At 31.2% G+C, this 72089-nt stretch overlaps 1 protein-coding gene across 1 annotated transcript; it reads left to right on the top strand.

Moving 5' to 3' along the window:
* The first annotated feature begins 29151 nt into the window (after nt 1–29151).
* Nucleotides 29152–41647, top strand: dmrt99B (doublesex-Mab related 99B). Its single transcript, XM_065511964.1, has 4 exons — nt 29152–29339; nt 29442–29543; nt 36376–36724; nt 40670–41647. The coding sequence occupies exons 1-4, from the start codon at nt 29193–29195 to the stop codon at nt 41521–41523; spliced, it is 1452 nt and encodes a 483-aa protein (XP_065368036.1). The 5' UTR covers nt 29152–29192; the 3' UTR covers nt 41524–41647.
* The last annotated feature ends 30442 nt before the right edge of the window (nt 41648–72089 follow it).

The following is a 72089-nucleotide window of genomic DNA, read 5'->3' on the forward strand; positions in this document are numbered from 1 at the left end:
TACAAACATTTTTTCAGTTAGTATAAAGCTCCCTTTGATAAAAAAAAATTAAAACTTTGACCCAAATTAAAACTTTGCCAAAAATCCATAACTTCTTTATTTCTTCATAAAAATGTTTGAAATTTGGTATTTGTATTAAGAATAACATAACCAACCGATCGATAAATATTTCGATGTTCAAGTACAGGGTTTGGTCAAAAAAGCAGGACGCTCTAAAAGTATCAAAAAATTGCATGTAAGCGGCTGAAATTTATTCCAAAAATAAAGAATAAAATATGTGATCCAAAAAAAAATCGGTCATTCAAATTTCGGATTACATATACAGGGATTACATTTAAAACATGAACGTTTTAAAAGCATCGACAAAATTAGGTTATTCATGTAAATGCCTGAAATTTAGTCCAAAAATGAAGAATAGTATAAGTGATTGAAAAAAATAGTCGTACAAATTTCGGAATTTGGCCAAACAAACGTGGACGTTTTGAAATTATCGAAAAAGTTAGGTTATACATGTAAAATTTTAAATTTGGTATACATTTAAGAAAAACACACTTGATCTATCGCAAAAAATATTATAAATTGCATATAGAAGTTGGCCAAATAAACATTGACGTTATAAAAGTATCGAAAAAAGTATGTCATTTTTGTAAATGGCTTCAATTAGATTTATAATTAAAAATAACATAAATGATCCATTGAAAAAATTTCGACATACAAATACATGGTTTGGCCAATTCAGCATAGACGTATTTAACTCTCAAACTTACATAATTTTTGAAATTGACCAAAAAATTCAAAAAAATATGTAGGCACTGAAATCGTTCTGGTTATTAGAATGGCAGATAATTGCAGCTGAAATTTATTGTACTTACTCTTGATACCTTACAGTATTAGATGTAATTTACACTTAACCTCTAATGGCCCCTTTTAATTTGTTCTGGCCTTTCAAAAATTTTTTTAATTCAGTTTCTATAGATTTTAAACTAGTACCAAATCATTTCACTTTTATATAAAAATAACACGCACAAACTCCTTAATAACTACGTAGAATGGTTAACTGTTTTATAAAAGCATGTGCTAATTTGCAAAAAACTTTAAAGAAAAAAGCACAGGCTACTTCAATTAAAAAGTAAAAAAATCACATTTTTCTTATATTAAAATGACAAGAAACAACCTTTGACTTTACAGCTCTATAAATAACCACATAGTTACTTTATAGCCAAAATAATTATGGTACTGTATATTCTGAAGTGTTAAGAAAAATTTACCATCAAAATTTTATAAAAATTAAAAAAACAAAAAAAAACATTTTTGGCCGGAATTTACTACCGTGCACTGTAAAGAATAATTCAGACCAGCTGGACTATATGTTTATTCTACAAAAATTATCTACTCAACATGCCCTTTCAGAATTATAGTGTCGTTATTCTGTTCCAATTAAAAAGTCTCAAATTTTTGGACAGTGTAATTATTGCTGTGTATCCTAATCAGATACATTTTTGCAGGAATTCCCGGGAATTAATTTGGATTAAATCATTTGTTTAGCAATAAATACGATTGTCACAACAAACACTATTTTCTAAGATGAATTTTTGTTAAGTGAACCAAGCAAAATTACTTTTCTAGCCGGTGGATAAAATTTATATACATACATACATAAATTTTAATTTGAAAATTTCTCTTTTGAAACGAATTACGCATTTCTTCAAGATTTCGTTTAATATTGGGTGTTATGACTTAAAAATGGGGAAATTGAAAGTTACAGATATACTGTAGTTTTTAGTTTTTTTTATTGATTGAGCTTATTTCCCCAAATAAACGCTTATTTACAAAGTTGTCCACTATTTAAGATTTGAGTCGAATTTTCATTAAAAACTAATATATTCTTGATCAGAAATCAAATTGAGCTCATTTTCTCGATTTTAAGCTTATTTTAGTTATTAATGATTTAATATATTTCGTACAAAAATTAGATTTTTGGTCAGACCACAGATCGATCCAGCTTCTTTACTCGATTAAACACTATCTAAAAAATGACTGACAATTTAAAATTTTCTTAATTTTTCGTCTAGCTCCTGACCCAATTTAAAGCTTATTTACCAAGTTCTTTGATATTTGATCAGCATTGTAAGTGATCACAGTGATCGAGCTGTTTATTATACTTATTAATTTTTACATGAAAAATATAAGTGATCACAAATCAAGCTCTTTTCTCGATTAAACGCTTATTTACGATTTTCTAAAAAATCTATTTTTTTTAATAAGTGTTTTCTAATAATGGCTAGTTAACAAATCAATTTCATAACAATCATTTAAATTTTTGTCATATTTAAATGCAATAACTCTTACAAAATCCAACAAAATTACCAAGACGTTGGTTGTGCTGTCATATTTAAATACTACCTACATACGTAATTGATCAAAATTCTATCTTGGTGGTCTTGGGCTGAAATAAAAAAATTCATTAACACCATCAAACAAGCAACTACTGAACACACAACCAACCACTTGAGAAACCATAAGAAAACAACATCATTTATTTTCGGAACAGTGTTTAGTGGCTCATACTACTATGATGCTTGAGTGTGTGTAAACAAGAAGCCACGCCACCTAGGACTAGGAAACATAGCCAGTCTTAGATGATGAAGACGACGAGTATTAAAGTGGCTGCTGCAACATGGTAGCAATTTATGCAAATTAGTTAAAGTGACAATTTAACTTTGAAAAAATACTCAATGTGTTTAGTGACGACTGCAGGCAACAACAAACAAGAAGTAAATAATAGTCAATTAATATTGGTTGAGGGAAAAATTTAATTTCTGACAAGGGTGAAATGTTCGTAATAATGAGATAATAATAAGTCCTTAAGAAAAAACATGTCTGTGCTAAACATTATCTAAGAGCAACATATTATGATAAGACTTATGATTGTCAACCAAACATATTATGATGGTTTTGCCTTTGGGCAAAACTGGTAGACACGGGTCTTTTTTTGTTGGTCTTTTATGACGTACTGGTCCGTATATGGTTATATTTCCATGACTTAAAAAATTACACACAGTGTTATTATGATGCAATTGATCATAATATGATTATGATCAAAAGAAAAAAATATGATGATCTTACTTTATTTATATAAAATAATATGCTTTAACAATGTAATAAAATTTCGAAATTGACTTTTCCCCTTAACCAACATTAACTATGAGTCAATAAATCGTGGAAACAGCAAAAACATGAACAAAGTTAAGTTTCTTACTTGGTTTTATTTATGTACATATATGGACAGACAATACTTTATTCTCTCTATTGTCTACTCGTATGCTACAATGACAAGAGTATGGTGGATGAATTGTGGTCCATGGGTCATCCAACCATTCAGTCATTATGACCATCCATAGCTGCTACTTGTAAGAAATGTCGTTGTGTTATTTGTTAATTGTTTATTTTTGATGTTTTCAAAAATAACAACAAGTAAAACTGAAATGGGCGGTAAATTATTTTATTTGTTGTTAAGAAAACAATATTTAAAAGACTCACACACGCAGGCACTTACGGACACACACAGAAATACATATTTAAAATATAAAAACAAAAAAATAAAAAAATACAGTAAAAACCAACAAACGAAAAACACGTTTAATAAAATTCAAGTACATTGTCGGAGTTTTTTTTTATTTTTATTTAAAAAACAAAAAGAAAATGTGTACAAAATAATTGAATAAATAAAACGGGAGTGATTTTTATGCCGAAAGTGTAGCTGACTATTAGACATCATACACAAACTGTAATATTATTGAAATGTTGAGATATAAGATAATCTTTATTTTAAACTAGCTGACCCAGTGCGCTTCGCCACCCCAATTAGAAGAAAGAAATAGTACTATTAAGTCTCCCGCTCACTCGGGTCCATATAATATTTGTTTCATGTTTCTAAGTTCATTGGTGAAGAAATTACAAAAAGTACCATTCGAATAAAGAAAAAGTACCAAAAAGTCTCCCCCTAGAATTCTCACTCACTTAGGACCATATATGCTTAATTTCATGTTTCTAAGTCCATTGTTATAAAAAATTAAAAAAGTACCATTAGAAGAGTGAAAAAGAATAGAATAAAGTAGTAATCCCTTATTTCTCACACTAACTTCACTCAGATACATATCAGCTAACTTTAATATCGATAAGTGAAATAATTTAAAATATTAACAAGTAAGAAAGTATGGTCGGTCAAGCCCGACCATATAATACCCTACACCAAGTAAATGAGTAAAAATATTTTTCTTTTAAAATCTCAATAATTTATATTCATGAGTAATTTTCGGATGTGGGCCTTATATGGGAGCTATGACCAATTATGGACCGAACACCTTGAAATTAGGTCGTGTGATTTATGTCTATATTAAATTTAACTATGTTGAATTTTGTGTGTATACCAACATTTTTAAGCGATATAAGCACGTTAAAGTGATTTTCGGAAGCGGGTCTATATGGGAGCTATGACTAATTATGGACCGATCCTAACAAAATTTGGTGACATGAATTTTGTATATATAAAACTTATTTGGAGCGAAATTTGTGTAGAAAGATAGATAAATTAAACATTTATGACCGATAAAGTCCAATTTCGAGGGGACTTTGTATGGGGGCTAGGTGAAATAATGGACCGATTTCAGCCAGTTTCAATAGGCTTGGTCCTTGGGCCGAAAAAGTAATATGTACCAAATTTGATCGAAATATCTTCAAAATTGCGACCTGTACTCTGCGCACAAGGTTTACATGGACAGCCAGCCAGCCAGCCAGCCAGCCAACCAGACGGACGGACGGACATCGTTTAATCGACTCAGAAAGTGATTCTAAGTCGATCGGTATACTTTAAGGTGGGTGTTAGACTAATATTTTTGGGCGTTACAAACATCTGCACAAACGCATAATACCCTCCCCACTATGGTGGTGTAGGGTATAAAAAGGTACCATTAGGAGAAAAGTACCAATTTCCCTTTTCCTCCTTGAACACCCCTCAAGTTTGAAATTTAAAAATATTCCATTTTGCAAAAGTTGTTTATGCTACAGACATGTCTCAAAATATTAAAATCTCTGTTAATGTGCCCAATAATAAATATGTTTTAAAAAAGTACCAAACTGTTTACCCGGATTTTGCCTAAAATACACCATGGCACTCGAGTTCCAAATTACACCATGTTATTTAATTTTTGTATGAATCCAGGAACCAATGTTAAAAAAATTATCAACATCGGCTTAATAATTTGCAATAAAATGTATTTTCCCGATTTTATCCATTTTTTGGTTAATTTTTGTATGAATCCAGGAACCAATGTTAAAAAAATTATCAACATCGGCTTAATAATTTGCAATAAAATGTATTTTCCCGATTTTATCCCCTTTTTGGTACTTTTTTATCCCCATTTCGGTGGTAAAATATTATTAAAATAATTTTCTGTATCGTGGTGGGAGCTCATAGTAAAATATTCGAATGTCTATGTCAAATTATAGAAAAACATATTTTATGAAAAAGTACCAAAAATAAACACAATTTTTATCCCTTAAGGGTTCGAATTTCGAAAAAGTACCAAACTTATATTTTTTATTTTTTGTTAGTTAAAGAATACTATTTGAAAATTGTTTCTATGTTTATTGGTTTAAAAGATACATAGGGTGCAAAAAAAGTACCAAAATACAGTTTTTACCCGTTTTCTCCCCTAAGAGGTTCGAATTTCGAAAAAGTACGAAACACCTGTCAGCTTATTTTTTAAATGGACATGCAACATGCAATTTCAAGTTTTTTTGTATCTTTATTAGTTTTGAAGATATAAGATTACCGGATTTACCCGTTTTTACCCCATAAACGTTCGAATTTCCAAAAACCCTTCTTAGTGGATCGTTTTGGGGAGGGAGGAACCCACAGTTAAAATTTCATGATTCTAGCTTCAGTCGTTTGGGCTGTGGGATGATGAATCAGTCAGTCATTCAGTCAGTAACGTTACTCTTTTATATATATAGATTGGTAAAATTACAATTTACTATTTCGCTAATTGAGTCGGCAGTTTTAGTTTTTCTACACGTTTTTCAAAACAACATTTTAAAATTGTTGTACGTGAAAATAGATGATGGTGACCGACCTCTGGTGGCTATCAGTATCGATCACTTGGCGGTGACGGACTGGCCAAAGAAGCCAGCCCAAAATCCACACCAAAAAGTGACTTTTACGGGATGTATTGGACGCTTTCGGATCTCATCGGAATTGGTATCGTGCAAAATTCGAAAATGTTTATTTATTTTTTTTGAAAAAAGGGTTTTCCCGAATTGCTATGGCGTTATATACGTTGATGGAAAGGTCTTTGAAATGATTATATCTGTAACGGTAATTTTAGTTATGACCGGTAGCTTAGCAGTAGTCGACCTGAAAGGTATAACCAATCTTTGGTTAAAGAAAAAATAAAGCCAAAAATAAAAATCTACGAATTAAACTTCACAGACAAGCCTCGCATAAAATATATGTACATAAATACATGTATTAAAGAATATTTTATTTATGTACATTGATATTTTGTGTATAAGTATTTTATAGTGGCCAAAGTATCATCGATCCATTCCTGGCATTGTCATTCCACATTCAATTCAATCCAAAAAAAACAACACACAATACTCACGGAAGACGTGATAAATGACACTTGCTGTTGCTACTTTTGCCTCTTTTTTAATGTTTTTTCAACTCTTTTTCCACTCCAGTGCAGCCAGCCACTGCTGTTGCTGGCCAAACGGCCATTTATTATGACATCAGAAAAACGCAGTTAAGCCTGAATTCAAGTAATACCTGAAGCCGAAAAAAGTAACAGCATTGATTGAAATTTTTAATTGAAAACTCTTAAAGAATGGGGAAAAAGTATCAGCAGCGAATTGGTTAAAATGTTTACAAATATTTGCTGTTCATTGGCCGCGTTATTGTTTGATTAAGATCGTTTTGCTTGACTTTTCGTAATTTTTTAATTTTGTTTAATTAAATTTTTTGGATTTTATTTTGTTGTATATACTCTTTTTGTTTACTGACAACAACAATAACATTTGAATGAAATTATTATAAAATATTATTTGTTTATTTTGCGTTGTCTTATTTTAAATAAATACATTTAAATTGTTTCATGATCAGCTACCGCGGTTTTTTATTTCGCTTTTGGGTTTCTTATAAATATTTTCGAAAATTGCTGCTTTGTTTTTCTAACAATATTTGTGTCATTGATTTTGAATATGTCGACGACAGCGGTGCTGCTGTTGAAGACCATGACAATGCTTTATAAGCTGATCAGCAGTAGTTTGGGTGGTCACATAAGTATTAAAAAATTTAAATATTTCATAATACAAATATGCTGGTAGAAGAAAATTTTAAAGATTTGTATATGATCATCCAATCTATTATTTATTGTTTAAATTTTAGAATTAATGCCGTCGGAAAACAAATATTTAGGTATAAAGCCATATTCATGAGCGGGCGGGCTCATGAATATAGCTGCAATTAGATGCAGCTATGCCCAATTAAGGATCGATCCTCACTAACATTATATTATTAGCCTGCCTCTAGAATACCCTAAGTGCAATTTTTAGATATTTTTTTAATTATATGTCCTCTTGAGAGCATTATTTATTGTGTATTTTCAATAATATTTACCACAAATGATCGTTAGAAAATATCTGTGGCCTTCATATAAAAAAACAAATGGCTTTTTTGATTTTCGAAAAAAATTATTAAAAAAAACTCCTAAATACTTTTGCAGGTCATGTAGTAATTTATTTAGATGATGCCTATTTGTTCAACATTAGCTTTAAGCTACTTCGGCGACAGGTCATTGTATGGGGGCAATGCCAATTACTGACTGATCCTCACAAAATTTGTTACTCCAAAATCAACTTCTAATAGATAATTTAGGTATTTAATGTGGTTTCTAAAAGCGGATCTTATATGAGTTGTATAATTGACTATATATCTCATATAAAATCCACTTTAAACTGATCATCAAAGAATTTAGTAGTGAAATTTTCGTGTAAATAAAGTGTTTTTCCAGAAAAACGTAGCAATATCCTTTCATGCTTGAATAAAAACTAAATGGCTTTAACCTTTAACTTATGAGGTGGTGGTAAATTTTACACCCTCTCTTCATTTTTTTAAAGTTTTATCAAAAAGGCTTGCGAAATAAAGTGCCTGCATTTTTGTTTCAAATAACATTTTGCTTTCTTTTTTTAATTTTTTTAAATTAAAATTGTTGTATCTTATTGTTAAAAAGCTAATATTAACGAAAAAATGTTTTTTAAAGTAAAATTTTTTGCAAAAATTATAAGGTGTAAAATTTACACCACATCTGTGACTATGTCAAACATTTTCACGTCATAAGTTAAAGGTTAAACATCTCCTCTGAATTGTTTTAACTCTAGTGCCTTTATAAGATTCTCCAGCACTATGACACAAAAATACGTCTAAATTGAAATTTACGTTGTGACTAAAAACAAGTCCTTTTGGCAAAGTTGTAAGATTGTACAAAAATTATAAATAAAAAGAATAAGAAGCAAATACACACAACTTAAAATATAATTTCACGCCATGTTTAACACAACAGACGATAGACAGGCACGACATACAGACAGACAGACATAAAGAAATACATATTTTATAAACATTTTCATTCAAACAGTTCTTTAAAGGGATTTAAACTTTAAAGCGAAATCAACAAAGAAAAAAACTAATTTTTACAAATATTATTTTGTACAAAAGAAGTTGTTTGGTTAAAAAATGTCAATCGCTTTGGAAAATCGTTTTAAGTACCTTCCATGTGATATACATATTCTCTATGTACAGAACATAGTATCCAAGATATGTATTGACAAAAATATTGCGGGATTTACTATAGATCACGTACGGAAGATCGGCGAGTCAAGCCAAAAAGGTTTGAAAACCAAAAATTGGAGGCATTACTCCATGAATATTGTTGCCAAACTCAACAAGAGCTTACAAAATCATTGGGAGCTACTCGAGCAGCGATTTCAAAACGTTTGCGAGAAGCAGGATTCATCCAAAAGCAGGGAAATTGGGTACTATGGTAATGCTCTGCATTTGGTGGGACCAAACGGGTCCTATTTATTGTGAGATGCTGAAATCTGGTCAGACCATGGAACCTGTACCGAACCCAAGTGAACATTGGCCGCCATGATATGAAACCGTAATATTCCATAACGACAACGCTCGGCCACTTGTTGCAATACCTGTTAAATTTATTATAAAGTGGTTGGGAAGTTTCGCCTCACCCGCCTTATAGTCCAGACCTTGTCCCGCCCGAATACTATTTGTTTCGATCGATGCAGAACGCACTCTCTGGGATACGCTTCACTTTGGAACGGAGTAGCAGTTCTCTTGGCTAGGAATCCTTATGTTGCCTGAAAGATGGGAAAAGATCATAGCTAACAATGGCCAAGACATTGAATACATTGAAAATAAAAGCAGTTCAGACCTTCGGAATGCCATCGTTATATCAACTTCTATATCCAGATCCAGAATTTGTATACTTTGTAGGATCACATTAATTAATATTGTAGAAATTACAAACGGAATGACACACTTATATATCGATGCCTTAATATAAAAAGGCCCGTGCTCGTGTTTTCGAGATTTGTTTGGCTAATTATGATATATGGTCGGACCATTTATCGAAATAAACGAAAATCTTTTTATATTAACGCATCGATGTATGCTTATCAATTAAAGTCCTGCATTTTCTATAAGATATAGAGGAAAATTATTGAAGCAAGATATGGTTGAATATTTAAAATCTTCAATAATGGAATATATTGTTTCCTGTTTCCCTAAGAATCATACACAGAGAAAACAGATTCGTGATAGCAACCGAATTTGTTGCCAATCGAATGATTCTATCTTAGTGACCGAATTTTACAATTGTGGCTACAATATTTTGGAAGGGGTAACTAAAGTTTGGTTGCCTCAACTGAAATTCTTCTTTCAACTGACTTTCTGTTGTTAAAACTGAAAAATTCTATGTGTGCAACCGAATCATTCGATTGGCAACAAATTCGGTTGCTATCACGAATCTGTTTTCTCTGTGTAGGGCCGTAACAAATTTGTTACAATCGTCTCTTTCATTAGCATGCGTTTGATTTCACTCCGTGTCCTGAAGTTATTATTTAATAATCGAGCTAGCTTCTCCATGAATGTGCAAGTCCTCCTGACCAGTCGATGGCCATTCTGATCTGGTGATTTCCTAAGTATGTGCCCAATTCAAAGTCATTGCGCCTACGATTCTCTGTCTGAATGGGAATTTCGAGTCGAATAAACGAATTAAATTTTCTCAAGTGGAAAAAATGCATTAATCTGAGAGTTACTTAAATCACAGGAGTTGTGAAAGCTGTAATTTTAAAATTCTGCCTTAATCTTTAACTCGTACTTATTCAATTCATTCTGAGTGCTGTGTATTATTTGTAGCTCTTAAATAGTGTAAAAATCTTCTTTTTTTGTTTTGAAAAAAGTCTTTGGTTGGAGGAATTTTCAGTTTTAGTTACTTGTAAAACATGCAAATTCTCTGGCTCCCCACCATTCCACACTCACTCCTTTCCAACATTTCAAACAAACCAGTTTATTTTGTAAGACGACCATTAAAGGCTGTGTTCGCTGCTGCATGTTCCAAGTGTAAGATAACAAAAGGAATAACAAGGAATCTCGAAAAGAATCTTCCATCCAACTAAAACATTTAAGCTGAATGTGTTTGTAAGAAATGTGGAAGAGAGAAAAAAACCGATAAGAACAAAGGGAAATCTACAACAAAAGTAAAACTAAAGACACGCAAAAAGCCAAGAATTCTTTTTTGTCAAGTATTGAGACACAGAAGGAACAAATGTTGACCTCCTTGCTATAGAGATGGTGGTGGCCATGATGGTGTGGTAATATTGTCTGTCTGTTGCTGGTGGTAAATGATGTTTGATGGTGGGAAGTGGTGTGGGATGGATGGGAGAAATGTGCACAACAACGGAAATAAAACAATATCCGTTGTATTTAATTGTATTTGTGTATTTGTGTGTGTAAATAATAATCTAACGTATTGTTATAATAAAATATTTACTGTTTTGTGTTTCTTTGGTTTTAGACAAATAAATATTGGCTACAGAACTCAACTTAACTTAACGTTTGTGATGAAGGTCGCGCTGTTGGCTATTCACCAAATTCATTGTAATTTCTTGTTTTGTATAACGGATGCGTTTGATTGTTTGTTGGATTTTTTTTATTTTCGTTTGTCTGACTGTTGCTTCACACTTCACAAAATTAAATTAGATTTTGGTTTTTCGTCAACAATCATTGGCGTTGGCATGTATTTGACATGTTAAACGATAAGCCACAGCACAACGCCAATGGTATGGAAATACATACAATTTTAAAGTAAAACCACGATTACAAGAACATGGAAATATTAACAATTTGTCTATACTCCAAGTAATTTGAAAAGGGGTTGAAGGAAATTTTCAATTTGAGAGATGGAGATTTAACGTGCAATAAGATTATAACAGTTTCCCAATCCCTTGGTGAATAATGGGATAGCTTCAGCGTTTAGTGTTATTCAAACAATCGTCTTCATATTCGATATTCTAATACTTTGTGAAAGTTATTTCAACTTAGTTTTTTCTTCAATTGGTTATGTTTTGAGGCCAAGAACAAATCAAGCCAATATCGGATACTCTGTTCCAAAGTGAACCATATCCCAGAGCGATTTCTGCTTTGATCGGAACAAATACTAGTAGTCGGACGGGTCTGGGCTATAAAGAGAGAGGTTTCTGTTTCGATCGGAACAAATAGCAGTCGGAAGGGGTATGGTCTGGACTATAAAGCGTGCTCGGTTTAAATGAATCTGTTGTATTCTGTACATGTTCCCTGTGATGGTCTGGCCAGATTTCAGCAGCTCATACTACCAAATACAGAGCATTAAATTAGCGCCATGGATATTTGGCTTTGGTGTCGATTTTCATTTATGTTCTTTAATATCTTTAAGCAGCATTTCAGACATACAAAATGGTCTTTCAAGGTCTCTCAGATTCAATTCTTATGGTACTCAATTTCCCTGCTGCTTGCAAACGTTTTGAAATTGCCAATTAAGTAGCTCCCACTGAGATTGCAAGCTCTTCTTGAGTTTTATAACAATTTTCATGGAGTAATGCATCCAATTCTTGGTGAGCAATCGGAGTGCTTTAGCGAAACTTTTTTTCAAATTAAAGAAGTATAGCAAAACTTCCCGCATATAACGCTTTTTACTATAAGCTTCGAACTAGAGCGAAAATAAAGAAAATCTGTGATCACTCATATTTCCTACCAAAAATTCAATTTTCTGATGAAAATTCCAAAATATCTAAAATTGCTTATAATTCCTAAACTAAAGTACCTAGAGCGAAAATAAAGAAAATCTGTGATCACTAATATTTCCCATTAATATTCGATTTTCATGAAGAAAATTCCAAAATATTATTTAAGATACAGTGAAATACCTCCCAAATGAAATAACTCCCCACGAAAAAATGAAATAACACCCAACAAATTTTCCATACAACTTGGGACTTATTTCATTATGAAACAACTCCTAACGCATAGGGAGTTATTTCATAATTTTTTGTTGGGAGTTATTGCACTATGAAACAACTCCCAATGAAATTTTTGTTGGGTTTTATTTCATTTTATTTTGGGAATTATGAGTTATTTCATTGTATGCACACGCAGAGAAAAAATATAATTGGGCATGGTTACTGTAACCATTTATATAGTGTTACAAGTTTTTTAACTATATTATAGTCACAGTAACCATTTACATGATTGTGGTAACCATAATATGTTTAACTTACGATTCACATGATTGTCTCAACCATATATGTATATGGTTACAGTAAACATATATGTGTTTGTGGCAACCATATTTATGATGAATAATTTTATCATAATATGTTGTTCTCAGATTATGATAAGCCTTAAGCCGAGAGCACCATAATATGATAAGTCTTTCATCATATAAATGGTTGTCACAAACATATATATGTTTACTGTAACCATATATATGGTTGATACAATCATGTGAATCGTAAGTTAAACATATTATGGTTACCACAATCATGTAAATGGTTACTGTGACTATAATATGGTTAAAAAACTTGTAACAATATTGAAATGGTTACAGTAACCATGCCCAACTATATTTTTTCTCTGCGTGCAGTTATTTAATTTTAGTTGGGTTCTACTTTGCAATAGCAGAACCCATAAATATAAAAAACTGGCTTCACTCAGAAAAGTTTTTTGCACTACCGGCCTTTGGCCGTGCGCAAAGGTTTTCTCCTCTGGGGTGTTTCAAAAACCGGCTTCGCTCAGAAAAGATTATTTATACATCGTCGGCCTTTGTCAGGTTGCAACGATTACTTAATCTGGTGCGAAATGAAAATCGGGTTTCTGAAATATTATAAAACCTTTCTGCAATGAAAGAAATCTTTTTTGAGCGAAGCCAGAGTTTTATACACCCCGGAGGAGAAAACCTTAGCGCACGACCGAAGGCCGGCAATGCACAAAACTTTTGCAAAACAAATTTTCTGAGTGAAGCCAGTTTTTGACACATCCCAGAGGAGTAAAACTTTGCGCTACGCTATAGGCCCGAGCTGCAAAAAATGTTTGGTAGGCGAAGAATAATTTCACTTTTGTAGTTCCTTTTTTTAGATTGCATAAATAAATAGCTTCACATTGGGAATTATTTCATTTCTATTGGGAGTAATTTCATCATAATATTAATAGGCAAGAGGGTTTCTTTAGACCCCTTTTACGCTCACATTATACATTCAATTTGGACAAAAAATATACCATTTTAAAGAGATTTATTCACAGAAGTGCAGAATATATATTTTATTGAAATCGGTTCAGTTTTTTTAGGAGTTATAAGCGTTTAAAGATGTTACTAACACATATGCAAAAACGTGTACATGTGAACCTTAAGCAAAAAAGTAAACAAAGCAATGCGTGTTTGTGCAATATGTTGTTGTAAATAAATAAGAGAAACAATTAAACAGTATTGAATTCGCTCTGTTTTAAGTGAGAGTTGTTATAGAAAACAAAGAAGAAGAATTTAGTAATTTAAAGTCACAAAAATATATTTTGAAGGTGTTTTTTTTATTTTCTAACTCACATATGCATAAACAATTTTTAAATTTATCAGAGGTTTATAAAACAAAATTTCCATTCAAAATTAGTTTTAACAAGTAAGAGAGTTATATTCGGCTGTGCCGAATCTTATATACCCTTCACCAAATTATACTTTAAAATAAAAATTTTAAATATTTTTAGGTAAACAAAACTTAAATTTTTTTTCCAGTTGTTTTTTAAAAATTTTTTTAAAATTGTTTTTTAAAATTTAAAAAAAAATTTTTTTTAGTTTTTATTTTTTTTTTAATATTTAGTGAAAAAAATGTTGGTGAAAAAAAAAATTGGGGTTAAAAAATATTTTTTCCGATTTTGACCCATTGCAGGTCCAATTTACTATGGTCTTATATACGTCGTTGCACAGGTCTTTGAAATATCTATCATTAGATATGGGTCAAAAATAGGTCAAAAATCGAGGTTGTCCTGGTTTTTTCCTTATATCTCAGCCATTTGTGGACCGATTTTCTCGATTTTAAATAGCAACCGATCCGGAATAATTTCGGAGATATTGATGTATCATTCGTGTATGTAAGTTATTTGGGGGCTTCAGAAAGTAGATTGCAACACACAGACGGACAGACGGACATGGCTATATCGACTCCGCTATCTATAACGATTCAGAATATATATACTTTGTGGGGTCGCAAATGAAAAATGTAGAAATTACAAACGGAATGACAAACTTATATATACCCTTGCCACTCATGGTGAAGGGTATAAAAACATTTGACAAATTTAAAATCATATGGGGGTAAATTTGTAATTGTACATAAGTAAATAGTTATTTTATAATATGTATGTGCAGAACTATAATTGTGACGGTTTTCAAACTTCATACGAATGAATTACTTATCACTGCATGAATTTTAATCAAAAATGGGACGGGTCAGAAAAACTGGTGAGTCGCCTCCCATACAAAGTAAATAGTTATTTCTAAATATTTTTTGAACTATAATTGCAAGATTCTTCAAACTTAGTCAATATGGTTCTTTTATAATTTTGCATAGTTTCGCTGAAATTGTTCGGGATTGGAATAGTGGGCGTGGCACACCCTATACAAAGTATATAATTAATTTCGAATATCTGTAGAACTATAATTGTAAAAGTGTTTAAACTTTTAGCGAATTAATTTCTTAATACTGTGCGGAGTTTAGCTGAATATAGACGGATTTAGATTAGAGGGAAAATGAGGTGAGTCACTTCCCATATAAAGTAATAATTGCAAAGTTTTTCAAACTTTGTCCGCATAGCTCTCTTACCATTTTACACAGATTGGCTGAAAATGGTCGGGTTTGCATTAGTGGTCGTGGCACAAAGTAAATAATTGATTTTGAATATCTGGAGAACTATAATTCTAAAAGTATTTAAACTCTGTATCAATCAATTTATTACCATTATACGGAGGTTAGTTAAAAACGAATTTATTCCTGTTCCCTGTTCGAAGTTTAGCTAAGCATGGTCGTCTTAGTAGGAATGACCCCTTCTTTATAAAGGAAAGTTAAAGTAAAGCTTGATATTTACATAAGAGGTTTAAAAATGCAGTGTAGTGGTATCTCCCATACAAAATTAGTTAGTTATTTTCGAATATCAAGTGAACTGTAATGAGAGATTGAGAATTTGAGAGATTCTCAAATTTTGTATTTGTTATTTTCGTATTTCTATTCAAATTTTTTTTTAATTTTACTTGGGTAGGGGTAGCGAAGTGCACCGGGTTATGCTAGTTTTTAGTTATTTCATATTTCAAGTTTGGGAATTATTTCATTTTTGAAGGGAATTATTTCATTGGGAGTTATTTCACTGGGAGTTATTTCATTTGGTAGCTATTTCACGGTACCATTATTTAATTGTATTTATAATATGTAAAGGACCTAGAGCGAAAATAAAGAAAATCTGTAATCACTCATATTTCCCACCAAAAATTATTTTTTATAACGAAAATTCCAAATTATCTAAAATTACTTATAATTCGTAAACTAGAGCGAAAATAATGAAATACATCAAAATTCGATTTTCATAAAGAAAATTCCAAAATATCTAAAATTGCTTATAATTCGTATACTAAAGGTCCAAGAGCGAAAATAAAGAAAATCTGAGCTCACTCATATTTCCCAATAAAAATTGATTTTCATGATGAAAATTTCTAAATATCTGAAATGGCTTATGGTAATTTTCTTAAAGCCTATGTCCTCCTCTACGATTCGTTTATACACTGTTTTGCAATCGGACTGGTAGTTTAGAAGAGGCATATTTGTTACCATGTTCATTACCATTGTGCGTAATATGAATTTCTTAACGTATTCCGAATTGGGAAAAAAATCATTGATTAATCATTAAAATCAGTGATCCGAAATAACTGTTATTTTTTTTATATAAGCAATTGGTTATAGAAAAAATAACTGCAAAATAATAGGTCCCGTAATAACAATTATAAATAACTCCAAAAAATTTTAGACAATGATAACCATTATGAAAAATTTTAATTTTTTTAAGTCCTTGATAACCATTATGAAAGATTTTTTTTTTTTTTGGTCTTCAATAACCATTATAAAAAAATTTATTTTTTTGGTCTTCGATAGACTACACCCATTACAAATATTTATACCCTACACCACCATAGTGATATAGCGTATATTGCCCCAAGGACGAAGTCTATTGAATTTAGTTAGAATCGGTCTATTATTTCTCCTAGCCCCCATACGATTGTCCTATCTGATAGCACAAATATGTTTCATATATTCATAAGACATGTCACTTAATTTTATCCCGATTCGTTCATAATTAGTCATAGCTCCCACATATTGCACATTTTAAAAGAAAACTGTTTATAATCATAAATATTCTTGATTCTTATTAAATTCTGAACCGATTTATCTTTGTCTATTTTAAAATACAAGAAAACCAGGTTCATGCGACCAAAAAACTTTGTTGGTACTCATAATGTTTACGGAAGACCAACAAAAAAAATCTTTAATAATGGTTATTGAGGACCAAATAAAATAAAAATCGTTTATAATGGTTATCAAAGACCAAAATAATATTGGTTATTTTCAACTGTTATCAGAGACCATTTTTCAAAAATTCTTGATAAACAATTATTTCAGGATTTTTTCCAATATTGGTTATAACAGTTATGTCCCTTATTAAAATGACACCAATTGTGTTAAAGATTTTAAAGAAATTCACTATTATGAATCTACATACAAATAAAAACACAAAGTGTACATTCTAAAATCGTGTGCTAAATAATTTACAGAAAAAATAAATCAAACAATATTAATGTTTTGTAACAATTACTTCACATTTTTTCACATTTAAAAAATTCAATTAAATTTTAGTTACATTTAAAAAAAAAGAAAATCACACACAAAAAATCACATTCCTGCATGCAATTGCCGCCCAAAAGACCCACAAGGACACAAAACACCCACACAATACGGAGTTGCCATTGAAAAGGGAAATGGCGACGAGGACGTGCAAGTATGTGTGCACGTAACAGTAACTATTTCACAAAAATGATACATACAGGCAAAATGGCAACAACAGCAATAATAACAAATAACCGTTATATACAATTGAACAATGTGAAAAGAAATTATGTACTCAATCACATGCGCTCTCTATCTCTCTCTCTCGCTCCCTCTCTGTGTCTTATTTATTTGTGCTCGCGTTTAAGTGATTTTTCATTTGTTTTCGTGCCAACGGATAAACTTAAATTGTAGAACATTTATTTACAAAGAAATCAAATTGTTAATATTTAGTTGTGCTGGCAGAGAGTTTTATTATTGTATTTTATTTTAAGCTCCACCCATTTCTGAAACTCAGGGCGGAGTCGTATTGAGTTGAAATTATAACAAATTATATCATTGTGTGTTTCCTCTTCGTGTATTTGTAACATTTCTTACAGATACTGTAATGTGTTATTGTGTGTGTGTGTGCTTTTAAACATTTATATTTTCCATTATATAGAATGATGTTCACATACTCCTGCGGCAAGGATACATAAAATGTTTCAATTTTTTTTGTTTTTTTTTGGAAACTTTAGTAAAAGGTTGAAAAAGTAAAATAATTTTAACTTTAAAATACTTCTTCTTAGACTCAATTTAAATTTTGTATCGTCATATAAATAAATATTACATATTGAAATGCCTAAATTTTAATGAATACAATGTATTTTCGTTATTATTAGCCATTTTATGAAATTGTGTATCCCCTGTATAAAGGCGAGGTCATGTCCCTGATTACCCCCCTCCCCCAGCACACCCTACTTGTTGTACTATATTTTATATACAAAGTATTTCAAAAACAGTTACATTGTATACAAAAACAATATGTATGTATTTATGTATATGATGAATATTATTCCTCCTGAACAGACACATTAAACTAACTAACTGTTAACAAGAGTAAAGAAACAATCGTCCTTAGGCGACCTAGTGAAAGCAGGATAGTTGCAAGTTTCAGTTGCCACACAAATTGGCAAAAAAAAAAGAAAAAAACAACAACAAAACTTACAATATGTATCGGAATTTAAATAAACTCCTCTCTCGGAGTACACAAGCAATAGGTGACCTGCGCTTTAATTAAACAAGAGAATTGGCTTTTTTGACAAAACCGCAGTGAGAGATGAAAAACTCAGTTATAATCCTTCAGGAACTTGGAAATTGTATAAATTATATTCATACATATGTGTATGAATCTTTTCGTGACAACAATATGTTGCAATATTGTAGTTGTTCACTGCAGAAGCAGTGAAGTCAAAGTTTTGCAAAACTAGGATTTCACATGAAATATTTGTATACCCTTCACCATTATAAATAGGCTAATAATTGTAGCGCCTTTAATAATTTAGTAAACCAATCGATTTTGAATCAATATCCATCAAAGAACTAAGCTTATAGAAACTGAATTGAAAATCCAAATCGCATTGTATATATTCATTCTCCTGAATTAAAACCGCAAATTATAAGTTATTAAGTCAAAATTTTGAATAAATAAGTTGGATTGACCCAGAATTACACCTAAAGCCGCATGTCCACTTGCAAGTCACTTGTGGAAGATCTTATGCAAGTATTTGCTGAAGTGTTTCTACCCAAACCTATACCTGCGGAAGTCTGTTTAAAGAAGTAGTTTGTAGAAGTTATTACGATGAACTTGCTGCAAGAAATTGTATTTCCACGTATTTTTACGAATAACAGTTTACAAATTACATCGCAGCATATTTAAATAAAAAGAAAACTAATTAAAAACAAGTAAGAGAGCTATATTCGGCTGTGCCGAATCTTATATACCCTTCACCAAATTATACTAAACAAATTATAATATTTTTAGGTAAACAAAATTTAAATTTTTTTCCAGTTGTTTTTTCGAAATTGTTTTTTAATTTTTTTTTTTAAATTTTCTGAAAAAAAAATTTATTGGTGAAAAAAATTCGGGTTAAAAAATATTTTTCCGATTTTGACCCATTGTAGGTACAACTTATTATGGTCGTATATACGTCGGTGCACAGGTCTTTGAAATATCTATCATTAGATATCCATATTGTCTATATTAATGACTTAGTAATCCAGATATGGGTCAAAAATAAGTCAAAAATCGAGGTTGTCCTGGTTTTTTCTTTATATATCAGCCATTTTTGGACCGATTTTCTCGATTTTAAATAGCAACCGAGCCGGAAGAATTTCGGAGATATTGATGTATGAATCGTGTATGTAAGTTATTTGGGGGCTTCGGAAAGTTGATTTCAACACACAGACGGACATGGCTATATCGGATCCGCTATCTATAACGATCCAGACTATTTATACTTTGTGGAGTCGCAAATGAAAAACGTAGAAATTACAAACGGAATGACAAACTTATATATACCCTTGGCACTCATTACTCCAAAATACATTACTTGAAGAATTGCAGCTGAAAAATTTCCTGAGAATGTCTAATGATGATTTTATCTTTAATTCAAACAAAATAAGATTGGCTATACCTTCCACAGACCGTCTTTTAGTTACTCTACGAAAAAAATTTAAAACGAAACTGAAAACACAAGAGAATACCACAAACCGTTTAGCCGACTTCTTCTGCAAGTCTTCAAAACACTTTCAGTTCACAGCAAGTCGTTCAAGTTATTTCGAGCAAGCAACAAATACGCATTTCCACATAATTGCTGCAAGTAACTTCTATACGACAAAAACCTCTGGAAGTCACTTCTGGAAGCAACTTCCGCAAGAATACTTGGTAGTGGACACACGGCTTATGAATGTGGAGTTACGGCTCTTTAAAGTTCAGCTCAATTAACTGAACTAGTACGCTCGTTTAGCTCATTTGCTCAGTATAATTTTAAATAAACAGCTCTTTTTGTGAGTTTTTTGTAGTGAAAAAAATCAGTTGGTTCTGTTGGGAGAGGTTGTTGTGTAACTCGATTGAAAAGAAAACGTTTTTGTATTTCCATGTCTAAAGCATATTAATTCAAGTATCCAGTGTGGGAATATGTTTCTTGATCAATTGTGCTGAATCGATGACCTGCATATAAAAAAAAGCCAACTAGGTTTAAAAGTGCAGCCTTAAAATTGTTGTTTTATAAAGCAATTTTTAAAATCCACAATTTTGTCCAGGACTGCTGCTTATACAAGGTGGCGCAAAATTAATCCTCCTATCAGAAAATGCTATAAATTTTGCGATTGGCCCCTAATGTCAGTTCTGTTTTGACATTTGTGTAGTAAACACATGCGAAATACACGTTAATAAACAATGTTACGCTACACTGCTCCAGAACGCGGAATATTGCTGACTATTTATTTGACCAATATTCGGTCGGTTTTTTTATCAAAAATAATCATGAGTGATGAGGCCCATTTCCATCTTAGCGGGTACGTAAATAAGCAATATTTGACCGCTCCAGACTTCTTTTTGTTGGGCTTTTTGAAGTCGCGGATTTATGTCAACAAGCCTCAGACTCTTGCAGCTCTTAAAGACAATATCCGTCAAGAATGTGAGGACCTATCGCCGGAAGTTTTGCCCAAAGTGATGGAAAATGCCATAAAAAGGGCTCAAGTGACAATCAACTGTGGCGGCGGCCATTTACATGACATCATATTCTCGACTTGATGTTAGGAGACACATTAACATAGTGCCATTCGTTCCATGGAAACGTTGCGGATTACATCCAGAATTATGAACTTTTATCGAGCGTCCGCTCTAGATCCGCCATGTTCTGCTTTAAAAACGGAGACACCTAGTGTTTGGGTGCGGCTCTACATCGCACATGGACGGTCATTAGATACCGAATGAATTTACTGTTGAATTTGCCTACATATTATTTTGAGTGTAGGACAAAGTATATATCGAAGGACTATATTCAAAATCCTCTATTTTAGAAAACACAAGTTTTCAGGATAAGCAAGAAACCATAGGTGTTGGATTGATTGCTGAATATTATGCCAATAAAACTAATTTACATGAAAATATGTATAAAATAGAGGGTATTGAATATAGTATCACGATATTTACAAATCACACAACGTAAAACCAAATGTTTGCTAAAAATTGTGGTAATGATCTGTTGAGTAAATATTTGCCATGAGTGATCATAACTATTCTTGGACGCGGAACTGCTTCCATGGAGTGCATAACATTTCAAATTTAAATGTTAAATGTCAGATAAAGTGCTAGATGTGATAGATTAACTAAATGAACTACAATTCCACACAATACAAACAAGAATCTGGATTAAACTTTACACTTCCCGCTCCATAGAAGAGAAATTTATAAGTTTAATTAAAAATATTTTCAATTTACAAATTATATTGCAATTATATTGCATCTCGTTTCCAAAGAAATTTAAATCAGGTTTCATATTGCATCAACATATACCTCCTCCTTGTGAATTACATATACATACATACATATGTATGTATATCATAGAATTCCTTATATACTGCCCACACCAAATCTCACTTACAAACTGATTTGTCACAATTTATAACAAAAAAGTTATTAATTTCAATATTTTCAACTGCATGTTGATATTTTTTGTTCGGAATACAAACTGGTTGGTATTGGTGGTGGTTACAAACGAAACACGCCATGACAAACAGACTCAACATAAAAGGGGAGATGGTTGAATGGATGGCACGCACACACTTATACACTGGAAACCAAAAAAACAAAAAAAACTGGCAGATGGCAGCAGTAGAAACGCTTTTGGTTGGTTAGTTTTTCGACTGAATGCACACACATAAACACACACTGACATTATATAATGGAAACATGGCAACACAATGGAAACAAAAACAAAAAGCAGCAGAAAACAGAAACAGCCAGCAGTGATACTTAAAACCAACAACGACGGACGCATTTATTTTGTAGGCAACAACGATACAACTTTTGAACTTAAATGTTGGCAAAAGCAAAAAGACACAAACAACCACAGGGCACAAAGAGGGAAGAAGACGAAACTCTCTGCAACAACAAAAATATTAATAAAAAAAAACATTAAATAAGAAACAAAACTTAACGAACAGTAGAGAACAGGAAAAAACCCAAACGACAACAGAATCGGACCAACAATAAACAAAAGAGCTTTGAAGAACAAAAGAGAGAAGATACAACAACGACAACTATAACGACAAAAAGTAGCAGATGAGGGAATAAAATACAAAATGAAACCAACAACCACTTCCCCCCAACATAAACAAAATTACATACATATAAAGTTAAAACAACAACAACAACTACTATTAATATATTTCGAAGAACCCAGCGGTAAAAGGCCTTCCTAAGGGCCCTTACTTTCCTTTCCAAAAGCCGAATTTAAATTTCATCCTGACTTTCTTAAAGCCTTACGAAGTATTCAGGAAGCTTTTTTTTCTCAGAATATCATTTTCTTCTTACGATGAATGATAACATTTATTTGGGGGATTCAAACGGTCTGCTATTAGGTCATATTGTCATAATGTCGTAAAATTCTTTTTTAGTTTAAACAAATTCTTTTTGTGCTGCAAACAAAAAATGTGTTATTTTATGACAAACCAATAAACATACATAGTTCAAAAAGTCTTATTAGTTTATAACTTTTTTGTTTGAAACCCAACAAAAATTTGTTTAAACTACAAAAATATTTTATGACATTATGACAATACGACCTAATAGGAGACCGTTTGAATCCCCCAATTGTAAAAAATTCTTGGTTATTGACTGAGAAAACATATTTGTGCTGCGAACATTACAGCTAAAGAAAGCATATTTCTCGTAATCACTGGCATTGGCTCATCGTTCCTGAAGAATGAGAATTAAGTCAAATATTCGGAAGAAATGAGTTTGAATTTGAAGAATTTGTTAATTTTATAAAATTTTCAGGCTAAAAACAAATTACTAGAATCCAAACGAATTAGGACAATAATCGGCCTAATATCAGTATCCGTCAAAATTTGGCCGATACCGATTTTATAAAGGATCAACAATTCAATTCACACAATTCAAATCCGAATTTTTTCTTCAGAAAAAACAAAATGGAATTTCTTTGGAAATGAAAATGTTGTCAAATTTAAATCTGAATAACAAAATTATTTTTTATTTATGTGTGACGGATATTAAGGAAATACTTATATTTTATTGTAAAATGTTTAAGAAAAAAGATTTTCTACCAAGTGGAATCCTCAATATAAAGTGGGACACCAACAACTGTATGTACTCTAAAATTAAAATAATAAAGGTTCGGTTTAGGTTGGACTCTACAAATTACATATTTTGTATATTAATGTACAGACTCTAATTAGAGCGTATCACTTTACAAAATATTTTTATACCATTCACCTTCGTGAGAAGGGTATATAAGTTTGTCATTCCGTTTTGTAATTTCCACAATATAATTTTCCGACCCTATAAAATATATATATTCTGGATCCTTATAGATAGCGGAGTCGATATATCCATGTCCGTCTGTCTGTCTGTTGAAATCAATTTTCCGAAGCCCCCAAATAACTTACATACACGATTCATACATCAATATCTGCGGAATTCTTCCGGTTCGGTTGCTATTTAAAATCGAGAAAATCGGCCCACAAATGGCTGAGATATAAGGAAAAAACCAGGACAACATAGATTTTTGACCTATATCAGGATTACTAAGTCATTAACATAGACAATATGGATATAGATATTTCCTTTGCAACGACGTATATAAGACCATAGTAAGTTGTACCTACAATGGGTCAAAACCGGAAAAAAAATTTTTAACCCGAATTGTTTATTCACCAAAAGTTTTTTAAAAAAAAAAACTTTAAAAAATCAAAAACATTTTTTTTGGAAATTTAAAAAAAATAAAAATTTTAAATTTAAAAAAATAAAATTTTAAATTTAAAAAAAAACAATTCGAAAAAAAAATGTCCAAAAAAACAGCTTTGGAAAAAAAAAATATTTTCTTTACCTAAAAATATTTAACATTTTTATTTTGAAGTATAATTTGGTGAAGGGTATATAGCTCTCTTACTTGTTCCAAGGTAGTTTCTTTAAATGGTTCATTATATCTGTCATCTTCTAAATGACAGATAAGTAAATTTGTTACGCCTTCTAGAGGTCTTGTGTCTCTCAAATTAGGCCTCCTGGAAGGCCCATCTATTTAATATACTCTCCGCTAGATATGTATTACAAAAATACTAGTAAAACATAGAGAAAAGTAAGTGAATAAGTGAATGAATGAATGACTAAATGAAGAATGAATGTGAATTGAATACAATGGTTTCTTTTTTTGTTGTTTATATGTTTCTTAAGGTATTTTTGAGTGTGTGTGCGCAAAATAAAAATATCCAAATTGGAGATGCCAGATGATTTATTTAATATGATTTCAAATACACAAAAATTTTAGAATGAGCCTCCATTTCAATAGTTGAAATTGTGGTTAATGATTCAGTTCTTTTAAACTAGTTTTCCAAATGAGATCCATTAAAAAGTGTTTTTTAGAAGTGAAGAACTTTAAATTGGCGGCACAGTTTTCGATTGACGGTATGGCAGTTCTGGTTTGTCCATTTATCATGAATAGGCTCACGTCTGAGCAACGTTTGCAAGGTGCTCAAATTTATTTTAAAAATCATGGTTCATTTCGTCAAACTCGATCGTTACGTTTGTGCTTATAATCATCCATCGGATCTATTAATTCGAGAACCACTCACGAAACATGCCATACAGTGCACAGAACAGGCGATTGATGGTGTGCAGCGCAGTGTGGATTATAATCCAAATGTGTCAAAAATGAATTTCCATATGGTGGACCTCAAGTCGTTCCAATTTTTAGATTATTTCAGTTCTAGTAACAGAAGATGAAATTATCGCAGTTTCAAGTGGAAAATTAGATTAAGAACGAGTAATTCCATTGTCAACCAATTCGGTTGTCACGAGGAATTTGTATTTTTTTCGTGATCCCAATTTAGGAACAGCAGGTGTAACAACGACGATATTCTCGATATTGTAAAATGGAATAAAAACTCTACCAGATATCTTCACAATAACAAATCATAAATAACTTCCACACATGAATGGATAGTGGCCCTTTTGCTCCTTAGGTCTCAAACTATTCTTCGTTCTAAAAATCAAATGCTGAGAAATGGCGCAAAATCGCATAAGGTTTAGAGGTTGCTCATTTTATTTGAAATTTCGTGTTTAACGGTAGTAACTGTTATGGGTTAGGGGGGCAACCGATTGGCGGATTACGTACTCATTATTAGACTTGGGTCGCTGTGTGATCGACATTCTGTCATCTGTTACGGTCGCAGTCTCCGGGACCGCGAACAGGAAATAAAAGTTTCTCATCTTCTCTGTATACAGTGGTGGCCACGAATTTAAGACACGACTTGTAACGAACTTAGATATGATAATTTTTACAATCCTGCAATATCAAATTAGATCTTGTTTAAATGTTAAGAAGAAGTACCGTTATTTTGTTTTGTTTGTTTTTATATTTTGTTTCTATTTTTATTATACTTTCGTAAAAACGTGCTTATGAAGCTGGACACGAATTTAAAACATATAACAAATATTTGGTTTTTAAGTGATTATTTGATGTTTTTTGAAGCTAAAGGGTAAGTAATGAATGTTTCATTCCATTGTATGTTGGAATAGATCAAATTATTTAGTTAGAAATGGCCAGAAGTACTTGGATGCCGAGCGAAAACTGATCCAACAAATGAATACTGATGGAAAAACAGTAATGGAGATTTCCAAGCTACTTAAATGTTCCAGATCCAAGATTTACAACGCACTTGAACACATCAAGCAACATGGTACCACCAAAAATGTCAAATAGCACCAAAGAGCCCGAAAAACTACACCTAGGGAGGATAGCTTAATTTATAAATTAGCTGTTAAAGATCCTTTCAAGACCTCAAGTAAAATTAAAAGTGAGATTTTATCGGATTTTGGTATTAATATATCGTCCAGGAAAAGACGTCTGAATGAGAAAAATTTATGTGGGTGTATAGCCCAACGTAAACCACTTGTGTCGAAAAAAAATATTAAATCCCGACTAGCGTTTTCAAGAGAACATGTCAATAAGCCGATGACATTTTGGAAAAAATTTACTTTGGAGCGACGAGTCGAAGTTTTGTCGCTTTGGTTCTGATGGAAAACAGTACGTATGGCGTCCTCCAAACCTGCAGCATCACCCAAAGTACACCCTTAAAACGGTTAATCATGGTGGTGGCAATGTCATGGTGTGGGCAGCATTTTCCAGGCATGGTGTAGGTCCTATTCACAAGGTAATGACTAAAATGGACCAGCACATTTACAAAAACATACTGACAAGCATCATGATACCATTCGCTGAAGACAACATGCCTCTAATGTGGAAATTTATGCATGATAATGACCCTAAGCACACTTCACGCCTAGTGAAGAGTTGCTTAGAGGAAAATAAAATCACAGTTCTGAAGTGGCCAGCTCAATCCCCGCACCTCAATCCAATTGAGAACTTGTGGAATGATGTTGAGGAGCATGTACGAGTAGTAAAGCCAAAAAATTTGGGCGATTTATGGGAAGAAATTCAAAAGGCTTGGTATGCCATTCCAAATGAACGCTGTTGTTGAAAGTTTACCCAGAAGATGCGCTGCTCTGATCCAAAATAAAGGATATCCTACCAAATACTAGAATTTTTTTTATGAAACTGAGCTTTAATTTATTGAATTAACTTTTATTTTGCCTATGTTCTAAATTCATGACCAGGCTAAAACTTGTATTAATCTGTATAATATGTAAATACATATTCGAAACAAAATATAGGTAACAAACTATTGTTAATTTTTTTTCATAACATTACTAGGATCTTTAAAAAAATAACATAAATCTAAAATTTGTTCTATAAGATGTAAAAATTATTAGAAATATATAAGTGACATGTCGTGTCTTAAATTCGTGGCCACCACTGTATGTTCAGCTCTTCATTTCTATCTGAACATATCGTGAACCAGACTGTAAGAAAAGGTTGAATCTAATACTCTTTCCATTAGTATCAATTATTGGTCTGGATCTTCGATCGAGTCTACCAAAACTGAAGCACAAAGATTCGACAAAAAGCAAAAGATTTGGATTAAATGATACTGAATCCCAAATCTTCTTAGTATAAAAGTCATTGTTTAAAATTTAGTATAAAATCCAGGCAAATCTGGCAGCACCTGTAGCTGTAACACAGAGAGTTTTTTTTTGATGTGTGAATACGAGTGTAGCGATGGTAAATTTACCCATTTAAATGTGAGTGAACAATTTTATATACAGTGCCAAATTGGATTTTGAAACTTTTTTAATTGCGTGCGTCACACAGTCACCATCGTATTCGTAGATACATACAAACACACACTCGTTCATATGTGAGTTTCGTGTGCCAGTCTGACAGTCAATAAATCTACTGGATTGTTAGTTTGTTCACTAGTTACTCGCAACTTACTTATTCACCTTCATCCTGCCACCACTCAACAATATTCACTCAAATTGCTGTTGTTGTTGTAGTATGCTGAGTAAATGGATATTGAAACACACACACACTCAACTACTATACATATATAGTATAGTAGTATATTTGTATTTAAATACAATTTGTATAAATGTATTTATGTATTTATGTAGATACGAACAAACAATTTAAACATTTACATTTATGTATACTTTTTCATTTCTTAAAAATTGTGTTTTTTTTTTTCTTGTTTTGTTGTTTATTGTTACTTTAGTTGATAGAAACTGTGGTTCATATACACTCACACACACAAAAAAAAACCACGCACATAGATTCATTTCTGAAGGTGGTTGGTTGATTCTGCTGCATGCAGCAAAGCCTGTCAAGGCAAACATACCAACAAACAAGAGTAAAGAGGCAGCTACGAATCAACCCCCAAAAATACAGCAGCAGTAGCAACAACAAGAAATTAATATTGTATTCAATTGTTACTCCGCGAAACTGAGGATGGATGGATAGATGATGTTGCTTGAGGATGACTGGGTTGGTTGGTTGGTGTTTTTGTATTTATTTGTTTTTGTATTTATTTTTTTATCCATCAACAATATCGAAGAAATTTGAATCAGTTGCAAACGAGTTCTCAGTGCGTTACGACGACAACCAACAAACGCGCTGTGTTTAAAAATTGGTTACATTGATTTTCAACAAAAAAAAGAAAATATTCAAAATAAAAACAATTAAAATTGTTACATTTGAAATAACGGATTGTAAAAAAAAATACTATATAAATTTTTTAAAATAAACAAGTTTAAACAGTGACAATATTATATAACAAAAATATACATAAATATAGTGATTTTAGAATTTAAAAAAAAAATATTTCTGAAGCAAAAATTAATATAAAATAATTAAAAGAAATACTGGCTATGTGTTTAATAAGAAACTAATTTTGTGAATTTTTCTATTAAGAATTGAATTTAAATTAAAAAACAAACCACACACAATTTAATTAATTCACAATTAAAGGTGAATCAAGTTATGAGTTTACCCAGTGGTGTTGATATGCAAAACCTCATGTCTCAACATCCTGTATTAGGTGCTTTGCCACCGGCATTCTTTTTACGTGCCGCTTCGGAACGTTACCAGCGTACTCCCAAATGTGCCCGCTGTCGAAATCATGGAGTGGTCAGTATTAATTACTTGATTGTTTAAGACGCCACATTTTATTTAACAGAAAACTGGATTAAAAAAGTTATTAACACATTATTCTTTTTGTTGTAATTTCAGGTCAGCGCTTTAAAGGGTCACAAGCGTTACTGCAGATGGCGCGATTGTCTGTGTGCCAAATGCACTTTAATTGCCGAACGCCAGCGTGTTATGGCAGCACAGGTTAGTACACTTAAGATTGCTTTATATATTGTTACAAATTAAGGCGAATAGGAGTAAAACAATAGAATTCTTAAAAATTTAACGTCCAAAAATTAGTGAAGTTTTAATATCACAATCGTCACATGCTTATCGCAAATTAAATAACATAGACAGATTTGAAAGTTCTTTTAAGATTTTAAGCTCTCGTTCTATAACCGTAAGGGAAATTTTTTTAAGTCATACTCATTCATTTGTAATAATTTATCGACGCCTTACACAATAAGTAAGATAAAACAAAGATGTTCAGTGAAAGTAATATCTAATTGGAAATTATATGGCATATTCTTTTCTGACAAAAAATATTGCCGACATATTTTGGAAAGATCACGTTATTTCATGATCATTTATATCAGAATAAAGTCTTCATTTATGCCAGAAAAGAAAAAGCTGTAACAAATTTTAGATAAATTAAAATTTTAATTCCACCCACCCAATCCATTCCTAAAGATTTCCCTATTTATATTCCCAATTAAGACAAATTTGTAACAGTAATACGAAAGAGATCGACAAAAATATACAATTCTGTTTTGTTAAAGTTCATAAAGTTCGCAAATACTTAAAATTTTTCTCGATCACTTCGTTTTAGGAATCTTAAAGTTACAACTTCAAAGCATCATAAATATGTCGTTTTGAAACTAATTTTAAAATTGTTAATTTTGTTTGTAAGAAATGAGTTTTACCTTTTAAACCCAACAAGATTTGTAAAAATCGGTTGGAATATGGCTGAGATACTGTCGGCTATGTTTGAAAAAAGAACTCACAAGCATTTGTATGAAAAAATAGAAAAAGATTTGGAAAATTTGTTGCAAAATTACTGAGTTACAGCAGTTTAAAGCTCCCCAAAAAACATGCAAGCATTTGTATGAAAAAAAAGTGATCAAGAAAAACTATAAAGATTTCCGGACTCTATGGACTCCAGTAAAACAGAATTGCCATACATATGAGCATATTTTTGGTGTAGCAAAGTGTTATCTATTGAGCCAACGGCATTTCATTCGTTCGGTCTTCTAAAGTCTAAAAACCAATTATTTATTATTCCATAACAATTTAAAGTTACAAAAGACCAACCAATCAAAAGATTTTCTCATGTATTTCTTCTATTTTAGCTACAAAATTTTCAAAAGTTTTCCTCATGTATTTCTTCCACTTCCAAAATACATCATTTGCCATTTCCGATTTCAATGAATTATTCATAGTGTTAAATCATTGACAAGCTTTTGGGCTTTAGTCAAAATGTTTATGATTTCATATATATTTGTCACCAGACTTTCAAATTAATTAATTAATTCAATTTATGTTTAACTCATTCAATTCTTAATTCAGAATAGAATTCAGTCATTGTTGAATTAATTCATAGCGTATTTCATTTATAGAAAACTGCATTTTTTTAATGCTTTATTGATTTATTGAAACTGTCTGTTATCGACCTTACAATAAGTACTTAAATCTTATAACTAAAATTAAAACTATTTGCTCTTCAACAAGAGAGCCTTCATGGTAACTGGCACTCATCTTAGCGGGGTGGTAGATCTGCTCTACGGAGCCTGGATCGGGTTTGGATCTGCACAAGTTGTCTTGTCAACAGCTTTCAACCGTTGAATTGTCCATTTTTAAATATAATTTATTTGTATTTGATTAGCTTTCAATTATTTAAAAAAAAATATTTTCTATAACCTATTCTTAATAGATTTGAATCCATAGAAAAATACACATAGATCGAAAACTTTGCTGTTAAAGGCCTAACTCAGTTGTGAACAAGTAAGAGTGTTATATTCTTATATACCCATCACCAATATAATACTGACACCAACTTTTAGAACATTTTGTATAAAAACATTTCTTATCAGATTTTGCCGATATAGATAGATATTTTATATTCCGGGAAGACATTTGCATGGGTGCTAGAAGAAACCTTGTACCGATTCTTACAATTTTCCATACATATTTATGTTGTTAAAAACAAAAAGTATATGTTCAGGCAGAGAAAAGATATAGTTTACTGTAATTGTGTATATGATTGCGGTAATCATAATATAACATCATTGTAGCAATCATATATATGATTGTAATAATTAAGTATATCCGTGGTACAATACAACACAATATGTGTTGTTCTCGGATTATGGTTATCATAATCTGAGAACAGCATATTATGATATAATGATTCATCATGAACATGATTGCCATAAACATATATTTAATTGCATACTACAATCATATCGATGGCTTAATATAAAAAAGCCGTAACTCGTGTTTTGTTTGTAAGTCCAGATTTCCGTTTATTTCGATAAATGGTCCGATCATACATCATAATTAGCCCAAAAAAATCTCGACTTAAAAAAACACGAGTTAGGGCCCTTTTATATTAAGCCATCGATATATATGATTGTTAAAATGATGTGAATGGCAACTTAAACATATTATGGCTACCGCAATCATATAAATAATTACAGAGGGGGAAGCTAACGATGAAAGTGAGGAAGACGATCAACAGATCACGTTGTTTTCAAAGCCTGTTGCAGAACCCTGTCACACAGTGCTTTGTTTTCATATAGGCAATGGACAAAAATAGAAGGAGTTATTGCAGACGAATAAAAATTAGTGGAATATTACCTTTTGGTAAGATTAAGAAAAAATATAATTCTTGAAAAAATCCGTGAAAGGACACGGGTACCTCCCATATATCCTGAACATATAATTTTGAATAAAATTCACAGTTATACTCCTAACATTTTAAAATTTGGTTATAGTCATTTTAATAAAGTTATTGTTGTTTGTGAAATAATTTTTATCACAATCGCAGCACGGATTCGGGTGGCTGCCATACATCCTTTTCCTTAAAAAACCTATAAACCTGTATAAAATTATTAATTTTCAGAAATTATTGTTGTCTTATAATATTAGATGCAAAGTTATGAAAATTTTATCGGAAGGATATTCATAATTCCAAGACATCAAGATTTCAATATCCTGTATAACATCTAATTTTTTTTTTAAAAATTCGTAAAAATCGTTTCTTATTTTGGAACCAATTTGGTTATAATCATTTTAATAAAGCTATTGTTGTTTGTGAAAATTTTTATTACAATCGCAGCAAGGATTCGGGTGGCTGCCATACATCCTTTTCCTTAAAAAACCTATGAACCTGAATAAAATTATTAATTTTCAGAAATTATTGTTCTCTTATAATATCAGATTAATTTAGTAATTAACATTTTAATTCTAGCAAGGATTTACATAACTGCCAAATATCCTTTTGTAAAAAAAATACTGAAATATTTTATATATTTTCTAAATTCGGAAGGACGGATGGACGGACATTTTCAAGTATTGATAGCCTTATGGTTCAGCTGTAAAATTAGAAACTGGATGTTGGATTATATTTTAAGTGTTCCTAATATCAGCAGAAGCTCATATTAATATCTCAATCTAAGGCTATGTAGGTTATATTAAATTATTGAGTTACTTACATATACGGTAAAAATGTATTATTTATGGGTGCCATCAAAAACCAATTTTTTTTAAAGTTCTAGTCAAAACGGACAAATAATGATTTCACATTATAATAAATAAGAGATAGGCATTAGATAAAATTAAAGAAAAATTAAAATTGATTAACATGTTTTTTTTCAAAATTAAATCAAACTTTGGATTTTTTTTTTGATTTCAGCAAAAAAACATACAACATCAAGAACCAAATAAAGACCTATTAATACACTTTGTGCCATTAAACTACTTTTGTTAAATAACGCAATATTTCTTAGTTATTTAAAAGAAAAAACGGTATTATTTTATAAAAAACCAAAAATCTGGAGCTATTTCCCAAAACCATCAAATTGAAAATTTACGAAATTGTAATTTATACATTTAAACGAAAACAAAATTTTAATAGTTTTCATACGAAAGGACAACTAATGATTACATTTTCTTATAGATAATACTTATGGCTATTCTATAGTAAAACATAATCAAAATAGATTAACACGTATTTTACTAATATTCCAACAAAGTTTTAGAATTTCAGGCTTACAATAAAAAAAATTTTAATTATTAAAAATTGCGCAGATTAAACTGTTAAAAATTTTTTGACAAAAACAGTAATTTTCCATAATTCCACATTCATATTCTTTCATTTGCAGCCAATCGCGAGTTTATATCTTTTAAAACGAACTTTTAACAATGATTTTAGTTAACCATAAAAAAAATATATTTTTCTCCATAAAATTTATGTTGAAAATGTACTAACTTTAGCGACCTCTAGTGACGACAAAAAGAGATATTTATAAAAAAGTCTTTTTTACACGAATGAGTTATTTAGTTGTCTATTGAAAAATATAAATTTCATTAACATCAAAGACATAATCTTGTTTTTGATTTTTGTCCATTGAACAAAGCACTGTGTGTCAGCAGCATTTAGTTAACTCAAATAACTGCAATTGGCAGGCTAATTGTGCAAATATAATTAAATAATATTTTAAATGGTTATGGTAAACATGTACAACTATATTTTTTATCTGCGTGTTTACAACCGATTAATTTGTTTGCCACGCACAGACAAAACTGTGCTACGATTATTGCATTTTTTTTCAAAATTTAAAAAATACTTAAGAAATTTTGCAAAATTTACCTTGATTTGTCTAGAACCCATAGCTCATTGCAAATGGATTATAATTTCGAAGACAATATCGTTGATTGTTACAAAAGATATTCATCCATATATTGATATGTACATGTAGCATTTGACTTCCAAGAAGTGAAGTCTAATTTGTATTTTTGGTACTATTAAATGAATTTTTTTACGAGATTAAAAGACCTGAAATTTATATTTACCTGAATTTTAATTATATTTTCAACTAAATTGCACAATTTTATAATATTTTTCAATTGTTTTGATTTAGAACTTATATAAGCTGATTCAATCCCCAGCTCTTTACATAAAAGTTTTTCGGAATGGGCAATATTCCCAATAACTATTTTTGCTGGAATTCAAGTTGAAAGCAAGTGTAATTCAAGCAATTGAATTACAATTGTATTACACTTTATATCAATAGCATTCTCCAGTAAAATTAGCATTCATGTCAAATTCCAACAAAATAAGGTTTCGAACCAGTGTGAAAACATTGCGTCGATGTGTCATGGCCATGATCTTAACTCTATGATTATCATGTCCTAATTATTTTATAACGCTTTAGTAAATGGATTTTTCACGTCAAATTAAATATTACAACATAATTAGTCACTCCAATTGAGGTTATCATTTCATAGCAAAATGTAACTAAATTGTAGAATAAGCTTATCATAAGAGAAAAAGTTATCAATTTAAAAAATATGATTGCAAATGGCTTATGTACGCAATAGTTTTGTAAGTGTTGTTGAGAATGATGTCCCGTTATATGACTCGTGCGTGCATTTCGTATTATTTGTTGAAGTTTTTAGTTTTAGTGTTCTGTTCAAAGAGTAAAGTATTTTAAAAAGTTTAAAACTTTTAAAAAAGTAATTATTAAAATAATAAAACTTAATAAATAATTTATAAATAAATTTCACAAAGTAATTAAGTACAAATGAAAAACGAGTACAATTATTATTTGGTTATATTCCTATGCTTACAAAAATATTACGACTGTAAGCTTATTATATACTACAGACAATTAATATTATCGCAAGAGTTCAGTTTTCATTATAAAATAATTTTTAATAAGACTTTTACAATAGTAATCACAACACTTTTCTAAGCTTAAGGCTTATGTTGGTAAGCTTGTTAAAAGTTATTTCTATATAGTTTTGGTTTGTTGGATAAGTTTTCTAGCCAACTGTGCTAGTATTTTGAAATGGGTTTATGATGCCGCCGGCAATTGAAAAACTTTATTTTATGAATTTATTTTACTTTAATTCTTAGGGTAATTTTAACAGGTCCTCAAAATTTTTTGGGTAAATATTAAACAGAAATTTCGTGACAGGAGTCTAGTTATATTTATAAAATTTTTGAGGTGAACCAAGTGGAATTCTATTTAAAGAGTAGTGTTGTATTGGATTGTGACTTTCATTTGATGTAAGATATATTGATATAATTAGATATCATCATCACTATATCAACAATATATATATGAGGATCTAGATTCTAGAACAAAAGTTCATATGTATATAACTCATAGTAAAGGGTATGCAAATTAGAGTAGTTATACAAACAGAAAATAACTTTGGTTGCTTATATTATTATCATTTTACATATAATCAAAATTGAAAAATCGGGTTATGAAAATTTAATTATTCAAATTATTTACCAAACCACGGACAAAATATTATGTATTTTTAATTCTAATTAACAACATGGAAGGTCAATATTTTTAAAAATTTCTTCCGGATTCACCAACATGCACTGTTTTCTGATTATCGTAAGGTGTTAAAATTTATAATTTTAGCTACTAATTCTCATACTCATACAGCCCAATTATGAACAAAAATTCCCCGGGAGTTTTTTCCCTTTTCCAATTTGTCCTATTCAAATTCAATGGGAAATAACTTCCTGGGAACATTTTATTCAGGGAATTTTTTATTCATAATTGAGCTGATAGTCTCGAGCTGTTAGGTCCCAACAAAGATTAAAGCATTTTAAGATTACCAATACACGAGCTGAGTTATATTGAAAAGTTATAAATATTGTAGAAATTGTGAATAATTTAAATGCAACTTGCCACCTTTGGGAAGAAAATTACCTACATATATAATATAAATAAAAATTCAATTCTTTATTACTATTATTTAACAGTATCTCCCTATTTCTGTATGTAACCAGGTTGCCCTACGCAGACAACAAGCACAGGAGGAAAATGAAGCCCGAGAATTGGGACTGCTGTATACGAGCGTACCACCGCGTGTGCCATCACAAAATGCCAATGACAATACAAACACGGCCACATCATCACAACTATCGCCACAACAGACATCAGCCAATGGAGTATTTCATGCGGGCATACCTTCGCCACCCAGTGATGGACTCGATTCCACCAACAATTCAACACATCATCACAACCGCATGCCATTTAGCAATGGCAATTCGGGAGATTCTGATTCGGAAATGCGCATGAGAGCGGAAAGATTATCAATGGGTTTCTCACCCGATCGCACGGAAGTTGAAAGTCCTGGTAAGTTAAATTCTCAATATTTTCTCGTAAATTTTATTTTGGAAAATTAACATTTCTGCCGTCTTGCACAATACAACAAAACACTCAATTGTTGTGTATATGTCAAAGCAAAATGTAGACGAATTGTTTGTTGAACGAACGCATTGCCAGCCAAGCGTAAAGATGTTGTAATTCTTTATGTTACCACATGTGTTTAACAATAGATTTTCCACTTTTATTATTTGCCAAAAGAATTGCACACACACACACACACACACATTCAATGTAAAACTGCCGCTGCAGTACAAGTACTTTTGTGTACATTACATTTCCGCTTTGCCAACTTGCCACCTTTGGGTTTTTTTTCTAGTTCTTGCTTTTATTCACACTAATGTGCCACCCTTTTTTCTTTGTGTCTGCACTTTATTTATTTAATTTCTTGGCGAATTTTATTACAAATTTTATTAAAAATAAAGAAAAGAAAAAACGTTTAAAACAGCAAAACAATGCATGTTGGTACATGTTAAAGGCTAACGAGCTACAATTTGTTGAAAGAAATGAAAACATTGAGGCGAAAATATGTTACAGTATTTTAAGTTTCAGTTAAGCGATATTTACTAAGAGAGTTTGTGAAATTTTAAAGGAAATTAAATTTAAAATTAAATTTAAATGAATTTATTAAATGAAAATATCCATGTACAAATTCATGCACATAATTTACTTCTACTCAATCCCTACCATTTTCAGACAAAATGTAAAATGATAACAGAGAGCTATTGGGACATAGTTTGAATAATCTCGTAATTATATTGTAATTCCCACGATATTTATAAATAATTGTTTACTTTGTGTGGGAGGTTACTGATCCCCTTTTCCGATCCCTCCCAATTTCTGGTTAAACGTAACGCAGTAATACGAAATTGATTCATATAAAGTTTGAAGACTTTCACAATTATAGTTCACAAGATATTGGAAAATAACTATTTACTTTGTATGACATATGCCACGCCCACTAATACGATCCAGCCCATTTTCAGCCAAACTCCGTATAGTGATACATTTTTTATGATTATAGTTCTTCAGATATTTTAAATTAGCAGTCTACATTGTATGTAAGGTGCCACGCCCACTGACAAAATACCGCCCATTTTTAGCGAAACTATGTACAATAGTAATGGAGATATTTGGGCAAAATTTTAAGACTTCCACAACTATAGTTCTCCAGATATTCTACACTCCTGTTTCGATCCGTCCCATTTTTAGTTAAACTTAATGCACTAAACAATTGATTCTTAAAAGCGCACAATGATACCGAAGTAAATTACGCGAAGTTTTGCAGAATTCACAATAATAATATAACAAATATTCCATAATAACTATTTATTTTTAATGGCAAGTGCCACGCCCACTTGATAGAGAAACATACGAGAGATACAGAGAAACATACAAGAGAGGGAAAACAGTTTTATGTAATTAGAAATCAGATAATTGAATTGTTATTATTGCTTAAAAACCTTCCTATAAGAATTATCATAACATTCAGTAGAAAGAACTTTAGGGTAAAAGTAAACACATTATAATTCTATGGGAAATTTCAGTCAGGGGTACCGCAAGGATCTAGTCATTCTCCCACATTATTTCATATTTTTCTTTGGTTTACTTCCAACCCAACTAAAATTGTATATTGAAGATGATATCAACGTTTGCCACTATAGGCCGATTCCGTCGGAGATTGGAGAAATTTCTGAATGGGATCTGAAAACGCTGGCAGGATTAAACATTGTATTTTAATAGGTTATTGCTTCGTTTGTTTTTATAGCCGTTGTAGTTATTAAGAAATCAAAAGCTCTTGATGTTCTGGGAATTTTATAAGAATTCAGTTTGATATCCGCTGGACTTAACATACTTGTTAGGTGTCGAAAGAAGCACTCACTCCATCTGATATTCTTACATTTTACACCTAGAGCTTCGAATTATTTCATTAAATTTGAGCTTAATTCACTAAAATCTTAATTCGGAATTAAAAAATGTCAGTCATTCAATAAATTCATTCCCAAAATCTAATTCTTTAGATTCATTTAAAGGCTTTTATTTAAATAGAACTCATTCGTCGTTGAATTCATTCACAATAGAATTCATTGAACATTTTAATGACTCAAGTTTTGTTAATTCAAATCTAATCCAAATCGAATAAAAATATTTGTTCTTGATTCATTTTTGTTTTGCTTTTAATCATTTACAAAATGATTAGAACACAATTGATGGATTTGAATTAAATGAAATGGATTTGAATTAAAGAAAACTTGAATGATTCAAGAAGTAATCTATTTTATAAAGAATGAATTCTTGAAGAAATAATTCAATAGGTTTGAAGTATAAATGTATTAATTCCTTCTGAATGCTTTAATGGAATTGTTAAGAGAATATATCCGACCTGGAATTAAATAGAATTGCCATGTATAGTGTTCGAAGTCTATTTTAAATATCCTTAACTTCGTACAGGAGAGGGCGAAAATCCTGATCAGATCATCATTGAAATATGACTTGTGTTTCAATGTTCTATTGATACTATAATTGAATGTGTTCTGCAGAAATTAGGGAATACATGTTCTTCAGAAACAAGTTCATTCAGTGGATCGCGCAACACACTAAAGGGACAATTCGTTATTTAGCCGTAACGTCCGTATGTCGAACAAAGTCCACTTTAGATGAAGAAAAATTCAAAAATAAAGTTCAGCGTCAATTTACAGCGATATTAGAATATATTAAGTCAGTCATTATAATCACGCTCACTTGATCCACAGTTTAAACTAAATTCCAGCTGTCCTGTGGAAATAAACTTTCTAGGAGTTAGTTACAATAGAATTTCTTCAAGATTTTAAAGATGTTACACATTATCTGTTACACACACAGAGAAAACAGATTCATGATAGCAACCGAATTTGTTACCAATCGAATGATTCGGTTGTACACATAAAATTTTTCAGTTCTAACAACAGAAAGTCAGTTGATAAAGAAGAATTTCAGTTGAGGCAAACAAACTTTAGTTGCCCCTTCCAAAATATTGTAGCCACAACTGTAAAATTCGGTCACTAAGACAGAATCATTCGATTGGCAACAAATTCGGTTGCTATCACGAATCTGTTTTCTCTGTGCACTATTTACATTCCTCTTCTCCCTTTCCGTTGAATCAATTGGCGATGAGTTTATTTAATAACATTTCATCACATAAACTTCAAATAAAAAATCGTTACATACATTTCCTTGAAACAAAGATGTTTTAATCAAATTGCCAATATATCCACTTTACAACAGTTATCTACAATTTGGTACACAGGATTATAAGAAACATCCGCACGCAAACAAATCAATAAATATTTATGTGGAAAGGGGCTTGGAACTTAATTAAATTTCAAATTCCAAAAAAGTGCTTCACAAACAACACAACACAATCAGAATCACAGTGGAAAAAATAAAAACAAAATGATATAAAAAATTACTTAGTGGAGTATCGAATGACTTCTGTAACTGTCTTCAGTTGTTTGTATAATGTTTTTTTTATGTTTGCTTGATTCCTATGCCCCTGTTACCAGGTTACCTGCCAATGCGGACTTATTGGTAGTTAAGAGTGAGTGGGCTCTGGTAGCATTAACCTGTATGTTGTATTTGAAATATAAATTTGATACTTTATTTTTATTTGTTTGTCTTGTTTGATGAACAACATAAGAACGAAAAAAAAAAGAAACGTCTAAAAGACAAACACAACTGAAGAGGATGACTAAAGCAGCAACAGAAGTATTAAGAAGTACTTGTACAAAACAGTTAAACTTGAGGCTGAAAGACACTGTATAAATTTATTTAAGAAAGCAAAATAATATTTGTAGTTTTAAGGTAGAAATATGAAAAAAAATGTTTATTTACTTTTACTAATAATGTTTATTTATTTTTTTGGTTGTGTTTTTTTAGGTTCAAAACGTGCACGTTTATCCAACGAAACCGATCAAGACACCGGCTCAGAATCTGCCCCCAGCAGTCCTCATCCAAAAGGTTCCAATTATAACAACAACGGCAATCTCTCACCGGCACGCACTGGTCCACCCAGTTCTCCGGAATCTGATTTGGATGTAGATTCGGCTCCCGACGAGGCTACGCCCGAAAATCTTAGTCTGAAAAAAGAAGATTCCACCTCGCCACCACATACACCCTCTAACGATAGCATGCACATGCTGAGATCATTTAGTAATGGCAATGCTCAGGGTTTTATGCCCTATCATCATACACAGTTCTTAGCAGCGGCAGCAGCCAGTGCTCACTCACATGCCCAACAACATGCTCAACACTCGCCCCATCATCCACATCCCCAACAGCAGCAAATGCCACCACAACATCACTCGGCCACCCAACAGCGTTCTCCTGTCGATGTCCTAATGCGTGTCTTTCCCAATCGCCGGAGAAGTGATGTGGAACAATTGTTACAGCGTTATCGGGGCGATGTTTTGCAAACCATGGAAGCCATGATTTCGGGAGAGGATATTTTAACAAGTTCCACAAATTCACCACCAAACGTACCACCGTCTCCACCATTTCCCTTGAAATCAGCATTCTCACCTTTAGTTCCACCAGCTGCTGTATTCGGTTCACCCACCCACCACCGGTATCCACCCTTTATGCAGGCCCATGCTAAACGTTTCCTGACAGCTCCCTACGCCGGCACCGGCTACTTGCCGGGCGTTATAAATCCTGCAGATGTTGAACAATCCGAATCGAATGGTGGTGCGTCAGTGGATCGTAATAGCAATGCTGGAGATTCACAAGATTGAGATTTCGGTTTAGCCGGTGGTGAGCACAACGGCATGTTTAGACCATTTGAGTAGCGCTGGCGCAATTTGGATTCGGACTAAGTACTCAATCCACAAAACCACAAACCACAATCATCCGATCAACCAATCCCCCGATACACAACTGGTTGAATCGTGTGTATTCAAGCTGTACATAATCATAATTAAGTTTAGACTCACAGACAAATTATTTAGGGAACTTAATATTTTAGGACAAATTGTGTAAGTATTTGCTAAATAAATACAAAAAAAGTTAGAACTTCAGACAGACAGACATAAATATTCTTAGAACTACATGTTACTTACTTCTAATGTTAAATAGTAATTGTTGCTTAAAAAACAAAAAACAAAAAAAAAACTTAATAATAAATTAGTAGAACTTCAAAATATACGTATGTACTTACATTACAACCATACAAATTACGCACATTACATAGTTAATTGTAATTTGTTTTTCAAAACAACAAAATTATTAATATTATCATGTGTATTATAAATTATATTGACCAGTGTTTAATTCCATTATATAAAATAATAAAGAAAAAATAAATAAATAAATCAATAATGTAACATATTAAATTTGGTGAGGAATACCAAACAACAATTCAAAGTAAATTTAATAATGAAAATTATATATTGCGATATTTACTCATAAATAAATAAATAAATAGTTATTACATATTGTTAAGTATTTAAGTAAAAAATGTATTTGTAAAAAATTAACAAAATAAAAAAAATCAACAAAAATAATAAAGAAACTGAACAAATAAATCTCAATATATACTGTGTTAAATTAAATGATCAAATCAAAAGTGTGGGTTTGTTATGACTATCTTAGGGGTGTCATCGTATTTGGTTTGAAGGACCATTAAAACATTTGAATTGTGGAACTAAAATTAGTTATGTGTACATTAAAAATTGCCAAAGTATCTAAAATTGTTTGTTCTAGAATTTAACATTAATGAACTGAGCTGAATGATATGGTCGTACTTGTTTGAGTCCAACATAAATAGTGCTCCGATAAAGTAATATGGATTTGCTGACTTTAGTGGACAAATATTTATAGATGGTGTGACCAATGTTTTGTAGATAAAACAAACTAAAATTTTCTAAATCATGTAAAAGTAACGATGTTATAAAGGTCACAATAAATACAAAGATCTGAAGTAAAAATAATCACAAGTAAGTGCTGGTTCACGTCAAGTCATTATCGCTTAAGGGCAATCAGGCCGTCCCTTTTTCGCTGCCTTCGAGAGTTTTGCGGCTCATTCTCTCATTGTATAATGTTTGGCGTCGTCCAACTGTACCACGTTACAGTTTCTCGAATTTTGCATTGTCCACACGCAATCGATTTTTGGTTTTCATAACCTAACTTTTTAATACATGATTTAATGTTCCAGCTTCATATATGAAGATATAGGTCGACTGGGAACTAAAATCGATGTGAGATAACCTGGCAATTTGAGAGTTTTAATAACTTATAGTAAAATTTCACGGACAATATTTTTAATCCCTTGGATTTAAATGTTTTAATGGAGTTTGTTGCTCTTTTTTAAAAGAAGGACAAAAAAGGCCCATGCCTTGAGGATTTTGCATAAATTTGCTGAATACATTTTATACCTAAAATGTTCTTTAAAATAAAATTCGTAATAAATGCGAAATTAACCGTAACCCCTCTTTTGTTGTGTCTAATTTCTGACTTTCTGGTTGAATTTTCCGTTTTGGTGTATTTAGGGACTTATAGTAAAATTTCACGGACAATCTTTTTCCGGAACATTTTAACCCCTTAAATCCATGTTTTAATGGAGTTTGTTGCTCTTTTTTAAAAGAAGGACAAAAACGACCAATGCCTTGAGGAGTTAGAGGGTTAATATATTCTACAAAACTGTTCTCCGTAATTTAACCCACCCTCAAATGAAATTCAGATATAAACTTTCTAAACGCCTATACACGTGTCTTTTTTTTGTCTTCTCTATCAAAATTTATTGGTCGGACCTAGTAATTTTTTTTGGTGTTGTATAGTGTTATTACACCATTACACAATGTATCATTTGTGTTGGAACTAGAGATATAGGTTATGGGAGAGAAAATAGAGGAAGTAGTATTTTTATACATTCGAGTTAAACATTCCTCCATTCAATGTGACTGGAAAGACTTCTGCAAGATGTTTATTTCAGAAACGGACAGTATGGCTAAAAGACGAATTTACTATGTAGTGTTTTGTTGGGCTCACTGGTCATTCGACCACATATGGATGGGGACATAATGTACAAATGTTCGATTATGTGGAACAAGATCCCTAATTTCATCAGACGATTGTGGTCTCGATAGAACAATGCGGCGGTGCTCAATTGAATTAATAGAGGAAAACATGCTGTCACCTTTGATCTCTCCTGTCCGCTTAGAAGTAGCCCCAAATAGACATTGATGCACTGGGAGTTGTATTCCATTCTCGGTCAAAGGTCATAGGAGATTTATATAGTAACACCTTTTCAAAAAACCGAAGCACTTGAATGCTTATTTCGCCTCTTGAAAAATGTGTTTATTGCAGCGGATTCAGTGTGATGAATTCTCATGTTCAGAACATTAATATTTACACAATTCATACATACATCGATCTATTTGCACGACCATATACAGAGATTGTACGAAGATCCTGATTAAGCGAATAACTCTTGTTTTGATAATTTATAGTCTCAATCTTTGGCATGCTCGGCCAATAATTGAATGAATATGATTGGCAAGTGTTACTGTCATCTGTAAAATAATAGAATCGAAGTTTGACAAAGAATTGGAAACAAAGCTTTGCGGTGCTCCTGAATTATTCTTTAACTCGTTTGATGAAATCTCATCTACAACAACTTGATCACATTCTGGCGAGTGAGAATTAACTACTTGCGAATATTTCAGCAAAAGCATTACCAAACGTGTCTGTGATTGTTTTATTATTGAGGAACTACCATTACAAACAAGTCATGGAATTAAATTTTTAACAAGTTAGAGCATTCTACAAATCCTAAATGCTGGAATACGAAAATTAACATGACTGGAGTGTCCCGTTGTCACCTCATTACATTTTCTTCATAAACATTTGCTATCTCTTATTAAACGTTATTGTTCCGTAGTAATATATTGACATGCTACTAAGTATTCAAAAGCTGCAATGTATTATGAATCCCACAATTCACAAAAAATTCCCTCTGAATAATATAATATTTAACCCGCCAATGGAGACATAAGTATATGTCTGTGAGACCGGGTGTGTTAAAAAAATCGAATAACTTTATTATCCGTTATTGTTTCTAAAAAGTATAAGCTCGTTTACTTTGATCACCATTGGCGGGTTTTTTGATTTTGACATTCCATTTGTAACACATCAAAATATTTGTCGCAGACCCACATAAGTATATATATTCTGGATCCCCATAATATTCTACGATGTCCGTCCGTCCGTCTCCCGGTCTGTTGAAAACACTATAGGGCCCAAACGAAAGGAGCTGCACGCAGAGAAAAAATATAATTGGGCATGGTTACTGTAACCATTTATATAGTGTTACAAGATATTTAACTATATTATAGTCACAGTAACCATTTACATGATTGTGGTAACCATAATGTGGTTAACTTACGATTCACATGATTGTCTCAACCATATATATGGTTACAGTAAACATATATATGTTTGTGGCAACCATATTTATGATGAATAATTTTATCATAATATGTTGTTCTCAGATTATGATAAGCCTTAAGCCGAGAGCACCATAATATGATAAGTCCTTCATCATATAAATGGTTGTCACAAACATATATATGTTTACTGTAACCATATATATGGTTGAGACAATCATGTGAATCGTAAGTTAACCATATTATGGTTACCACAATCATGTAAATGGTTACTGTGACTATAATATAGTTAAAAAACTTGTAACAATATTGAAATGGTTACAGTAACCATGCCCAACTATATTTTTTCTCTGCGTGTGGCTGACACAAATACTCTGTTGATAAGACTTGTTTGGTATTGAAAATGGGCAATATCATTCAGACAAACTTTACTAGCTAGACTGTTGATACTTCCATAAACAAGCAGTTTCTGGATATTGAAAAAAAAGTTTTAAATATTTTCTAATGATTTCCATACAAATTGTTTCGACTTTTTTGATTCGATGAACAGATAGTTAAGTTTAATTTGACAATTTGTTTTTTCGCATATTGTTTGTTTTTTTCGAATATGAATTCACAAATTGATAATTTTCTTTAAAACCAATTAAAAAACCTACCTACGCCCTCCTTTAATATTTGGCATGCGTTCTAAAATCTACAAAAGTCCTATTTTGTGATTATCCCAAAACAAACAATCAAACAAACAATTACTTATTGACTTCCCAAAATAAATCCTCAATTGCAAATATTTTCATATTCGCACAAAGGAAATGTTCATAAAATTACAATTACAGTGTAAAATTTTATATGAACTCGTATTGTACGAATATTTATTTATTTATTTATTAATTTCTACTACTACAATTTTATAAAACAATACAATACGTATCTATTGTAAGTAATTCAGTCCCCTCCGTTCGTCTGCCTGCTTATAATACATTTATGCAGTTTGTTGTGTGAAACAATGGAGCAGCAGCCAGCAACACAAACAAAAACAAAGAATTGTAGTCAAAGTCATCATCCGGCCATCGTACGAATGAATATAGTACTCCACGTATGTATTATTGTGGTCATTGTTAGGAATGTTTTGTGGCATGAATTGATTGTTGGGTTTTGTTGGTACAAAATATGGTCGGTTATGCCATTCGCCAAACAATACATACAATAGTAACAAGAACAATAACGACAACAACTAAAATTACAACCAACACAGTATCACAGGCTGACCTCTCTCTCTCTCTATCTGACAATTGAATTATTGGATAAGTTGCAAGGATATTTATTAGATTTGTCTAATATATGTATATATTTATGTATTAGTTGTATCTATGTGTTTGTGTAGATGATATACATCCCAGCAGTTCTAGGGTAATTTTAGTGATCTAGTGATTTTACATATAACTTAGGGTGACAAATAGTTATATAAGTAGATAGGTGACTTGCGGGGACCATTGACACTACATAGATTACAAAGAGACTATCTAGTAACTGATCTAAAGTACGACAATAATTGACTTCACTTGTGTCTGCTAAGGGTTAATCCAATATGATTGACCAATTCTAGATTACATGGCGTAAGTAAAATAACTAGTCTCTAAAGTAGAAAATAGAAAATGTTGATCAACGTGACTTTTAAGTGATTTTGACTTTTAAGTGACTTTGACAGTGGTGAATAAAGTAGCTAGTTTTTAAATAAAACAAGTAAGAGAGCTATATTCGGATGTGCCGAATTTTATATACCCTTCACCAAAATATACTTTAAAATAAAAATTTTTAATATTTTTAGGTAAACAAAATTTAATTTTTTTCCAGTTGTTTTTTCGAAATTGTTTTTTAAAATTTTCAATTTTTTTTTTAATTTTAAATTTTTTTTTTTAGTTTTTAAATTTTTTTTTTAAATTTAGTGAAAAAAAATTTTGGTGAAAAAAAAAATCGGGTTAAAATTTTTTCCGATTTTGACCCATTGTAGGTCCAACTTACTATGGTCTTATATACGTCGTTGCACAGGTCTTTGAAATATCTATCATTAGATATCCATATTGTCTATATTAATGATTTAGTAATTCAGATATGGGTCAAAAATAGGTCAAAAATCTAGGTTGTCCTGGTTTTTTCCTTATATCTCAGCCATTTGTGGATCGATTTTCTCCATTTTAAATAGCAATTTCGGAGATATTGATGTATCATTCGTGTATGTAAGTTATTTGGGGGCTTCAGAAAGTTGATTTCAACACACAGACGGACAGACGGGCTATATCGACTCCGCTATCTATAACGATTCAGAATATATATACTTTGTGGGGTCGCGAATGAAAAATGTAGAAATTACAAACCCTTGCCACTCATGGTGAAGGGTATAAATATAATTAGACTTTTGAAGTGACTACAGATTGATCTAACAAGGGACAGTAAAATAAATGATAATTCATCCAGCGTTATATACTTTGTAGTGAGTAAAATTGCTTATCATCACTAAAGAGAAAAATAAAAAATTTTAACACTTTAGATTATAAAATGACAATTTACTCATTAATAGATTACTTCTGGTGGATAAAATAACTACTTTCTAAACTTCAGTACAGTGACTACACACTAGATTTCTTAGAGACACTTAAGTGGCAATTGACTTCATGCTTGATTACCTGGGATGTATAAAGTAAGCAATTGACTTGTATCTAACTTAAAATATATAAACTGGAGTCAGCCAAGTGATCAGACATTAGTGCCAATTACTGTCTATAAGGGATACATTGTGTACTTGTAAAACTGCTGGGATATGACAATTGATAAAGTCCTATGTGTAAGCTTCACGAGGGTTAATTGGTAAGAAATTCGAAGATATCAGAAATCGTTACAAATAGAAAAATCTAATAGGGTAAAATCACAGCATGTTCTAGGTGTGATTTCCTTTTTCAGCCATAAGAAAATATTTAGAGCAGCCTGTTTTCAACAGAATAAAACTGAAGGTCTAAATTTTCAGTACCCGATACCGAATAGAAAAAGAAGATTCCATATATAAATGTGTCAGTAACTTAAAATCACTTTTGACAATTTATCTTTCCGAATCGAAGAATTTGCAACAAAATGACATCGATTTGTTGTTGCATAACTATTGCTAACTTTATACATATTTTTCCATTTTATTGTATATTTAATTTTCTTTTGGATATATTTTTATATTAGTATACACTGTATAATGTATTTCTGCAAGACAGTTACGAACATTTTTTTTTGCCGAACGCAGGGATCGCCTTTTTAAATTTTTCGTTATACAGTAGTTTTCACTTACCTGCCTTTCACTTAAGAGCATTTTGCATATAAGTGCACAAAACTTGTGTTTTGTATATTTATTTACCAAACTCCATATAAATTCGTTAATTTAAGTACATTGTTCATACCTGCACATTTAAGATAAGTGCATAATACTTTTGGAAGCTGTAATTGGTTTTCATGAAAAAATTTCATTTAGCTGCCTAATACAAAATTAAATCAAAACAAAATAAGGAAAATACGATTTTGAAAAAAAATGAAAAGTTTGCAACTTCTTAATAATTTGAAACGTAGCTAAAATAACAAATTTATCGTTATGTTTAGACGGAAAAATCACAAAGCTTCATGTAAATTATTTGCGGTTAGCTGCCTTTTTTGGGCAGTAAACTTAAATGCACTTACCAGCATCAATGAGCACGTAAGTGCATTAAGGTTAACTGGATTTGTAGTATTGGAAGTGTTGAAAAACTTAGCTAACCTCCAGGTCTACAGCATAATTATTGCAATTTTACCAGTTGTTCTCCAAATGGGCAATTCCATGTCATTGTACGTGACATTTTTACGACAATAGAGGGGGGATTGGTTTTTGCAAATATAAGGGTATCTAAAAAATAATATATTTTAAAGAAATAATAAGTTCTGTCGAAACATTGTTGTCCAAAATATCTAGCGAAATAAAGGTACGTGACATAAAACGGAAGTAATTTCGAAATATGCAAAAATTTTTTAATCGTGAGAGGCGTTATGTTTTCTTTTAATTTCTTACACTAAAACAAATATTTTTTCTTTACAATGCATCATATTAACATAAAAACAATCTTTGGGTGATTTTATAATAAATAAAATTTAATATCGTATCCTCTTTTTTAGAGGACAATCATCTATTTTAACTGGCTGTCATCTATAAAATTGGTGTCATCTATTTGTCATCTTTTTCCATAATCTGCCATCTTAATTCTCAAAAAACATGATCAATATTTATATTTATAAAAAGCATTCTTACTGAAATGCAAGTTGAAAGCATGTGTAATTCAAGCCTTGAATTATAGTCAAGCAATTGAAATTTGTTAAACAAAGTTTTAAAAATTTTAAATTAGTTTTGAAACAGCCGCTAAAAAATTAAATTTTTTTGGCTATACGTGCGAATAGGTTAACGGACCCTAACGACCCGAACGATTCTTTTAAATTAAATTGCAAAAGTAATCATTTATTCGCAAAATTTTGACAAAACCTGAAAAAATTGCAATTTTTCGTTACGCCGTAAAAAAAATGCTGCATTCAAATAAATTTTTGACTTTTTATACCCTGCACCACCATAGTGGGGAGGGTATTATGCGTTTGTGCAGATGTTTGTAACGTCCAAAAATATTAGTCTAACACCCTTACTCTTGAAGTATACCGATCGACTTAGAATCACTTTCTGAGTCGATTAAACGATGTCCGTCCGTCCGTCTGGTTGGCTGGCTGGCTGTCCATGTAAACCTTGTGCGCAGAGTACAAGTCGCAATTTTGAATATATTTCGATCAAATTTGGTACATATTATTTTTTCGGCCCATGGACCAAGCCTATTGAAACTGGCTGAAATCGGTCCACTATTTCACCTAGCTCCCATACAAATGTCCTTCCGAAATTGGATTTTATCGGTCATAAATGTTTAATTTATATATGTATCTACACAAATAAGTTTATATATACAAAATTCTTGTCACCAAATTTTGTTACGATCGGTCCATAATTAGTCATAGCTCCCATATAGACCCGCTTCCGAAAATCACTTTAACGTGCATAAATCGCTTAAAAATGTTGGTATACACACAAAATTCAACAACCTAATTTTATGGTGATCGGTCCATAATTGGTCATAGCTCCCATATAAGGCCCACTTCCGAAAATCACTCAAATATATAAATTATTGAAATTTTAAAAGAAAAAGGTATTATATGGTCGGGCTTGACCGACCATACTTTCTTATTTGTTTATTTATGTCATCTAATTTCATTTTCAAAATCTGGTCGCCTTAGCTTATAGTATTCCAGTTAATTAAGGTCCTAATTTTCTAAATCACGCCACCAAAGTGATATTTATGTGGAAAGCAAAAACAAAATTTCAAAAATTTTAAAAATTTGTTTTTGTTTTATATACAAATTCTGAACAGAACAAACGCACAATAATTCAGGGATTGATTTGCCTTTCATAATTTGAAAATTTTGTACATAAAACAAAAACAAATTTTGTAACATTTTTGAAATTTTGTTTCTGAAATTTTGTGATTAACAAAATTAGGGCCCAAAACTTGATTTATATGAAACAAATTTTCAATTGCCAACTAAATTTGATAAGATTATAATATGAATTATAATGTATTTAGATGACTTTCAGTGAATGGGTGTGTGGGTTAACTTGTATTGGATTTAGTTTTAGCTCGTTTTGCTGTCCGTCCATCTGTCTGTCCATTTGTTAATAAATTGCTCGGTTGCATGTTTTGGCAAATAGTTTTGTAATTTGTTCCCATATTCACAGGAATAGATAAATAGATGAACACAATCATTAGAGAGAGTGTGTTTTGAAATAGATTCACAGTCCTTTGTAGTAACAAACAATACAATGGCTGCTGGGTCCATTTATAATTAAACATATGAACACTCACTCATACACACACATTCTAACTCACTCATACATTCGTAAATATTAGAGGCAGTTGTTGTAGTAAATAGTTAAACGGAAACTGGGGCTTCTGTGTAAATGATACTATTATGTTTCCTATTGTTTTCTATTTTATTATGATTTTTTTTGTAGATTATTAATCTATTGTTGTGTACAACTACAACTTGTAATGAGTAAATGTGTGGATGGGTCTAAATGTTGGTCACTTTTCTTTAAACTCACTCCCTCAAACACACAAACTAATGTAATGGCCTTTAACCTTCAACATTTGTGTGGCAACCTTTTGGAAATGGCAAAATTTTGAAATTTGTTTTAAATCCTCATTGATCATTAGAGGATTAATACGTGTAGTGGTTGGTAGTGGGTTTATAGTTTTATTTTATAGTTTGGCTTCCAAGTATTTATGGTTTTAGTACCAGTTCTCTAAGTATGTGAAAGTGAAAAAAGGTTTTCACACTTGCCATTGTGATAGACACACACACAAACTTTCATACAATACAATATTCCCCATTATTACTACAAATAACAACAACTAGAACAACAACAGTAGCAGTAGCCACTACAACAAAGTCATCAAATTAACAATTGATTTCATTGGTTCGGTTTCATTGGTCATTGTTTGGAAGGAACTGCGAGTGTGTGCGTTATTTTATCATTGTATTGTTTTATTTAATAATTATAAATTTATTGGGATTATTATTTGGCAACTCATTTTGTACAAATAGAAAATTAAATTTAAATTCAAATAATAATGATGCGTCCGTCCTCCGTCCGTCCGTCCGTCTGTCTGTGTGTGGCCAGCGGTTGCTGTATTTCTGAGTTTTTGTTGATTGTGGCCCATTTAATGGTGTTTTTATATTGCTTTTGTTTTGATATTTTACAAAATTTAAACGGGTGTCATCGATATCTTTCACACAATTCCAATCTTTTGTTTTACTTTTTATCATTTGCAAATGTCAACAGAATCAATCTATCGTGTGAATTGAAAAATTTGTATGGTATTTAGATGTGAAATAAATATGTTAAAGGATGTTTTGTAGATCTTTGGTACGAGTTATAATTAATTTCGTTGATGTTTCATTGTAATGAAAAGGACATACATATATTATATACGTTTATATATACTACATATCATTAACTTAATATAGAAGGTAACGATGTTTTTTTAAGGTCGAGATTTTTTGGCTAATTATGATATATGAGCGGACCATTTATCGAAATAAACGAAAATCTTAGCTTACGAAAAAAACACTAGTTAGGGCCTTTAAAAAATTCCCGGGAATAAACTGATATGTTTCATTATTTCCAGGAAATGGAAAAAAGTCTGCGAAATTAAGAACTCTAGTTGATAGTCTACATAAATTTCCTTATACATAGTTTGATTCCGGATACAAATTTTGATTATAAAATTGTTAGTTTTGACGTTTCTGCTGCTATTGAAATTGTCCACTTACATATCGTTAATTTAATATGTTAAGGTTCCGGTATTCCCGGGAATTTTTTAATATGAAATTAAGCCAAAAGCCAGTCAAATAATCAGACATAATTTACTAATGTTAGTGGTCTGACTAAGTTGAACCTTCATTTTGTTTTCGAAGCAGAAATATAGCGCACTGGAGAGTCAACTCTTTCACTTTCTGCAACAAATCGATGTATAGTAAAAATCCTACATCATTTTCTCTACTCTTTCGCCAAAAAATACAGTTGTATCCGTCTTCAACTTTCATTGTAATGTATTATAAACAAAACAGTTTTTTGCCTCTACGATATGTATAAACAAATTAAAGTCAGCACAGAGAAAACAGATTCGTAATAGCAAGCGAATTTGTTGCCAATCGAATAATTCGGTTGCACACATAGAATTCTTCGGTTCTAGCAACAGAAAAAATAGTTGACAAAGAAGAATTTCGGTTAAAGCAACCAAACTTTTGTTACCCCTTTTAAAATTGTGTAGCCACAACTATAAAATTCGTTCACTAAGGTAGAATCATTCGATTGGCGACAAATTCGGTTGCTATCACGAATCTGTTTTCTCTTTGTATTAAGTCAATCAGTAAATTTTCATCTTTTAACAGTTTTCTGCTTTTGTCACACAGAGAAAATAGTTTTGGTTGTGATAACCGAATTGATTGATAATCAAATCCAAACGAATCAGTTGCGTTCGGTATAAATTACCTGTGGTAGTCTGGTTAGATTTCAGCAGCTCATGATAGATAGGAACCTTTTGCTCCCTCCAAATACAGAGCATTACCTTAACGCCATGAATATTTGGCTTTGGTGTCGATTCGGCCGGGCTACACATACGATCTCTTACGCTTCGGGTTATCGTAATCTCTATTTTTCATCGCAAGTAATGATTCGGTTCAAAAACAATTTTCTTTTATGCGTTCAAGCTTCATTTCGGATATGCGAAATCGTCTTTCAAGATCTCTCGGCTTCAACTCGTGTGATACCCAATTTTCCTGCTTTTGGATAAATCCAGCTGCTCGCAAACGTTTTGAAATTGCTGCTTGAGTAGCTCCCATTGTTTTGCAAGTTCTTGTCATCTTCTTGGAGTCATGCCTCCGGTTCTTGGTTCATATTTGTATTCAGTGGTAAAATCACCACTTCGGAACCCCACAAACCATCTCTCGCACATTGAAACCGATGAGACACATTCACCATAATCTTCGGTAGGCATTCGGTGTGCTTCAGCTGCACTTATTTTTAAATTAAACTTCCCGCATATGACGTTAAATCTGACATTTTCGAAGCAAGAAAAACTTTGTTGTTTACACTAACGTGTTCAACAGATAGCCATCTAATGTAAATCCCTCATTTTTAATTCATAGATCCAATAAAAATAACCATTAAAGTATAGAAAAGGTACTCTTTGTGGATTCTCACGCATTCATGATCCCATGCATGATGCACCTAATTTCTCAGATGATTATAATAGAAAAGTCGGAAAGTACGATTAAAAAAAAGAATCATAAAATCACCTTGTGGATTTCTACTCACTCAGGACATAATTTTATGTTTCCAAGTTCATTATTATAGAAAATTCAAAACAATTAAGAACAAATGTTAACAGCTAATATTTTTAAAAAATAAATAGATAAATTTTTGACCTTTAAAGATCCAAAGTTTCAAAAAGTACCAAATACGTTTTTGGTATTATTGAACAAGTGAAGAATATGATTTTAATTTTTCTTTGTTTAAAAGATACTTACAGTCCTAAAAAGTACCAAAATATACATTTTACCCGTTTGTTCGCCTAATAAGTTCGAATTTAAAAAAAAAACTAATAGAAATAAGAACGGAAGAGTCCTAAAATGACTCTTGAAAACATCTTTAAACAACACAAAAGTGTAACCAAACTAAACATAAATAATAATAATCATAATAATAACAATTTTGAAATGTTTATTTTGGACAAACTACGAATTGGAAAAAGGCTTGAGGAGGTACGCTGCAACAATTTGTCGGTATTTCAAAAATACTGTTTTATCTATTTGTTGGCTTAAAATTATAAAATATTGTTGGTAATTGTGTAAACAAAAATACAAACATATTTATTGTATTCATAGTCAATTTAAAATAACAACAAAAAAAAAAAGGAAAAAATATTTATAAAATTATGAATTTATTCTGTAAAGAACCAAATGCTACTTACTACTCTGCATTCTCCATATTGTAGATACAAGATTGAGTAAATATTGAAAAAGAAATGAAACAACAAAAGACACAAATGCCGATAAAATGATGAATTGTGATTTTGAGTTGTTGCTGTTGTTTCGTTTGTCAATTCGTTAGTATATAGGAAGATCATGGATACAGCGATCGTTTGTTGATCATGAATGGAATGGATACATCTTTGTATCTTGAAAATGCATAATATTGCCTTCATTAGGCTTATTAACTTGATAAATATGGGTGTTGTGTGTGCGTGTGTGTATTTTTAGGTGACTGACTACTGTGTGGTTTCAGTGCCCACCGAACAACGGAAAATAAATATGTATATGAATATATGTACGTATAAACATGTACCTTTGTACGAGGATCGAGCGGTAATGCTATTAATTTTTAAGTTAAAACAAATATTATCGGGAGTATGAGTTAAAAATTGGTGATTTTTAAACTGTTTTAGCCTTTATTTTAAAACATTTGTACAATATAAATTTATTCAAAATATTGGCCATTGTCAGCTATGATCTTTCGGTCAACATATGAATTCCGAACAAAAAGAGCTGCTCATATTTTGATCGAACCCATTTCGGATACTCTGGTCTTAAGTGAAGCATATCCCATAGAGAGCGTTCTGCATCGATCTAAACAAATATTATTCCGACGGGGCAAGGTCTGGGCTATAAAACGGATGAGGCAAAACTTGCCAACCACTTAATTTTAACAGGTATTGCAATATGTAGTCGATCGTTGTTATAATAGAATATTACGGTTTCATGTCTGACCTTATTAGGGTGGCTCTTAATTAACGAAAGTTGGATTATTGCCAGTTTGGCGAACAAAAAATCATCCTGAAAAATTTTTATCAGTTGCCGCAAGCCCTCTGATGTTTTGAGATGCATTTACAAGGGGAAAAATGCAATTTCAGTTTTTGCCATTAAAAAATTACTTTTGCAATTGAAAAGAATATAAATGTGTACGTAATTGTCGTTCTAATGAGCCATAAAAAATAGAAATTGGTCAACAAGTGTTAAAGTTATAAAAAATCCCCAGGCCACTAGAACCAGAAATGTACGAACATATTTTGAGAAATATTAAAATAAAAGCTCATTTTTACTTAAAATATATCCATATTTACTCGTATATGAGTTTTTGTCGTAGGATAACGTAAACCTATTCGCAGGTATGACCAAAAAAAATAAATTATTTTTAACGGCAGTTTCAAAATTCCATTTTCAATTTTTTATAAATTTTGTTAAACAAGTTTAAAAATTTTTTGATAATCTTCATTGGGATTTATTGAGAATATAATAGGGAATCCAAAAATATCAATACCTCCTATAGTTTTTCCGTACCTGCGATTTAAATTTTGTAATTTTCGAGAAAAACAAATTTTTTGGCCATATTTTGACGAATGTGTTCAATTTCCTTACTGTTATGAATTTTAAGTAAAAGCTATTTAGAATATTATAGTCCAGATAATTCTAAATATACTCTGAAAGTTTTACTAAAATCGGAATTCGTTATACCTTAAATCGTGAAGGTCAAATGTCAAAATTTTCAATATTTGGAATTTCTAATTTAAAGATAGCGAAATGTTATTTATTTTTGGGCTGATGTTGATGAAACTTAAGGAGAATATAACATGAAGTCTAGTATTTATAAAAAACATCAAAAATGGAAATTAACCCTTAATGGCACTTGGGCTTAAACTGATGGGTGAGACTGGCGAAAGTCAAACTTTCGTTAATTAAGGTCCTAGGCCTCATACTCTGGGCGTTTTTCTGTCAATGATCGCTTCAAACGAAGCAGTTACGTTCACTACATGTTCCCTGTGATGGTCTGGATCAGCAGCTCATAATAGGTAGGACTCTTTTGCTCCCATCAAATGTATAGAATTACCTTAGCACCATGGATATTTGGCTTTGATGTCGATTCGGCTGGTTGGCCGGGCTTCACGTACGATCTCTTCCACTTACGTCATGGAAACATTGGACATTTCGGATGCGCGTCACCCGGCTATAGTGATTGTCTTTTTCTGCACAAAGAAGTATTTGTAGATTTAATAGATAACGACAAAGCTACTTTCATAGAATTTAAAAATTAAGTCATTATTTCTCATACAAACCTCGTACATGTGGTTAGTGACTTCTAGCCATAACGACGGAGTACTTGAAATGTGCGGGATTCTGTTTTTTTTATATTACGAGTAAAATAAATTGGGTTTCCTGAGTCAATTGCCACTGATGTGTTTATTTTGTGAATGTGTGTACACTGTCAAAGTGATGTTTAATAAACGTCATTGTCAATAATAATGATCAATGATCAACATCATTATCATTATGATGCCACCGATGATGATCATAATTCCTCTAATAACAATATACATTTCAACATTTCTACTAAAACAAAATCTGGTGCATTGATCTATTGGTTTGGCAGCTACTAGTTGTCATTTTTACCATATTTCTTGTTTTTATTTTCAATATCTTGTATTTATTTGTAACAACGATGATTTTTCTTTGATAATTATTTCCAGTGTTTTGAAAATGTTGCTTAAAATAATACAATAAAAACAAAATAAATAGAATATGGAAAATGTGGTAGGATTTTCAGTTTTCGGGAAACCATTGTGAAATAAAGAAAACAATAACAGAAATTAATACCCAACCAATCAAGCAGCCAACCACATTGATGCCACAAAATCCCTTCACGAGTTCGTGCAGTACTCACCGCATTTTATGAATGTTGGTGGGCCCACAAAAACACAGCCATGGTGGGACCACCCTTGAGTCTGAAGACTCTTTCTGGTGTTTATTTAAAAATAATCGTACATTTAATTTCACTCATAAATTCTGTGGTATTTTCGTATTTATTGTTTTTTTCTGTTTCTCAAAAGTGCCAACAACAAAAACACATCAACATTTATTAATTGTGTTGGAAAATGTTTACCCCTTTTTCTGTGCCAGACCCGGTGTTTTGTTTATTGTGTGCCATGCAGTCTAATGTGGAAATGTTTTTTTTGTTTTGCTCTGCATTTGTACATATGCCCCTGGGGATCTTAGGTGTAACCCCACATTTGTATTGTTTTCGTTAAACGTCTTCTTAAACGTTTGCAATTTCTTCATCGTTTTGCCCTTTTTTGCTTCAATTACTGATTAAATACTTTTTAAATGTTGGCAATTTATTTTTGTGCAATTGTGAGAGAAAGTTAGTCAGTTGTTGGTGTATATTTCTTTAGCTGTGTTACAAATGAATGCTGTGACTGTTCGTTTTAACCCTTCTAAAGAGTGTCTAATGATGACGTTAATTGTTTTCATTACCATCACCCAGGGAGAGATTTAAGGAACACTTAATCGTATTTATTTAAAGGATTTTCTATTTCTTACCTGAGACACATTGAGGTTTCTTTACACAATGAGAAAATGTTATTAATGGTAAGATATTGAACAAATTTTAATAAAAACTGTACAGAATATAAAATATGTAGTTTTTAATTTGAGTGCTTAAATCAGGCGTGCTTTTACGATGATTGTGACCATATAGAAAACACATAGAGCGAAAACTCTCCTGCCAGAGTCCTAACTCAGTTGTCAAAAACCTAAGTGGTGAGAATGTATTAGTAAACAAAACTATGTGAAAACAAAAACAACACTCGTATGTGAACTTTTTTGAGAAATTTTTTTTTTGAGTTTTTTTCGAGTTTCCCATCTATTTGCTCTATGATTGTGACTTGGAGCATTTTTTCCAAAACAATATTTATTAAAACTTTATTTTCGCATTTAGTTATTAAAAAATTTTAATGTAATCCGAATTATCTGTCTAAAAATATATAAAAGCAAAAAATCGGTTATAAAATGTTTCAGATATTAAAAACTCCACCCATATTATAAAATATTGAAAAAATTTTACTCGTTTTTAGAATTTTTATAGTATGAGGCTAATTTCACCTTTCCAAGTTTTATAAATGCTCTGATATGAATTTTTACCTTGCTGTGATTAACCCTTAATGGCACTTGGGGCTAAACTGGAGGGTGAGACTGGCAAAAGTCAAACTTTCATAATTAAGGGAATATGCCTCATACACTGGGCTTTTTTCTGTCAATGCTCGAAGCAGTTACGTTCAGTACATGGTCCCTGTGATGATGGTCTGGTAAGATTTCAGCAGCTCGTAATAGGTAGGACTCTTCTAAACTTTTATAAAAGCTCTGATATGAATTTTTATCTTGCTGGGATAATGTTTACACACTCTAATCTGTGTCCAAAAACGTTAAAATTTTTACACCATTTTCAAAACTCCAATTCAAAAATGTTTTAATGTTTAAAGCACATATCGAGCCCTTAGCGCCAAATTATCGTAAGCGACATTTTCTAAAATTTTTTTTTATTGCAAAAATTAAAATTTTATGGACCGACTGATGTTTTAGCGTTCTCAGAATATCAAAATTGTTAATAACTTCAAAAATATAGGTGGTAAGATTTTATGGTAAGTTAATGATTACATTTTACAGTAAACGAACTTTATCGTAAGCGATACACAGTGGTATAGAAAACAAAGAGGGAAATAAATCTGTAAATTCTAAATAGTTAGATTGGTTTAAATGAAATTTCACATGCGCAAAGAAAAAGTGTTGTTGAGTTTAAGTTTTGAACGTGGACCTCATGGGCCCACCAGGGGCGCGTCCAAGGGTCCTCAAAGTAGGAAAGTGTGTTACATTTTTAAAACTCGTCGTAGCTCGTCTTATATCTTAGGAGATATTCGCATTTGAAAATTAAATTTTCAAAATTTTTACCCACCCTACTCCAGTTTTTTGATAACAGCGTATCAAAATATTTCCCGATTTTCTCCAGTTTTTCTTTATTGGACTAACAACTAACTAACAAAATAGAAATAGAATTATTTAAAAATCATGAATAAGTCCAAAATCATATGAATTTTAATTTAAAAAAGGCGATTTTTCGGTAAAAAAATAAAAATAAGAACTTTTTTCTTTTTAAGTTATCGCAAAAAATTTCTAAGAGAATGTATAAGAATTTTATACTTTCTGAAAGCTAAGTTTTCATTAAATATTTTAAATGAAAAAAAATTCGAAATCCATTCAAAAAACCCCTATTTTTTATGTAAAATTAAACTTTAGGGCAAAAATTTTCAATCGCATATTCGATATCAAAATATAGCAACCGACTTTAGATTGGCCAATATGTTCTTAATTATTTTCTAAAGGGTTCCGATAACCCCATCCCTGGTATGGATATTATAGGCAAAAAACTAAAAATTCACATTTTTGGAATTTTTCAACACTTTTTTGGGAATTGCGGGATTACTGATAATAAATTTCAAAATTCGTTTTCATTCTTCCATTTTAAATAGAAAAATCTACATAACTGTGAAATTTCATTAAAAACAATTCATACATAAAAAATTTAATTTCAATTCGAAAAATTTGTATCTATGCAAAAATTCAATAAAAAAAATTTTTTTGTCATATTTTTCAATAAAGTATTCCATGAATTTTTAATTGTCAAAAATATTTTTAAAAAATAGACAAATAGCTTGAACAAAATTATATTATATCGCATCATAACATTTTTATTTATATGTATAAATTTCAAAATAATCAAAAAAAACCTTCGCCTGTAAAATTTGTGTTTTGTCGCTTACGATAATTTGGCGCTAAGGGCTCGATATTATTGGATATTTGGGAATTTTTTCATAAAAAGATGTCAAAAAATATTAGCGGATTTCGATAAAAAATTCTTCTAATCGGTCTGAATATTAAATTTTATTCAAAACATTAAACCTTTGATGCAATTGGGGTCAAAATAATCTCAATTCTTTGCCATAATAAATAAATATTTAAAAATGTTTTCGGGGCATTTTGTTCCTATTTTCCATTTTTTAAATATTTTTCTATATTTTTTTTAAATTCTCAAATAAATATTGTGTATATAACTTAAAACTGCAGGATTTTTTAAAATGTTTAGCTTTTATTTGGAAACATTTATACAATATAAATTTATTCAAAGTATTAGCTACCTTTTCCCATTTTTCTGACAACATATGGATACCGCGCCAAAAAAAACTGTTCATCTTTTGAGGCCAAAAACTAATCCAACCAATATCGGATAGAGAGAGAGCGTTCTGCTTCGATCGAAAGAAATTGTAGTGGGACGGTGCACGGACTGGTCTATAAAACGAGTGAGGCAAAACTTCCCAACCACTTCATTCTAAATAGTTTTTAACAGGTATTGCAACATGTGGCCGAGTGTTGTCATGATGGAATATTTCGTGTCTGGCCACATATTCTGGGCGTTTTTCGGCCAATGCTCGCTTCAAAGGAATCAGTTGTGTTTCGTACATGTTCGCTGTGATGGTCTGGTCAGATGTCAGCAGCACATAATAGATATGACCCTTTTGCTCCCACCAAATACTAATAAGTATTTGCTTTTGGTGGCGATTCGGCTGGTTGGCCGGGCTTCACGTACGATCTCTTACTCTTCGGGTTATCGTAATGGATTCATTTTTAAAGCATCATTTCGGACAGTATGTACATAGCTGTCCGAAGTATTGTACATAGCACGGGGAAAATGTTTTCAAAATTCAATCAATTTAAATTAGAACATTGACTACTCAATTTTATGTATATCAAATAAAAAAGTAAAATTTTGTGAAAATGAGCGAATTCACTTAATTGTGAATAAATTCGAAAAGAATCAATCGATTTTCATGATCGATATCTCACTTTGTTGCTATTATATGTGGGTTTGTGATAAAGTAATAAACCTGAACAAGTTCTGCAGTTTCATGAGTTTTTTAAAGCAAAAAAATTAGCTATTTTCATGTAAAAAATATATTTTTTGCTTCAATTTGTTATTACAACCCAGAGACCGAAAATAACGGGTTCACTTTCATTTCAATCGTAAATTCTCATTCGCAGCAATTTAAAAAAATTGTTTGGTGATATATCACTGAGAGAGTGATTTATTCGAGAACATTTTAGGTTTGGGGTTGAGAGAAACAGAAAAGAAGCAAACACAAATAATCTGGATGAGTGATTTATAATTTATTTTTTTCGTAAAAATAAATCGCAAAAATGCATTTGATGCAAATCAACGCTTAATATATAAAACCTATCAAAAGATTAATAACAATTTAAAAACAAAAATCTCATTTCTGTTACTCAGACTTCATTACTTCATACTTATCATATTATTTCCAAAATTACTAATAATGTGTTATTGTATGTAAATAAAAGAGAAAATAACAGTTATTAAGAACAAGAACAAATGAATTATTTATCTCACACCAAACCATTAAAGCCTCGTATTTATCACCTGGCCTGCAAAATGCTCCTAGGCAACTTTTTTTATATGAAAGACAAATTATGTATAAAGTAATCCTTTGTGATAACTTCGATGGAGAATATTTTGATAAGGGAATATATGGCAAATATGCCTCTCATGTAATGCAGAAAAAAAATATTCTAAAAATTATACACGTCGCCGGACATAATTGATTTTCATTTGCAAAAACATAAATTTTGCCATTAGTTAGTAAACATATCAAAACTAAGGTAGCCAAAATATGTAAACATAAATATTTAATTTAAATATTTTATCAGATAAAAATGATCATAGCTAAATTATTATCGATAATGAACTGAATTTTTCTTTCTAAATTGGTTGGATTGTAGTCTTTGTTATAAAATATTTGTTAAAGTACTATATTTACGTCAATACATCGCCCAGATAAAGTTAAAAGTATTCTCTTTAACCCTATATATGATTTTATAAACGCCCGGACCCGCGCGTAAAACCTTAACATATTTAATAACAATTTTTATTCAAATAACGTTCATTTTCTCTATATTAGTTATGGCATTTTTTTAATGTATGGAAGATCCAACAATTTGTATGTGCTTAAATTGTTTACTGGTTCAACATTTTTAGTTAATTTTTGTCATAATATCCCTGCCAAATTTTTCGAACTGATTTTACTAATTTTCAACAGCAGAAATTTCAGATCATTAGAGTAAATATATAAGTTTTGATTTAGTCATAATAAAAATGGCTAAATGAATATAAAAAAGGCTAAAAAATGGCTAAAGGCTAAATGCATTTTTTTGTGGCTAAACAAGATTGAAAAGGGCTAAATTTAGCCCAAAAAGGGCTTAAAATTGTATAGTGGTTTCAAAAGCCTCTAAATTATGTTTCGATTTTGTTGCCCTGTGTAATCAAAGAGCAACATATTATGATAAGATTTATAATTGTAGTCCAAACATATTATGATCATTATTATCTAGCAACACAATTATCTTGTAGGTAATGCAGCGAAATATAATTAAAATCGGAATATAAATCATCTTCTTAAAGTCTTAAGTCAAATATATTTGAATAGATTATTCATTTTTCGACTATTCAAAATGCGCAGTAAAACATTTTTAATATTATATCGAAATTTATTCATGAGCATCAAAAGCAAATAGCCTATTTGGTACTTATGTCAAAAGTTGTCGATAAATATTGTTAAACAATTTAAATATGTTTTCTAGAGAAATCTCCACAGATACATCTGTGTACATTTACACATGCCAATGTCGCTATTAATTATTATTGTACATTAATATTAAAATATTTTGTATTGTTTAAAGTATTGATTTTTTTCTTACTTCTACTAAAAATAATAATAATAATCACATTTTTTTGGGGGTCTTTGAAATGTTTACATTACCCGTGATGCATGAGTATGAAAATATTATTTTTACCCAAATTTCTTTCTTTAAACAAAATAAACTTTTTTTTATTATTTGTTTTTTTTTACTTTCTGAAATAAATTGAACGTTTTTGTGTTTTTTTACATTCATCACATCATCTTATATTCTTCTTAACAATTCGTCAAAGGTGATTTTAATAAAAAAATGTGTTTAAACAAATGAAACAGTTTTAAAAGGGTAAATAATGAAAATACATATTTACATACATACACATGTATGTATATATGTACTTATGTAAATTCCCAACAGTTCCCAGCAGTTAAGCAAGTAGTCAATGTATCCCATATAAACAGTAATTGTAATTGTCACTGGGTAACTCCAATTGATATATTTTTGTTAATTTGACACGTATGTGCTATTTGTATTGCAGAGAGAAGTCAATTGGTTACTTTATACATCCCAGGTAATCTGGCGTGAAATCAATAGTCACTTAAGACTCTCTAAGTAATCTAGAGTCTAGTCATTGTAACCGTTTATCACTCACTTTTTAGTGAGTAATTCGTACAAACTGGTTTTATACAAATTGTGTTGATATAATTCTCATTCAGTTTATTTATTTTTTGCTTAAGTACACTGACATCCCATGTAACTTAGCGTGAAGTCAATTGTCACTTTAGTGTCTCTAAGTAACCTAGAGTATAGCCACTTTCAATGCTTTGGAAAGTACAAAAGTTATTTTACCACCAGAAAAGAGAGAAGGGAGAGTTGTCGGAGGAAGATTTGTTTATAAGCAATCGGTTATTGGTCTGTCTATGATGTCTTATTAACTGACTATTTGAGGTGAATTAGCATCCGTACATGTTAAAATAACTGGCTATATAGCTAGGGGTTACCAGTCTTTGTAGGTAAAATCACTAGTTCGGGACTGTCTCCTAGAACTGTTGGGTACATATAAATGTAAATCAGTGTGTATGTATAGTAAATGGATGTATTATGGCCATTAAGAAACAAAAATGCTACCGTTTTAGTGTTTTTATTAATGTACATTTATATTTATTTATTTAAATGTGTTTAAACAAAACAATATTAAAAAAAAACGGAGACATACAAAGAAGTAGAAACAAAATAATATGTAGGTACTTAAAATAACAACAAAGTTTAATGACTACCGGGAGGTACAAGGTAAAAAAATTAAAACAGAAAAAAAAACTAAACGGTGGACTGATTAAGAGGAATGTCAAATGTACACACAGGGACTCAGCAACATAAACTGAAGAAAATCATTAAGCATGTATCAAGTGTGTCTTTTTTTACGGAGAATAAAATTATAAATCGAAAATAAATAAAAATTTTAAAATAAATTATTTAAATTTGTTTAAATATTCAACAAAGTTCTATAAAAAAATAGTTTTGGAGCCACCAAAACTTAGTTTGTCGTAGTATTTTTGACCACACCCTATTAAAATTTTATAAACTGTTTCAGGAATACGCATTGACATTAAACCGGTCATTATTGGTCAAAATCCGTAGACGATCACAAAAAAAAACATTAATAAAATAATTGACAATACCATGGAAATTTGTCAATGAATAAGTCAAAATCGAAAATAATATACTTTTATTTAGTTTATTCACGTGCCGCGTGCTAGGTTCTTAGGGAAACCTAGCACGCGGTATAAGTTTAAAATCAAAACAATTGCATTTTTACATTAATCCAGGTTAGTTTATTATAAAAAGTAAGAAAAAATTAATCAAAAACATAAAAAACCACCACATTCCAAGGTTTTTTGTGGAGTGAAGTGGTTAGTTTATTAACCACCTTGGCATTAAAAATAACTATGATAAAAATGTTTATTTCGTATAATTTTTTTGGAAATCGAATATTTTTGACTAAATTTTCTGACCAAACATCCGAAATATCAAATCAACACTGAATTCGATGAACAATAAACACTCTGTGCATTTTTTATTGAATGCGTCTCTTAAAAAACAGATTTTTACAATATTTTCAAAAAATCATGCCGCCAGAGCACACTGACGGCAAAGTTTTGCAAAAAATCATAAACAATGACTTAAAAAATATAATTGTTTAGCAAAATGGCAATATATGACAATAAACTCTGTTTTAAAGACTATAGAAAATGTGGTTAATAAACTAACCACCAAACCGGAAAGAGTTAAAACGTTGGTAAAATTATAAGACAATTTATTGGAAAAAATGTCTGGGTTTTGGTTTAATTTAGTATTAAAAATTTCCCGGGAATGAAACTATTTTTTACCTTCCTACCGGGAAAGGAAAAAGTCCAGTCATTTTCTTAAGAGGGAGCTTGTATGGGAACTAGAGACAAATGTTGCCCTTATTTTGCAGCATAACATCAGAGTACTTAGAACAAATTTTTCCAAAATGTGATCAAGATTATCACGTAATCAACATATTTATTGCTGTTCAAACAGTATATTTATATTCTTGATCTTAAAGATTGTGGATGACGCCGTTGGAAGGTAGAAAATACATTCCAATTTGATTAAAATGAGTGACGAGAAAAAAGTGCGTACTAAAAAAATTACAAGGTCCGAACAATAAATTTTGATAGTTTACATCTGAAAGTTTGAAAGTTTACATCTGAATTTCATTTGAGGGGGGTTAAAGTTTCCCAACTCTGGCACATTCTTATTGTTAATCGGCATAAAACACCATGTGATCTTTACATTTTATGTATAAAATGTGTTCAGCTAAATTATGTAAAATGTTACGGGAAACATATTAATGATTTTGTAATCCAGATATGGGTCAAAAATCCAGGTGTCCGATTGGTGGACACCTGGATGGACCGATTTTAAATAGCAACCGAGGACCGATTTTAAATAGCAACCGAGCCGGAAGAATTTCGGAGATATTGATGTATGAATCGTGTATGTAAGTTATTTGAGGGCTTCGGAAAGTTGATTTCAACACACAGGCGGACAGATGGACTATATCGACTCCGCTATCTATAACGATCCAGAATATATATACTTTGTGGGGTCGCAAATGAAAAATGTAGAAATTACAAACGGAAGGAAAAACTTATTAAAATATTCCTGCTGGATAATGGATGATGAAACGTACGTATGGAAAATTTTTCGCAGCTTCCGGGTCAATATTTATACCCTACACCACCATACTGGGGAGGGTATAATGCGTTTGTGCAGATGTTTGTAACGCCCAAAAATATTAGTCTAACCCACCTTAAAGTATACCGATCGACTTAGAATCACTTTCTGAGTCGATTAAACGATGTCCGTCCGTCCGTCCGTCCGTACGTCTGGTCGACTGGCTGGCGGGCTGGCTGTCCATGTAAACCTTGTGCGCAGAGTACAGGTCGCAATTTTGAAGATATTTCGATGAAATTTGGTACGTATTATTTTTTCGGCTCAAGGACCAAGCCTATTGAAACTGGCTGAAATCGGTCCATTATTTCACCTAGCCCCCATACAAATGTCCTCCCGAAATTGGACTTTATCGGTCATAAATGTTTAATTTATATATGTATCTCCACAAATTCCGCTACAAATAAGTTTTATATACACAAAATTCATGTCACCAAATTTTGTTACGATCGGTCCATAATTAGTCATAGCTCTCATATAGACCCGCTTCCGAAAATCACTTTAACGTGCATAAATCGCTTAAAAATGTTGGTATACTCACAAAATTCAACATAGTAAACTTTCATGTAGACATAAATCACCTAATTTCATGGTGATCGGTCCATAATTGGACATAGCCCCCATATAAGGCCCACTTCAGAAAATCACTCAAACATATAAATTATTGAAATTTTAAACGAAAAGTGTTTTTGCTCTTTTACTTAGTGTAGGGTATTATATGGTCGGGCTTGACCGACCATACTTTCTTACTTGTTTTATGTTGTTGATGATCGAGGGAATGTTGCAGAAAAGTTTAGGACCCAAAAAGTTTAGCCAAACATTTTTTACAAAGGGCTCTAAAAATACCTAAATTTACATCAAGGAATGTATACAAAAGATAAGACTTCTTAATGTGTCCACTTATTTTTGGCCTGATTTGACATCCTGTCACTATGGTAAGCATGGTTTTGAGTGGTACAAGAACAATAATGTGTTATTTGTACCAAAGAGATAATGGGATCTTGTTAAAAGAGAATTGAACAGCACAAAGAAGGTATCAAAACGGAGATGGACTACCTTTTCGAACAAAGTGACAGAAAGCTCAATAAATTCTTAATGGAAGGGTTTCCGGAAAAGGTTCATAAATTGAATACTATTGATTAGAACTATAAAAATAATATTTTTTGTAAATTGTAATAATAATTTCAATCAAATAAACAAATTATAAACTGTAAGTTAAGTGGTTTAATTTCTATTAACATATATGAATGATAAGATTTTTTCCATCTCAGTCCTTACTTGAAGTCAGAATGAAATTAAAATACAGTTACAGAAATAATAGGAAATACCACTAAGTCACCATTACCTTTTTACCGAAAATTTATTGAATCCTAAAACTTTTTAAAAAACTAGGTTGTTTTTGACCCCATTAACATCAAAGGGTTAATTTTTACTAAGCTTTACCTTCAGATCTAACGTAATATTTCTCTTAATTTTCCAAAAAAATTAACCCTTAAATGCATATTGTTGCCAATTGCCTACATTGCAGTTCCACTTAATTTTAGACGAACATAAGCTAGATAGATACTAATTCAGATTCTCAATCAACAAAATCAAATGGAGTACGATAAGCCTCAGCTAAAGAAATTCTATATCAAATTAAAGCTATAGGAAATATAATAAATAAAAATCAAATAAATATTTGATACTTTAAGCAAAATAAAAGTAAAAATCATGCAATTAAGGGTTAAAAGCGTAAAGAAAAATTCTTAGAATATGTTTATGAATCTTGGGAAGGTAAAAATATAATTTAATAATAACTCGAACATTTTACATCCGATTGTTTGACTTTTATACAGTTTGTCAAAAAATTCTTTGCCATTCCTGAAGAATGTTTGTGTTTTAGTAGCACATTTTGGAGTGTTTCATGTGATACTCTTAGCCCATAATCATTTTTCACTTGCAGATTTTCCTTTATAATAATTTAAATACAAAAAGTATAATCTTTTTCGAAATGCGATTCCCTGCCATTATTTATATTTAAATATAAAGTCACTTGTAGAACTTAAAAAAAATATTTTTTAACTAAACGCTATGTAACCTCTTTCAAATGCGATAACATTCATAAAAAGGCCTATTTGCACAAAATGCGAGTATATTTAACCAATTTTTTGTTTTCTTCACTCAGTATGCAAAGATTTTTTTGACACTATTCATATTGAAAAAAACATATATGTTTGTTGTTGGTGTTGTAACGCGTTTGTCAATTTTAAATATGTTGGTGGAGTCAGATAGTCGTAAGAGGTCCAATAACGGAATATGTGAAAAAAAAAAACAAAAATGTAATGAATTTATTCTTGGAATTCTTAAATGAAAATAAAATTTTAAAAATTTGTTTACTGTGCAAAGATATTTTTGACAAACTGTATGTTTTTACCAATATAATCCTATATAGATAGCTATAAATTCTGGCATATTCTAATAAAAATAAATTAGAGTGATTTAACAAATTAAAACATTTAAAAAACTTACCCAAGGTCACCCACCACTCTCTTGATTTCTGTCGCTGTCATTAGCTGAGTGAAACCATACCGCCAACAAATGTTACATGTTATAGATTTTCTTAATTGACACATACTCCTCTAAATTCTGTTCATAAAAAAGAAACACTCACTCACATACACTTAATGTTTTTCTAAAGGATATTTAAAGTCCTTATAACAAATTAGCATTAAAGAGATTTAGAAAAAAACAATAACACACAAAAAAATAGATTTGTTTCGGTTGTTTTGTTTACATTTTTAATTGACAAGGTTAAATAAACCGTAATGTTTTCTAATTTCATTTTGACAAACACTCACGCACACGAATTGCACCGTTAATTGTCAAATCATTTGATCACTTTTAATGAAAATCTCGACAGATAGACAGACCGAACGACCGACCGACAACAATTAACAGGGGATGATTAATACGAAAAAACGAATTTAAATACCACCGAAACGTTTGACTGACGTTTTGAATGAATGACGAGATATTTGGCAGACACACTACTTAATTCCCGTGTTTGTGGCAGGAAAAATTATGATGACAAACATTTGTTTGTTGTTGGTGGTTTTTCGAACCAAAAGGCGTTACATGTAAACAGACCAGCGTTTACTACAACATTTGTAAACTGGCAGCAATGAATGACACTTTCTAAAATAAAAGTTCCCAAGGTTCCTGATTCCTTAATGTGCCTTAGTTTAGTTTCAATTAGTTTGGCAGCCAGGCTGGCTTTTAGACTGCTGGCTCGTTCGGTTTGACAATACAACAAATGTCACGTGGATCTCTGCGGTTGACAACAACGACACATGCAACTCACCCACCATCATCCATTCGAAAAAGCCTAAAAAGATTTCAAAAACAACAACAAAGGAAACACATAAATGAATTGTTTTTATTTAAATGCATTTTAAATAAAGTTTTAAATACTCGCACAATTGAATTGTAAGTTTTTCAAATCAAAGTTGAATTTTAAAATTGAGGGTTGAATTTGTCAATGAAATTAGAAAAAGGATTTATATAAAATATTCAATTCACATGGTATAAAAGTGGTTTTCAAACATAATTCAATAACAATGAACATGTTTTTATAAAACATGATTTCTCATCTCTTTATGCATAAAGATCCGTCCTAATGATTGTCAAATCTTAAACAAAAACATTGTTTTATTTTCATTGTAAATATCACGCGTTTTATAAAATCAAACTGTTGTAATCCGTTTTTTGTTTCACAAATCCCTACATCTTGTTTTTGCATTATCGAGATGACAGATTTGTAAAAGTCCTGTATTGTTTGTTTTCATTTTCTATTTATTCGCGCATGTGACTTTTATTATAATATTATATTTGGTTTATTCTTTACATATTTATTATTTTGCTTATTATTTAATACTTTATTATTTTTTATCATGCTGAGTTTTTGTTTTAAACATAAATACTCGTTAATGTTCAACATTAAATTGGGTTGTAAGAGGAAACTTCATATACATATGAACAACAGTTTAATACTATTAGTCATTTACTACCCAGGTAAATCTTTGTTGTTTTCGGTTATTCATTACTTTCTAGATTATAGAATTGAGTGGTGGCTAGTAGGTTTGTCATTCGAATAAAAATTATTCGAATAGTCGAGGAAAAAATATATTTTTCATTAGAATGAATAATTCTTAACACATATTAAAACTTTTAACCCAAGTATTATTTAATTTTTTAATTTTTTTTTTTTGATCAAGTTACCTTTGAAAAATATGTCAGTTATTATGTTTAATGTCAGTTATGTTAACTTGTTCTTAATCTGATTAAAATGAGTGACGAGAAAAAAGTGCGTATTAAAATTAATAAATATTTTCAACAAAACCCAACTTGGTCCTACAAAAAGTTGGCCAAACAATCAAAGGTCTGCCGTCAAACTGATTCCAATTTCATTAAACAGTATCGGGAGATCTTGTCCATTGATAGGAAACCTGGTTCAGGTAGAACGAATGGTCCACATGATATTTTTAAAGCCCATAAATAGAAAGCATTTTCGAAAGAGCTCCCAACACAACCGGTATGAAAGCAGTCCGGTTAGCTCTGTACTTGGACTACTTCGTGCAGGTTTAATACAAGGCTCAAAAAGTTCCTGACAGGAACTGTGCTAAAAATTTAGAGGCCAAAGACAGAGCACGGAAATTAAAGTCAAATTTTATAAAAAAATAAGAAAGTATAATAGGTCAAGCCCGACTATATGATACCCTACACCAATCTAAGTATGAACCAATCGCTATAAATTTAGGTGGGGATGACTTATGTATATATGAAACCATTTTTTGTTGAATTTTATTTGAATACCAACATTTTTAAGAAATCTATACTCATTAAAATTATGAACCGATCGTTATAAAATTTAGTGACATGACTTTTGTATATATATAAATTATTTGTGTTGAATTTTATTGGAATACCAACACTTTTAAGATATTTATGCTAGTTAAAGTGATTTTTGGAAGTGGGTCTCTATGATTAATTGTGGACCGATCATCACAAAATTTGGTGAGGCAAGTTCGGCTTTTTAAAACTTATTTTTGCTGAATTTGGTTTGGATATCTATATAACTAAGATATTTATGAGAGCTTAACTATTTTCAGATATGGCAATCTTATGGGGGCCAGGAGAAATAATGTCGAATTATCTTTGAAATGGTAAGCAAGGTCTTGAGTGGTAAAAGAACAATAATGTGGTATTTATTCCAGGAGAGGCCAATCCACCAAACTGTCTGTAGCTAAGGCCAGTAGAGAAATATTGGGCTCTTGTTAAAAGAGAAAAAATTTAGGAAAATATTCTTTAAATAATTTTTAATAACTCCTAAACTCATAGGACTAATAATAAGCATTTATTTTTGAGACCTTTGA

This window comes from Calliphora vicina, chromosome 1 (genome assembly GCF_958450345.1).
Source record: "Calliphora vicina chromosome 1, idCalVici1.1, whole genome shotgun sequence".
Classification (NCBI taxonomy): Eukaryota; Metazoa; Arthropoda; class Insecta; order Diptera; family Calliphoridae; genus Calliphora; species Calliphora vicina.

Bases quoted from the DNA above. Each gene is read 5' to 3' on its own strand.
- dmrt99B (XM_065511964.1), top strand. From the start codon at position 29,193: ATGAGTTTACCCAGTGGTGTTGATATGCAAAACCTCATGTCTCAACAT. The intron at 29,340-29,441 runs GTCAGTATTAAT...TTGTAATTTCAG, and splicing joins GCTGTCGAAATCATGGAGTG to GTCAGCGCTTTAAAGGGTCA. The intron at 29,544-36,375 runs GTTAGTACACTT...GTATGTAACCAG, and splicing joins AGCGTGTTATGGCAGCACAG to GTTGCCCTACGCAGACAACA.